The following is a 60,948-nucleotide window of genomic DNA, read 5'->3' as shown; positions in this document are numbered from 1 at the left end:
GACAGTTAAAAACAAATCCAGGATGGATGCAATATAGTGTGCTCAATGCTTTATGGAAGGAGAAATTGAACGTGTCAGACACAGCCCGCTGGCTCATGGGAAGACAACCCTCAAGTACATTTTCTTCCACTGGCTGGTTTTCAGTAGTCACTGGTGATATGGCCAGGGCCTCACAGATGCCTCCTGGGAAGGCTATGCCACCAGTGCCGTATCTCATACATGTGCTGCATGTGACCTCTGTTAGTCTGTTATTATTCAATACAAATCATGCCAGAACAGATATGATGCATGCACTGTGTGAAACCAATATTGAACAATAAAAAACAGTGTGCCCAAGATGTGCCCATCTTGCACACATGTCATACGTGACCTTGCATGACTTGTATTGGGTAACAAAGCAAGATCACCTACAACGCATATGTAAAATGAATCGCAAACATCATGGCTGGGCTGGCACAAAGTAGGTAGGAAGCCAGCCACCGATTTTTTTTTTTTTAAATGGTGGTGCAGGTTTGCCATCTGTGGCTTGGGAAAATCAACAGAGAATGCAGAAAACCTAAAGTTAGGGGATGAGTAGTATACAATAGAGATGAGACATGAAAAGTTTGGCACCAACATCCCAATATTAATATTGCAAAACATCAGAAGACAAAGAAAACAGACTTTAGAAGTACCAAGTATTACCTTAGGGAACCACAAACAAGTATTTATAAAAACTTGAATGTTTTATTTGGTACAAAGTAATAAAATCATTCCATTAAAATATCTCCCTCATTATACCTCTTACCCGCCACAAGAAAACTGCACCCCTATATATTTGTTAATGAATCTAATAGACATAAAGATGCAACCAGATGTTCTACATCAGAGAGGTAAAGCAGATATACTGTATGCCAGGGTTGCCAACCTCCCACAGCATTTTTTACTGACAAAACATAGAAAATTTACTTGGGGACCATTTTTTACTAGCAACCTGAGAAATTACAGAACTCCTATTGAAAACGAACACAGTGAATATTTGAACAGTAGAAACATGATATGGAAACACTGACAATACCTATAACAAAGTAATTTGCTTGATTTACACTTAACAATTCAACACATCATGAAATTATCAGCCCCTGATATTTACTGGCAGTTGTAAAAAAAATCACAGATTTTAATAAACTGTCAGTAAATTTACTGGCGGTTTGGAACCCTGCTGTATGCTGTGCAGAGAAATGTAAATAGGTAAGTCATTAAGTTCTTCCATTTTTTACATTAATATTTTTATGCTTACATCACTTTTATTTTGGGGAGAATGTTCGCTTTAAGAGATGCTTTTCTGTTACACTTGCAAATTACAGCTGTTCTTTGCTCTGTCTTTACCTGGCCATACACATTATATTCTGATGGTACAAGCCTTGTACCTTTGATGGTATAAATTATATTATCCCATAATTTTTTTGAAGCTTCTATTTAGCATAATTTGGGCTTGAAGTATTTTTGGTGTGAAAACACTGAAAATGAAGCCTTTACATTTTTAGAGAAACCATACTGACTTCTAATTTCATTCCATATTAAAGAGCGTTATTTAAGCTGTGCTTATCTCAAGGTCAGCAGATAACGGTCCCAGCCTAAAAAGCGGAATATTTTTTCCTGCTAATCTCTCTGTTATAAATAGCGATACTGATTGGTTTGAAAAGCGGAGACATTTTTGTGAAGACGGTTTCTAATTTTAGTACCAAACTAGCGATTCTTCCACTCTTTCTAGATGCTAAAGCTGACTTGGCAGCGCTGTGAGAGATTACTGAAGGAGGATTTTCGCAGTGAAATCTGTTTTCAGACAAAACCCATTTTATCAGTAGCGATTGCCGCCATTCGCAAATACTAAAGTTCACTCAGCGTATGTTACCCATAAACTCGTTTTAAAGGGTTTTATCACTTCATGCCATATATAATGCTAAAAGGTCCAGTTCACACATTTGTGGCTTAAAAAGTGTTTATAACGCTGGCACTGATGTATGTTGGTTAGTATCTTTAGTACATGTTTTTATTCATCTTCATATGTTGCAAAACCCATAAAAATCCATGAAAAAGCATTCGCTGGAGTGTCCCTAGTCCAAATTTAGTGCTTGCAGCTAGGCTGTAGCCAGCCTGAGCTCTGATTGATATTGTTATCTGGATTTGCTAGGTTTCATTGGGGTCACTAGTGTGGGGCCTGAGGGGGCCACGACCCTCACAATTTTACTGTGCGCCCCCCAAGTGTAACCCGAATGCCACGGCTGTCCCAGTGTCCGCCTTAATGACTTTTCTCCTGACAGTCTCTCCGGGCCAGTCAGAGCCTCGAGTACAGGGCTAGCCCAGGTGACGTCATGTGCACCGCTGTTGTTTGTGGATTTTGTAGTCCAAGACTGCAGCTGTGTGCTCAAGCTCCCTCACCCTGCTCCCGGTGGGTCGAGTCAGTCTGGAGAGCAGCGCAGCCAGCCTTCGAGTTCGTGCTACAACTCCCCTCGCCGCGATCGGATCTTTTCGCGTGCCGCTGCAGACAGTACAGTAACAGTACTGTGGACAAAGTTGAGCAGAGCTTAGGACCAGGAGCAACATCACCCACCCCCCAGGACGCCCTGCAAAGAGAAGGAGGAAGAGAGAACCTGTCCTGCTGAGCCACGGACCTGTGGTTCCTGCTGGCCACTGACCTGTGGGTCCTGCTAGGAACTGGCCATGGACCTGTGGGTCCTGCTGGCCACTGGACTGTGGGTCCTGCTGGCCACTGGACTGTGGATCCTGCTGGCCACTGACCTGTGGGTCCTGCTGGCAGCTGGCCACGGAACTGTGGGCCCTGCTGGGAGCTGACCACGGACCTGTGGGTCCTACTGGCCACTGACCTGTGGGTCCTGCTGGGAGCTGGCCATGGACCTGTTGGTCCTGCTGGCCACTGACCTGTGGGTCCTGCTGGCCACTAATCTGTGGGTCCTCCTGGTAGCTGGCCACTGACCTGTGGGTCCTACTGGCCACTGACCTGTGGGTCCTGCTGGCAGCTGGCCTGTGGGTCCTACTGGGAGCTGGCCATGGACCTGTGGGTCCTGCTGGCAGGACCCACAGGTCCGTGGCCAGCTCCCAGCAGGACCCACAGGTCCGTGGCCAGCTATCAGCAGGACCCACAGGTCAGTGGCCAGCTCCCAGAAGGACCCACAGGTCAGTGGTCAGCTCCCAGCAGGACCCACAGGTCAGTGGCCAGCTCCCAGCAGGACCCACAGGTCCGTGGCCAGCTATCAGGAGGACCCACAGGTCAGTGGCCAGCTCCCAGCAGGACCCACAGGTCAGTGGTCAGCTCCCAGCAGGACCCACAGGTCAGTGGCCAGCTCCCAGCAGGACCCACAGGTCAGTGGCTAGCAGGACCCACAGGTCCGTGGCCAGCTCCCAGCAGGACCCACAGGCCAGCTGCCAGCAGGACCCACAGGTCAGTGGTCAGCTGCTGGCCACTGACCTGTGGGTCCTGCTGGCCACTGAGCTGTGGGTCCTGGTGGCAGCTGGCCACTGACCTGGGGTTCCTGCTGGCTACTGACCTGTGGGTCCTGCTGGCCACTGACCTGTGGGTCCTGCTGGCCACTGACCTGTGGGTCCTGCTGGGAGCTGGCCACGGACCTGTGGTTCCTGCTGGCCACTGACCTGTGGTTCCTGCATATATATATATATATATATATATATATATATATATATATTTGCATTTTATGGTTGGCCCCCCTACTTTTGTCCCTGTCCCCCCATGTGCCCCCCCTAAATATGAAAGCTAGAGACACCACTGTTAGGTTTCCCTAAAATATATATTTTTTCTTTTTTCTGCCTGCTGCTACTGGGGTGTGTTTTCAAGTAGATACAATTTGTGAGTTATGAATATTTATTTTAACTCTGGCAAATCACTAAGAGGTTTGTGCTAATTATGTGAGCTTCTAGAAGAGTCCTTCTCTCCCAGAATTTGTAGAGGATGTTAGTGGGATCCTAGTCTTTGCCTCCTGAGCTTCTTTGTCTCAAAAGCCTGTTCCCTGGGAACAACTCCAGTTCTGGATCCAAGGCCCAATGCTTGGAAGTTGGCCTTTGCTAGGGCCTGGGAACACGAGAAGGTGGCTACTAAGGACCACTATTACAGATTGCTGGTGCTCATTGGGATTACATGAGTCCATTTTTCCTCCTTCACAAGATGAAGGAAAAATTTGACACAATAAGAATGGGCATGGATGTAACATATGCAGCATCCATTTCCATTGTGATCTGACTCCGTCTATAGATCCCCTGCCTTAGTAGCCACGGGAAGGTGGTTACTAAGGTACACTATTACAGATTACTGGTGCTTATAGGGATTACATGAGTCCATTTTTCCTCCTTCACAAGATGAAGGAAAAAATGTAACACAATAAGAATCAATAAGAATGGGCATTGATGTAACATATGCAGCATCCATTCCCATTGTGATCTGACTCCGTCTATAGATCCCCTGCTGAGAGAGAGAATGGAGGCGTCCATGTGAAAGGGGCCATGTTACTGGAATAATTGTCTCGATTGTTAGATTTACCCTCGTTTCTCTAAAATGTTTGAATTCCCAAAGTATCAAACCATACGTGCAATGCAGAATTTTTAAAAGAGATTTCAGCAATTGCACCTTCATATTTTCTTAATTTAGGTTTCTCTTTTAATATTAGCAATGCCCCTTCTGCATCCACTGATCCCTAGATTTGGGCACACACCTTGTGATCCTCCACTTAGCACCCAGCAATCTCTGGCACATATCCACCAATGTATGCAAAGTTATACAGAGCCACAATATAGTAGAGTAGGATAAAGGGGACATGACAAGAGAGACATCATTTGCAGGTGATGTGTTCTCAAATTCAGTGGCTACAGGACATAGGAGCAGCTTGGCGTGCCTGCTCTGATGGGCTTGGGTGACAGGCTTACTTTAAGTGTCAGCTTTAGCAATGCAAAGAAGATATATACTCTTGAATTCACTCCTCTTTCATCCATTTTGTAAGGATTAGCAGAACCCTACTTCGTAATTTTGTTAACAGGAAGATGGTTTATTCAATAAAGCAGTGCAAAGAACAATGGTAATAGGCAACCTGTAGAAACCCATAGCAAGGAATCCAAGTTAGAAATTTCACTGGTTGCTATGGATTTGCACACTACAAATCACCATGCACCTTGCATCTCCTTACTGAACAAACCCAATGTTTACTCATTCATAAAGTATATACTTTCTATACAGTGCTGTTATATTGATGTTGAACTACAGAATCAAAGCTTACCACATAAATACATTAAGTCTGACATCAATGTCAAATAAAATTGGGGGTGCAGGATGAACCCCTCCATGTCGGAATAGGAAGAAGGGGGTCCACTTGTGATTTCAGTGAAGGCCCCTATAAAGGTACTCAAGATGCCTTATTTCTATTTCCCTTTGCTGATTGTCCTTGTTCATATTCTGTAAATTTGCTACTAAAGTGAGTTATTATGAAGCAAAATGTGCAATATCAGGTTTTCCCATTCTTCTTTTTAGACCAGTGAAATATAATCTCCTTGGTTTGTATGCGACTTGCACGCTCCTTTTTCTAATAAGTATGCCTGTTTTTTTTTCCTCTCAGTGTTTGCTTTATACAATGCATTTCCAGCAATGTGTGAGTTAACAGCTGGCAGTCACTCGCCTGGTGGGTGAGGATGTGGGATGATATTATTCCTTGTGATCTCCCTTCTTATCACAGGTACAGAGATCCTGGGGGAATTCACTGACAGATATTTCATTGATATAATCATGGAATAGCTCACTGACTGAACGGTGGGGGGTGGATGGTGCAAACTATGCATCTTAAAATGCCACACCAAGCGCACCGCCATACCATGTCTTAATTAAGACAATTATGTCACCATATCCTTATACTGTCTCTGAGCTGCCTGCCTTTACTGCAATAAACAACCCTATAATATTCACACAATGGTTCCTCACCACACCTTCCTCCTGACCAACAGACCTTATCGTAATTTATGTGGCAATCTTACACATAGCTCTGAGATTGCACTTCCACACCACTACACACTGTAACTCATTACACAGTCCGCTATACCATTACACCTCCACACCACTCAACACTGCAACCCATTTCACTGTCTGCTCAACCATTACACCTCCACCCCATCCTGTCCTCTACCCCATTATACTATTCTCAGATATAGCTCTACCGCTACACCTCCACACCATTCTGTCCTCTACCTAATTATATTATCCTTATACAAAGCTCTACCATTACACCTCCACACCATTCTACACTGAAACCCATTTCACCGTCTGCTCTACCATTACACCTCCACCCAATCCTGTCCTCTACCCCATTATACTATTCTCAGATATAGCTCTACCGCTACACCTCCACACCATTCTGTCCTCTACCTAATTATATTATCATTATACATAGCTCTACCATTACACCTCCACACCATTCTACACTGAAACCCATTTCACCGTCTGCTCTACCATTACACCTCCACCCCATCCTGTCCTCTACCCCATTATACTATTCTCAGATATAGCTCTACCGCTACACCTCCACACCATTCTGTCCTCTACCTAATTATATTATCATTATACATAGCTCTACCATTACACCTCCATACCATTCTACACTGAAACCCATTTCACCGTCTGCTCTACCATTACACCTCCACCCCATCCTATCCTCTACCTCATTATACTATTCTCAGATATAGCTCTACCGCTACACCTCCACCCCATTCTATCCTCTACCTCATTATGCTATCCTTATACATAGCTCTACCATAGCTCTACCATTACACCTCCACACCATTCTACATCTACCCATTCACCGTCTGCTCTAACATTACTGCTCCACCTCATCCTGTTCTCTACCTCAATATACCATTCTCAGATATACAGTATCTCACAAAAGTGAGTACACCCCTCACATTTTTGTACATTTTTTTTTATATCTTTTCAAGTGACAACACTGAAGAAATGACACTTTGCTACAATGTAAAGTAGTGAGTGTACAGCTTGTATAACAGTGTAAATTTGCTGTCCTCTCAAAATAACTTAACACATAGCCATTAATGTCTAAACCGCTGGCAACAAAAGTGAGTACACCGCTAAGTGAAAATGTCCAAATTGGGCCTAAAGTGTCAATATTTTGTGTGGCCACCATTTTTTTCCAGCACTGCCTTAACCCTCTTGGGCATGAAGTTTACCAGAGCTTCACAGGTTGCCACTGGAGTCCGCTCCCACTCCTCCATGATGACATCATGGAGCTGGTGGATGTTAGAGACTTCGCGCTCCTTCACCTTCCATTTGAGGATGCCCCACAGATGCTCAATAGGGTTTAGGTCTGAAGACATGCTTGGCCAGTCCATCACCTTTACCCTCAGCTTCTTTAGCAAGGCATTGGTTGTCTTGGAGGTGTGTTTGGGGTCGTTATGTTGGAATACTGCCCTGCAGCCCAGTCTCTGAAGGGAGGGGATAATGTTCTGCTTCAGTATGTCACAGTACATGTTGGCATTCATGGTTCCCTCAATGAACTGTAGCTCCCCAGTGCTGACAGCACTCATGCAGCCCCAGACCATGACACTCCCACCACTATGCTTGACTGTAGGCAAGTCACACTTGTCTTTGTACTCCTCATCTGGTTGCCGCCACACACGCTTGACACCATCTGAACCAAATAAGTTTATCTTGGTCTCATCAGACCACAGGATATGGTTTCAGTATTCCATGTCCTTAGTCTGTTTGTCTTCAGCAAACTGTTTGCGGGCTTTCTTGTGCATCATCTTTAGAAGAGGCTTACTTCTGGGACGACAGCCATGCAGACCAATTTGATGCATTGTGCGGCGTATGGTCTGAGCACTGACAGGCTGACCCCCCCCCCCCCACCCCTTCAACCTCTGCAGCAATGCTAGCAGCACTCATACATCTATTTCCCAAAGGAAACCTCTGGATATGACGCTGAGCATGTGCACTCAACTTCTTTGGGCGACCATGGCGAGGCCTGTTCTGAGTGGAACCTGTCCTGTTAAACCACTGTATGGTCTTCGCCACCGTGCTGCAGCTCAGTTTCAGGGTTTTTGCAATCTTCCTATAGCCTAGGCCATCTTTATGTAGAGCAGAAATTCTTTTTTTCAGATCCTTGGAGAGTTCTTTGCCATGAGGTGTCATGTTGAACTTCCAGTGACCAGTATGAGAGAGTGAGAGCAATAATAACAAATCTAACACACCTGCTCCCCATTCACACCTGAGACCTTGTAACACTAACGAATCACATGACACCGGGAAGGGAAAATGGTTAATTGTGCCCAATTTGGACATTTTCACTTAGGGGTGCACTCACTTTTGTTGCCAGCAGTTTAGACATTAATGGCTGTGTGTTGAATTATTTTGAGGAGACAGTAAATTTACAATGTTATACAAGCTGTACACTCACTACTTTACATTGTAGCAAAGTGTCATTTCTTCAGTGTTGTCACATGAAAAGATATAAAAAAATATTTACAAAAATGTGAGGGTTGTACTCACTTTTGTGAGATACTGTATATCTGAGAATGGTATATTGAGGTAGAGAACAGGATGAGGTGGAGCAGTAATGGTAGAGCAGACGGTGAATGGGTAGATGTAGAATGGTGTGGAGGTGTATTGGTAGAGCTATGGTAGAGCTATGTATAAGGATAGCATAATGAGGTAGAGGACAGAATGGGGTGGAGGTGTATAAAATATTTACAAAAATGTGAGGGGTGTACTCACTTTTGTGAGATACTGTAGTTCTACTGCTACACCATCCTGTCCTCTACTTCAATATACTATCCTTATGCATAGCTCCTCCATTACACCTCTGCACCACTACATACTGTAACTCATTATAGAGTTCGCTTTACCATTACACCTCCACACCACTCTACACTGCAACCTATTGCACTGTCCACTCTACAATTACAGCTCCACCCCATCCTGTCCTCTACCTCATTATACTATTCTCAGATATAGCGCTACCGCTACACGTCCACACACTGTAACTCATTACACAGTCTGCTATACCACTACACCTTCACACCACTCTACACTGCAACCCATTGCACTGTCCACTCTACCAATACACCTCCACCCCATCCTGTCCTCTACCTCATTATACTATCCTTATACATAGCTCTACCATTACATCTTCACACCACTACACACTGTAACTCATTACACAGTCCACTATACCACTACACCCCCACACCACTCTACACTGCAACCCATTTCACTGTCTGCTCTACTATTACACCTCCACCCCATCCTGTCCCCTACCTCATTATATTATTCTCAGATATAGCTCTAACGCTACACCTCTACACCAGCCTATCCTCTACCTCATTATACTATCCTTATACATAGCTCTACCATTATACCTCCGCACCACTACATTCTGCAACTCATTACACAGTCTGCTATACCACTACACCTACACACCACTCTACACTGCAACCCATTGCACTGTCCACTCTACCATTACAGCTCCATCCCATCCTGTCCTCTACTTCATTATGCTATTCTCAAATATTGCTCTACCATTTTACCTCTACACCACTATACATACACCCATTGCACTGTCCACTTTGCTGATCCAACAAGAGAAATCCATCAACACGGTGATATCTCAAAACTTGATCCTATTATTAGCTACATAGTAAAATCCAGCACACAAGGAGGCCTCTCCTTTAGCTAATAAAGGATCTAGTTTTGAGATGTCAACGTGTTCTCTTGTTAGCTCTACCATTAATATCTCCATCTCATCCTGTCCTCTACCTCATTATACTATTCTTATACATAGCTCTACCACTAAACCTCTACACTATCTTGTCCTATTACTCATTACATTTTTCTTATACATAGCTTTACCTTTACACCTCCACACCACACTACATTAAAATCCATTACACTATCCACTCTGTTCACTAAACCTCCACCTCATCCTGGCCTCTACATCATTATTCCTTTCTCAGATATAGCTCTACCACTACACCCTCCACACCATCTTCTCCTGTGACTCATTATGCTTCTGCTATACATAGTTCTACCAGTACGCCGTCACACCACTATACATTGCAATCATTACACTGTCCACTCTACCAATAGACCTCTACACCATCCTGTCCTCTACCTCATAATACTATCCTTATACATAGCTCTACCTCTACAACTCAACATAACTATACATTGCAACCCATTGCACTGTGCACTCTACAACTACACCTCCATACCATCCAATCCTGTACCTCATTATACTATTCTCACATATACAGCATGCAGTGCTACCCTCGCAAGAGCTGCTGCCTTTAACTGGTTCTTACTCATAGTACAGATGCCACCAGCCACCCAAGCATCACTCTGGCTCCATTAAACAGTCTAGCAGTTGTCTTTTTGTGATTTATTGCTGATAATGCTGGCAATAGGAGAGGGGCTAGTGGCATTGGATACTCCAAAACGTTTATCACATAACAATTGGAGAACAGTCTTTTACCTGGGTCTGAACTCCCCAAAGCTAAAGACCATGAGGTAACTTTCTGAGCAGGCTAAAATATAATGGTTGGGGAACATAAGGCAAGTCTCTTTGGTATATGTGATCTTCTCCTTAGCACTTGCTGAGAAATGGGACAGTCTAAGGTCTCATAACTGAAGACCATAAGGCAAATCTCAGAGCAGTCTAAAGCCTCACAGCTGAAGACCATGAGGTGAATCTCTTTAAAAGGCAATCTTCTGTTTAGTAATTGTGGATTCTGAACAGTCTATTGCCTCCCAGCTGGGGACCATGAGTCAAGTCTCTTTGGCATCTTGTTACCCTGCACAGCAGCACAATCCAAGGCTTGCCTCAGAGGGGCAACAGCCCTCCTCTAAGGCTAGGAACTTCTCCTTGTTGAGGAAGACAATCTCTCCAGGGCCTCTGGCTATTTATCAGCTGCCTCAGTCCACAGCTGGTCACACCTCCCCAAGAATCGGCTAGGCCCTGATCAATATTCAGGCTGGTTATTTGAATTCTCCCTTCCTAAGCTCTACAAACTTCTTTTAGAAGCAGGGGGAAGCAATCAAACTCCCAGCCTGTGAAACCCTAAACAGACCAGAGCAAACAATCACTGCTCCCTTGACTACAGAAGGAGCCAAAAATGAAATTTACCTAGCAGCCTAACTAGAAGGGTGCTACAAGTAGATCTACCATTACATCTCCACAACACTATACACTGCAATCCATTGTACTGTCCGCTCTATCAATATACCTCCACCCCATTCTGTTCTATACCTCATTATACTACTTTCGGATATAGCTCTTCCACTGCGCCTCTATGCCAATATACGGTACAACCAGTTGTCTGCTCTACCAATACACATGCACACCATCCTGTCCTGTACCTCATTATAGTATCCTTATATATAGTTGTGCCATGTACAGGATGCCAAAGATGGGCCCTGGGTGTACGCTATATTTTGCCCATATCTGAGTTGTGGTCCCTTTGGGGGGGGTGATTTGTATGCAGTTGGTGTACCCAGGGGTTCTCACCCATGTAGGGTGAAGGGTTCTGAGTAAGTCCAATCAGGGAGGAGAAGACTGATTTACAGTCCTACATCTTCGCCAGCACACCATGGATCAGAAAACAAGGTTGTCCAAAGAAGGTTTTTTAATCGAAAATGGTCACATCACAAGGGGGGTGCAACGTTTCGGGGCCGCGCAGGACCCCTTCGTCAGGCAAGTGATGACTGCCACTTGCCTGACGAAGGGGTCCTGCGCGGCCCCGAAACGTTGCACCCCCCTTGTGATGTGACCATTTTCGATTAAAAAACCTTCTTTGGACAACCTTGTTTTCTGATCCATGGTGTGCTGGCGAAGATGTACTTCTGTTTGATGCTTCCAGAACCCAACTGGTAATCGTTACAGCACCCATTAATGCTCTATGCCGTTTGTCCGGGAACGTGTGCGACTGGAATATTGAATTGATTGAGTCCTGTGACTGAGTCCTCTCTGGATTAATAATTTCTCTTTTGGGACCTGGAGTTCGTAGATTCAGAGAGATATTTGGGGTGGGAAAGAACCTCCAACCCTGAATACAGGGAATCTGGCCCCAAAGGAGTTAAACCTACCTCCAGGAAGAAGCCCTTAAAGTCACGAAGCTCCTAGAGCAGGCGTGGTGTAGTTGAGAGCAGACAAGGGTCTGGAGCAGTGTTGCCAACTAGATATGTGCAGAACGGAAAAATTTGTTTAGTTTCAAATAGATTCGTTATGTTACTAATTTAGTTTTATTGATTCGATTAGGATTCGTTTAGTTTTGTTTCCTTTTCATTAAATTTAGTTTTGTTTATTAATTTTCTAACAAATTCCAAATTTTCAGAACGATTTGAATTCAGATTGGTCGAAAAATGATCGACTAATTCGAATTCTGTGTGAATAATAGCTGATTGTTAAGCAGTGGGCCAGGAAGCCGACCGCTGCATCCTTAACAACCAATGAGCTGACAGCGGGCTGCCCACTGAGATCTGAAATGTAAACAAAAGAATGCCGGCAATAGAAAATTCGGAGAAAAACAGCCTGGGCGCCCCCCCTCCACTGATCATTCCCCGGACAGTGATGTCACAAGGGGGCGACTCTGCCCCTAAGCTATTTAAGAAATGTCAGATGGGTGGAGCAAGCAGTCGATGGGGAGTGATTGACGATGGATCTACACTGGGGGACATTGTTTTTTTATTTTTTAATAAAGGACTTGTGTACTGTCTTTATTCACTTTTTACACTTTTTTGGTGAATAGGTATATGTACCCCATACTCAATCACATAGGAAGGGGGGCAGACTCCAGATTCCGATAAGCTCCCCGCCCGCAGACCCCCAAAACCACAGCCCAGGATTGTGGGGAAGAAGCCTTTGTCCCCATCAACATGGGGACAAGGTGCTTTGCGGTGGGAGGGGCAGAGCCTCCCCTGCCCCAAAGCACCCTCCCCATGTTGAGGACATGTGGCCTGGTATTGTTCAGAAGGGGGGGCGCTTGCTCGCCCCCCCTCCCCCTTTCCTGGCCTGCCGGGCTGCATGCTCAGATAAGGGTCTGGTATAGTATTTTTCAGGGATCCCACGCCGTTTTGATTTTGATTTTTGCACGGCGTTCCCCTTAAAATCCATACCAGACCTGAAGGGCCTGGTATGGATTGGAAGGGGACCCCACGATGTTTTTTTCAGAACTTTCTATTGTCAGCATTCTTTTTTTACAGTTTACAGTTCAGCTTTCAGCGGGGAAGCCCACTGACAGTTGATAAGTCATCACTCGGCTTCCCATAGAATTTGAATTGGTCAATCATTTTTCGACCGATCTGAATTTGAATCATCCTGAAAATTTGAAATTCCTTAAAATACGAATAAACAAAACTAATTTTAACTAATTTCAACTAAATTTGTAACTATTTCATTCGGAGATTCGGATACATCTGAATCTCCGAATAACCGAAAATTCATCCGAATTTGTATTCGGACCGAATTTCCCATGTCTATTGCCAACCTACCAGATTGAAATTTACTGAAACGACATCCAAAATTTACTGGCACAGCCACGTTTTTACTGGCCAAGAGTTACAAAATTAGTTTTAAATGCAAATTTCAGTATTTAGGCTACAAAAAAGTACAATATGCAATTAGCAATGTGATTTAAGGTAGATATTAAGGCAAAAAACATACCATATTTATCGGCGTATAACACGCACCCCAATCTAAGAGGGAAGTTTCAGGAAAATTTTTTTTTTTTTAAATAAACCACTTTGAAGCAAAATAATGGTCAGTGAGAACCAATGCAGTCTAATTAGTGCCCATCTTCAGCCTCAATGCAGCCTAATCTGTGCCCATCTGCAGCTTTAGTGCAGCCTGTTCTGTGCCCATCTTCCCCATCAATGCAGCTCATCAGCTCTCCTATGAAATCACTGAGCCGTCATCTGTTTCCTCGGCTCTCAGTCAGCAGTCACATACACATTCCCGCCTCCGTCATCAGAACACTGGTCGAATGCCGGTGGCGGAGGCGGGACTGTGTGTGCGATGTGCGAGCCGAGTGAAGAGGAATCGACGGCTCAGTGATTTCCGGCAGCACTCGTCCCCCTCCTACCCCTCCGAGGTACGCTGTCGGAGTATAATACACACCCGCGATTTTCCCCCTATTTTCAGGGGAAAAAAGTGCGTGTTATACGCCAATAAATACGATATCTCTTATTTTTTTTAATATAGTAAGTAGCTCAGGGACAGGACTCAGGAGGGCAAGAAATTAGAATGGGCGACACACACATGAAATTGACTCTCACAGTGACACTGACAGCATCAGCACAGATGATGATGAGACCATAGTTGCCAACAGTCCCGATTTTCCCGGGACAATCCCGATTTTGGGACCCTCGTTCCGATTGGAGAGTGTCCCGAATCGGGATTTTCCATAAGGAAAATCGGGAATGTTGTTTTTTTTTTTTTTTTTGGAGCAGCGGGCTCCAGCAAAATGGCGGCCGGCGCCGCCGCTCTATCTTCCTCTAGTGTTGAGTGGAGAGGAGAAGGGGGCTTGATCTGTGCAGCCAATGAAGCGCCTTCTTTAGCTGCACGGCCCCTCTCCACTGAAGCGAGCAGAAGACACGGCGTCGTCGCCATGTCTTGCTGAAAGCTCCCCAGCCCCGTACTGTGCAAGCGATGCGCCTGCGCAGTACAGGGGGTCCTCCATTGCCGAGTGGAACTTTCTCGGCAGAATACCGGCCGCTCCTGCACTGAGCGGGGGCCGGGCTGCATTGAGGGGGGCTGCACTAACTGAGGGGGGGGCTGCACTGAGGGGGGGCTGCACTAACTGAGGGGGGGCTGCACTGTGGGGGGCTGCACTAACTGAGGGGGGGCTGCACTGAGGGGGGGCTGCACTGAGGGGGGGCTGCACTAACTGAGGGGGGCTGCACTAACTGAGGGGGGCTGCACTGAGGGGGGCCTGCACTAACTGAGGGGGGCTGCACTGAGGGGGGGCTGCACTAACTGAGGGGGGCTGCACTGAGGGGGGGTCTGCACTAATAGAGGGGGCTGCACTAATTGAGGGGGGGGCTGCACTAATTGAGGGGGGGTCTGCACTAATAGAGGGAGGGCTGCACTAATAGGGGGGGCTGCACTGAGGGGGGTCTGCACTAATAGAGGGGGGCTGCAATAATAGAGGGGGGGCTGCACTGAGGGGGGTCTGCATTGATGGAGGGGGTCTGCACTGATGGAGGGGATCTGCACTGATGGAAGGGGTCTGCACTGATGGAGGGGGTCTGCACTGAGGGGGTCTGCACTGATGGAGGGGGTCTGCACTGAGGGGGTCTATACAGACTCTGGCGGGGGCACCTGATGCAAGGACAGACTCTGGCGGGGGCACCTGATGCAAGGACAGATTCTGGCGGGGGCACCTGATGCAAGGACAGACTCTGCTGGTGGCACCTGATGCAAGGACAGACTCTGCTGGTGGCACCTGATGCAAGGACAGACTCTGCTGGTGGCACCTGATGCAAGGACAGACTCTGCCGGGGCACCTGATGCAAGGACAGACTCTGCCGGGGGCACCTGATGCAAGGACAGACTCTGCTGGTGGCAGGCGACGTGGCTAGTGACACGCTCAGGGATCCCACTGATTCGGCATTATGGTGAGTTGAATGATTTAATTTTATATTGCAATGTAATAATAGAAATAATGCGCTTCAATCATCCTGACACCATAACAACCATGGTGCTGGGATGATTGAAGCGTTAACACCAGGCGTTTGGAGTATCTTTATCTGCTGATTGTTAAACTTTCTAGAATACACATATTTCTATTGTGTAGGATCTGGGGCTGCTGTCCCGTCATTTCCCTCTCCCCCTTTCCTTCTCCCCCTTTCCCTCTCCATCCCTCATTCATCTCAGACTCTAACCACACCCTCTTGAGCCACGCCCATATAAGCCACGCCCATGTTCACGTAAGACACAACCACTTTCACGTAAGCCACGCCCACTTTCACGTAAGCCACACCCACTTTCACCATGACATCACGACACACTCATTACATTTCTTTTTCTCCGTAAAATTTGCAACGATCGCCATTTTATTTATTATTGCTTGTAACAAAGACATAGGGGACACTCACAAATATCTTTACTCTATGCGGCTTAAACCCACATTGATTTGTCATTACTGCAGCTCTTTGTGGCCTCCATGCTATACAGGGCCGGAGCTGTGTTTACACCTTCCTCAGCTCCTGCCACTATTTCTGTACTGACCACATACACTGATCTGTCACCTTACCTCCATCTATCCTCCAGCTATCTATGCCCACACACACACGGCGCTCTCTACCTTCTCTACTGTCACTTCCATTTGGAACCATCAAACATTGTATATATATTCCCTGAGGTAAACTCTGCCTTGCTTAGAGATGAAAAAAATACACAGATAAAGATAAAACATATTCGCATGTGAATCATAATACAACAATGATAATAAAAACAACATTTCCGTGAGAACAAATTATTAGATTTGAGACAAGCATAAAATAATTTTTTTGATTTTTAACCACTTGATGGTAGGAAGCTATTAGCTATATAGCAAACAGACATATTGTATATACAAAAACTGACGGGATTTTACCTGGTAGGAGTTTTAATAAATATGTTCTTATTTCACAGATAAAAAGTAATCCGACATAAACAGACGAGCACTATGGTGTGCAGCAATTAACAAAATATTTTTCACTGCTAGCGTAAAGGTAATAAAAATTAAAGCTTGCTGTGAATGTCTTACTCAGTACTTAAAATTTTTATTTAGACGTTAAGAGCCTGTTCGCATGCGTAACATTGTGCACAGTAGTGTGGTGTATTCCTGTTGGGGTTAATTGCTTCTGCCCCCTTTTTTTTTTTTTTTACAAAAAAAATAGTGGCAATGCACATTGTGGACAATTCAATAAGACACTTGCGACACATTTCTGGCAGTGTATGTAGTCGGAAGCCTTGCACCAAATTCATAAAAATCCTGCACCTTTTTTTGTTGGTACTGACACATGTGACAAATTCAGATAGTTCTTATTTGTGATTCTTTTATTGTACAGGGCTATTGTTGAAACAAATTCATAAGAAACTACCACCATATTGGTGATAAGAAAAACGGAGGCAAATATGACCTCTTCGCTGTTGGAGTAAATTGATTATGTTGCACGTGTACATCTTTGAGATAATTCTGTGACAAAATTTGTCTGAACAGGACTTTTCTGGAATTTTTTCTTTAAAAGTTTAAATTAGTATTTTTTGCTAGAAAATTACTTAGAACCCCCAAACACTATACGTTCTCCAATGCAAAAATGTATTTATATCAGATGCTCTTCAAGCCATAAAATGGTTACATGCTACTGTACAGTTACAAGCATTCCATGCTCTTCATCAGGCTTTGTGCAATGATCTACTTTGATCTACAATGATCTTACTTTGAAAGATAATGTTACACTGAGTAAATAGATACCCAACATGTCATGCTTTAAAATTGCGCACGCTCGTGGACTATGACAAACTATGGTACCTAAAAATCTCGATAGGCAACTCTTTAAAATTTTTTACAGGTTCCTGGATCTAGTGCTAGAATTATTGCTCTTGCCCCAACGATCACGGCGATACCTCACATGTGTGGTTTAAACATTGTTTACATATGCAGGAACGACTTACGTATGCATTCGCTTCTGCTTGCGAGCACGGAGGGATGGGGCGCTTTACTTTTTTTTTCTTCTTTATTTTACTTTTTAATTTTTATTTTTACACTGTCCCTTTATTTTTTACATTTTTTTATCACTTTTATTCCTATTACAAGGAATGTAAACATCCCCTGACTTCAAAATAAATAAATAAATAAAAAGCATGTCATTAGGCCTGAGAACTGGAAGTGACGTCGGAGGTCTCTCCGGTCCTCTAAGGGCATAGAGCTGAATGGGGGGCTATGCTATCTTGCCCTCACTCGACTTCCTGCATAACCATCGGCCACATCGGATCAGTTCCGGGCTTACCGATTGCTTTGGCATAGTTGCCAACAGTCCAGATTTTCCCTGGACAATCCCGATTTTGGGACCCTCGTACCGATCGGAGGCTGTCCTGATTCGGATTTTGCCTTTTGTCCAGGGAAATCGGGAATGTTTGGCTCTGCAGCAGCTTGCTCCAACAAAATGGCCGCTGGCGCTAGATCATTCACCTTGTGTTCAGTGGAGAGGGCTCGATCTGTGCAGCCAATCAGCTTCTCTTGTCACAATTCTGAAGCTGTGTTAGCTGCACAGATCAGCCCCCCCCCCAACTGAACACACGGCGCCGCTCGTGGAGTTTGCCTTGCTCTTGTGCCAAAGCCCAGGGCAGGCCAGCACGATGTAACGGTAACGTACAGCCTGTAGGAGGGTACACTTTAGTATGGTAGATGCACACACAGTGTCAGAGAAAGATTAGTTGGCTGGCACACTGGGAATATGTTTTTAAATGCTTTACTTAAAGAAAAAACAAAAAAACAAAAAAAAAAACTTCTAGCCTTCAAAAAAGCAACAGCATTTGGCTGAAGAATGATCCAAACATCTTGGCATAGGTGCAGCTGCATACCCCGGTAGTAGAGTAGTAAATATTAGTAACTAGTAGGGGGGTTACCATGTACAGGGGGGCACCTGATGCAAGGAGAGACTCTGCCAGGGGCACCTGATGCAAGGAGGGACTCTGCCAGGGGCACCTGATGCAAGGAGGGACTCTGCCAGGGGCACCTGATGCAAGGAGGGACTCTGCCAGGGGCACCTGATGCAAGGAGGGACTCTGCCAGGGGCACCTGATGCAAGGAGGGACTCTGCCAGGGGCACCTGATGCAAGGAGGGACTCTGCTGGGGGCAGGCGACGTGGCAGGTGACACTCAGGGGTCCCACCGATTCCGCATTATAGTGAGTTGCATGATTTAATTTTAGATTACAATGTAATAGAAATAATGTGCTTCAATCATCCTGACACCATAACAACCATGCTAACACCAGGTGTTTGGAGCATTTTTATCTGCTGATTGATAAACTTTCTAGAATACACATATTTCTATTGTGGTGTAGGATCTGGGGCTGATTCAGTAAACTAAACCGCCTTTTTTAATAAATGGAACAAGGACAGTATATCAAGTAATTTCAAAGCCATTGTTTCAATTTTTTAGTGACTCGTTAATTAAAGGAATGGTACCACTGGATTGGCGCAGGGCGAGTGCCCAGTCCCTTTAAAAAAGGGTTCAAAGGTTTAATAAGACTTGTGGCCACTCATTACAATTAGAAGAAAAGAGGTTTAACCTTAAACTACGTAGAGGGTTCTTTACTGTAAGAGCGGCAAGGATGTGGAATTCCCTTCCACAGGTGGTGGTCTCAGCGGGGAGCATTGATAGCTTCAAGAAACTATTACATACAAACAAACAGGTGGGGTTCTTGCGAGCCACAAGTGGACCAATGCCTCTAAGGAGTAAAACAACTATATTTAAAGCAGCAAACACTTCACCACGTTTCATTCCGTGTATTTGAATATAAATAAAATCAATTGTGCTCGCGCTAAAAATGTGAATTGAAAAAAATATGAATATATATAAACTGAGCATAAAATATAAACTAATTGTGCAAAAATGTTAAACCATAATTAGTATGCTAATAAAAACATACATGTAAAAATATATATATATATAATGTGCAATCCTTATATATAAAATTCACAAAGTGCATCAACATAAAAGTGCAATCCTTATATAAAATGCTGAAAGTGCATTATGCATGAATATAGACCTAATTAATAAGTGCAAATCCTGTGACAATCAAGTGTCCAAACAAAATACGATCAGTAGATTCAAACTGAAACAAAGAAGTGCAAGAAAACAGTGTCCATGAATTAAGTGTTCATCAAGCTTCTCCTGAAAAGTGTCCAAATCACAACAAGCTGGATGTGCTCTCCCGTGATCCCCCACTTGTGCTTGCGCTCACCTCTATTCGTGTGACACGGTAGTTAAACAGTGTCAAAACACGCATTGGGGCCACTCCTGGGCTCACTCAGGATGCAATGATGTATGTCCAATCCTCACAGGTAAAACATCATTCCACCTCCCACTCGCATTCTTTGTTGTCAGTTTGATTCGGCTTCAGATTGAGTGATCAGCTCAGTCTCGTTAGTTCACCTTCACCGCAGGATATGCAACCATGTAGGGACCATGCCTTTCATGGATCTTTTATTGGGTCCTGGGTCTTTCTGCCCTTGATCGCTGTGCGATCGCTTTGACGGGGGACAGGGGAGACTTCTGAGCGGGTTCCGTTCCCGGTTCAGTCCCTCCCACTCTCACACCGCCTGGATGAGTTTTCCACAGATCATAGATTTCAGCAAACTATTAGATAATCACCTGAATGACCGCAATATACAGGGATATACAATGTAATACTGACACATAATCACACACATAGGTTGGACTTGATGGACTTGTGTCTTTTTTCAACCTCACCTACTATGTAACTATGTAAGTCTTTACCATGTAACTATAAACCTATTAAACTTCTATAGTTTAAAGATACTAGAGTTTAATAAAAGACCACATAGATGAGTTTGTGCCGTCCTGGAAGAGGACTAGAGAAAAATTTACATTCCTAATCTTGTGCTCCTCCAGTATTTAGATCAGTCCCCACAGCTCTTTCTCTCTCATGCTGTCTAGGATCCTGACATCATGACCAAAGCAGGGTTTATAGGCCTGCAATGGACGTGATGACGCATTTGGACAGTCCACCACTGGAACGTAGGAGAGTGCCATCTGCCGAGGGAGTGGAGGATCAGATAAAGTGAAAGTGTTTTTCTTCTCTAGACAAAAGAAAAGCAATGAACCCTTGCAGTGTGGACACAGGCCCATTGCAAAGAATTTTGAAGCTTTTGAAACATTTTACATAGTTTGTTTGGGCTAAGCTGGCCCAATCAAACTGTCCCTCTTTGGATGTACACAAAAAAGGGTGGTGGGTGAATGGCTTCTCATAGATACAATGCAACATCCAAAATATCATGAACAAAAAATGAGTATCCCCAAAAAGGTATACAAATCTTTGTATATGGACACCAATATTACAGCACACAGTAAAATGTAATCCTTCACCCCTGTAATATTGGTGTCCATATACACAGACTTGTATACATTCCAATTTTTTGCTGTCTTAACCATCATGTTTTCAACATGTTTTGTTAAATATCTTTGCTACACTTTAATTACGTTTCAATACTTTTTGTATAGATACCAATGCCTCTAAAGTCCTTTTTAGGAATACTCATTCTCTGGATATGCGGTATAAAGCTACATCCAGCATACCACACTGTTCCTGGTTGGAGCCGAGACTTCCTCTCATACCCGGAACATACTAGAGCAGGGATATGCAATTAGCGGACCTTCAGCTGTTGCAGAACTACAAGTTCCATGAGGCATAGCAAGACTCTGACAGCCACGAACAGGACACCCAGAGGGAGAGGCATGATGGGGCTTGTAGTTTTGCAACAGCTGGAGGTCCGCTAATTGCATATCCCTGTACTACAGTATCTAATCGGCGCTCAGCCAATCAGAGAAAGTGACATATTCTAGCAATGCATACAAAGCTTCCTCTGATTATCTGAGTCAGAGGTTGTGACATCAGAAGTCCAGAGTCACCAACTCCTTTCAGTGTCGCAGGAGCCCAGAAAGAAGCAGTGAGGAGGTTCTTTGCCCCCTGAATTGTCTATAGTATTCCGATTAAATGGTAATTCAATCTAAGTGCAAGCACACTGCCCACCACCATCTAGTTAAAAACACATCGTAAAGAAAGGATTGAAGACATTTCTCATGGTAAATCATGTCAACATTTATTTAGCCACGTATAATGGTTTTTATGCCGCATTACAATGGTAAGAGGCTGGCCCTTTAAGGAATCGGAAAGGCATCTGCCTAATGCAGTGATGGGGAACCTTTGCACCGCAGATGTTTTTGAACTACATTTCACATGATGCTCAACTACACTGCAAAGTGCATGAGCATCATGGGAAATGTAGTTCCAAAAACATCTGATGTGCCAAGGTTCACCATCACTGGCCTAAAGCAACCACAGAAAAAATAAAAAGCAAGTAAAATCAGGCTAAGTGATAAAAATGACGTCTCTGGGACGCCTCGGCCTTGCTTGCATACAAACACTCCAAGTATAGGTGAGCAGAATGGAGACAGCAGCTAAAAAGAGGAAAGGTATAGGGTTAGATACAAAACATTTCCAAGCCAAGTCTTTAAAGTATATTTCCAGCCATATTCGCATTACACCTACTTTCAGAATTATTAAATGTTGCCATTAACATAGCTTAGGAAGGTGAAGCCAGTAATATTTAAAAGCACCCAACTTTCTTAAAAATTCCTACATGCTCTCCCTGCTTTGTGATGTTTAGGAAGGGTCTGAATATACACTGTACCAAACAGAGTTCCTGGACATCTCCATTAACTAATAAAGGATAGTGAAAGTGTAAAAAGTTTAATTATACCCGATGCTGGATGGAAATTGAATAGTGCCAATGTTGGCTCAGTCCTTCAATAGTCTGTATGCAATCCATTTCCAGCCATAGGGTGTCCATAAATGAACTGCAGAAAGCTAGTATTGAGTATTTAGAAAAAGATTCTGAATGAAAGAGAGCATGTGGACCAGACACTTGACAAAAATAAAAACACAACCCTCTTTTTCTGTCTATTCTCCCCCCCCCCATTGCTTTTGTTAAGCTTATAATAAGCATTGTCTAAAGGACAGATCAAAGGAATAAACCCTTCACGTATTTACCATTGTACCCCTTACAAAAAGATTTCCTAGAAATATTATGTATGGATGCTTACCAATTTCCCACATCAGCAGTATCTTGCCAGAACCTAGCAGAGTTGCTCAGCCAGCCATCTGAATGAAATGGAGGTACCATTAAAAACACAAAGGATAAAAGGCCTTTAAAACAAGTTAACACATCAACTCCACTGTAAGGCCCAGTTCACATGGATGTGACAATCAGACATTGCAAAACCATAAAATGCATTCCTGGCTGGGCTCTTGAAGAACCAGCAGTGAATCAACCAATATTTTTAAAATCCCTTTAACTGCTCTAGGGTCTAACAGAAAAAAATGATGCTGCGCTAATGGGACCAAAGCCTACAACCAACAGAAAATAATTAGCATTCTTCACTGCACCGGGGCAGGCATAAAATGACCAGCAAAGGGGAATCACGGCCATTGTATATAAACACCACTAGAATGGGCTTCAGGGCTCTACAAGAAAATACTCTACATGGGGCTAAAGTGCCCTGAGAACAAAATAATGTGCAATCTGTTAAACTGCCTTAGTGGAGCTTAACAGTAAAACCAACCATTTAAACCTATTTGTGTTAAATGGGAATGGCATGTGTTAGACCCTTTTCCCTTAAGGGCATAAGTATTCTAAACACTATACCAAAAAGTCTGATCCAAGAATAAGAGTATTGATGTTGGCCTGGTCCAAAGTATTTGTTGACTCTAGTATGGTGCCCTCATACTCCAACCAAGAAACACCAAGGAGCATTCCAAATCAACACTCTGTATTCCCAGGAAGAAAGAACGTGCAGTCAAAGAATCCTCCCATTCCCATCATGAGCCATGATTGAGCCCCTAGACCAACTTCCAAGCCGCACTGCAGCAGAGGGCACAAAGACTGAATCAGCCCTAGAACCGACCTTCATGAAGGACTAGGCACTCGCCCCCCCAATCCAGCAAGGACTGAGACTGACCCAGTCTCCAAGTCCTCCACTACAGAGAAGCCCATCGACCAGCCCACTTTCCCAATCACAGCTCATAATAGGAAAGGCAAGACAGTCTCAGAACAGCAGACCCTTTTACTTGGAGAGCAGGGGCTCTCTGGAGACTTTCCCAAGAGGTTTTAGAGTAAAATAAATGCTCAGCCATCTATCCCTGTATATGGCAGAAAAAGCTCCTAGAAACAGAGTCTGAAGTAGCAGTGTCACAGTGCCCCGCCCCAACAAAGCTCAACCCACAACCCAGGAGCAATTTTCTACCCAGGGACATCTGACTGAGCAAGAACTTTGCTCTTAGACCCCAAAATCCAAAGGTTATGATAGAGTTATGATTAAAAGCTCATAACTCTGGTGAAACCTAGCAAACCAAGCTAGACTATCCTCCTAAATTCATTTGTGGGTCCACACAAGTGTGTGGCTAACCCAAGCCAACAGTTAGAACAAAAGATCAGAACTCTGGTGAAACCTAGCAAACCAAGCTAGACTATCATCCTAAATGAATTTGTGGGTCCACACAGTTTGTGAGGCTAACCCAAGCCAAGAGTTAGAACAAAAGCTTATAACTGGTGAAAACTAAATATAACGACAGATCCGCGCTTACAGACTGATTTACATCTGCAGCCCCCCTATGTAAGAAGGGGACACCTAAGTGATCCCCCAAACAAATTGAAAGTCAAAATATAGGGAGTGGCGCTGTGTTAGAGCAAAGGGTGTGGCTGTAAATTAAACAAGTGCTCAAATGTGTAATATAATTGCTTGTTAAAAGTGAAGAAATTTGTTATAATACAAAACTCCCAAAAATCAATGTATCTCTATATTAGTAAAAAATCCTTATTAAGTGATAAAGGGAATTTGCTACTATATGTGTAAACAACAACACAAATTTTAAATCATCATCATTGCATAACATATATAAATCTACTAATTAATAAATATAAAGTGACAAGTGCCAAAAACTGTGGTTATCAAACCATTGTGCATTGATGTGCAAAAAACCATTTAAAATAGTAAATCATTAATAATGTGTAAAAACCGCAACAATGTATCAAAGATAATCCCATATACTGTTTGTTGCAAAGTGTTCATAACAGTAGTATAATGTGCCGTGCAGCAAAACCCCGTAGAAATTGTGCAGAAACTTCTTCTTTGGTGGTCAAGAACCATGCTGTAATCACTGGTAATCACCCCCCAATGTGGTTACACTCACCGGAGCACTCCACCCCTGCAGGGGTACGAGCGTATGATGTTAATCCTGTCTCTCCGGTTATATGGGTGCCAGTATCCTTCCACGTGTCCCAATCCACAGGAGCTACTTGCATACAAGGAGATGGGGACTCCCTGTCCCTTGATGTAATAAAGGTCCCCACTGGATATCCACTATATGAAAAGTACTGCACAGAGCTCCTGGGACGACCCGCACCTCCACCTGGTTGGTTGGGGGTTATGTAATCTTCAGGCTTTAACACATTTTAACCTGTACAAAAATACAAACTGCTTTGGCTATGAAAGGGTTAAAAAGGATAAACTCACCTTCAGGAACACGTTACATGTTCCACCCATAAGCTTTGTAAGTTTAAAACACTGGCACCTAAATTTATCTGGCTCCTACAGAACTGCACACAGGGAGTGTGGTGCCATACTAAAGTAAAAAAAAAAAATTTAAGCTCACCAATATTTTTTTAGGAGGTGGTGGCTGCATTAGTTTTCTTTAGGTTTTTATTCCTATACAGATTAGTTTTACTAAGACTGAAGTTATAGCTGGCTATTGTAGCAATATCTGTTAATGCAATTGCAGCAACCTTTCATACCCAAGCAATAAATGTCTACAGCAGGGGTCTCCAAACTTTGTAAAATTACAGTAAATTGACCTAGAGAATCTAAGGGGGCTGGAATGTGCCCAATGAGCATAAACCATGCCAAATCATTAGGTATTAGGGGAGAAATAGTTGGTTTCATGGGAGAAATAATGCCCCATGTTTGAGTGGAAGAGATACTGTCTTTGTCAGTGGCAGGAATTATGCCCCAAGGCCCAGATAAGGCAAGCAAAGGAGCACATCTGGCTGCAGTGAGACCACTGGTCTATTGTAACCCAACTAGTTTGAGGAACTGCTTTCAGGATAGACTTTCTAGTAGTGTTAAAGGGGTCGTAAAGGTTTGCGTTTTTTCACCTTAATGCATCCAATTTATAAACCATTTTGTAAGTACTTTAGATATAAACGCGTTACCTACTTACCAAACTTGCAGTAGACAGTTCAGTCTTTTAAAACAGACACTAGAAACGCAAAGGCAGCAAATAAAGCAGACCTTATTGCCTCCAATAAAGCCACAAGAGGTGCATTTATTTCAGTATGGTGACCACAACAGTTTCAGAGGTGAAAGTTGCAGCAAAAGTAAGTTTTCATTAAGTGTAAACAAGCAGTAAAGCATCATAATAGAAGCATTTAATTGACGACAATTTAAATAATTTCCGTATGGTAACAGAGGTGAAAGGAGAAGCAAATTTAATTTTAATTAAAGTGGAGTTCCACCGCAAAGTGGAACTTCCACTCGTTGTACTCCTTTCTAATACAGGCATCCTATTCCCCCTTCCGGAAGCCTCAGCCACAGGTATCGTCACCGCTCGGCTCCCTCCTCCTTCCCCAGCCTCTGGGCCAGTAGGAGAGAGGAGTTGAGAATGTGCGAATGTGCAGTAGGGTTCCCACCGGGTTCCCTTACTTGCAATGGAGGCGGCATGCACCTGACAGCTGATTGAAACATCAGCTGTGGTGCTGACATCGCTGGATTCCGGGACAGGCAAGTGTCCGATTATTAAAAAAGTCAGCAGCTGCAGTATGTGCAGCTGCTGGCTTTTAATTTTTGCGGATGTCTGCCCACTGCTTTAAGTGTAAACAAGCAGTAAAGCTTCATAATAAGATATTTCAAAACGACAATTTAAACCTTTGATTGAAGTTAGCCAATGAAAATGTTGAAAGGTTACCATTTTGTGGGAATGGCATGTGCTGCCAGACCCTTCTCCCTTTAAGAGGATAAGGTATCTAACCCAATACCAAAAAGTCTGACCCAAGAATAGAGTGCCAGTGTTGGTCTGGCCAAAGTATCTGTTGACTCTAGCATCGTGCCCTCATACTCTAACCAAGAAAGACAGAGAACCATTCCAAGACTGACACTGTATTCACAGGAAGAAAAGATGTGCAGTCAAAGATAACCCTCCCATTCCCATGATGAGGCACGATTGACCTCCTAGACCAACTTCCAAGCCACACTGCAGCAGAGGGCAAAAAGACTAAATCTGTCCTAGCCCCGACCTTCGCGAAGGACTGGACACTCACCCCCCAATTCAGCAAGGACTGGGATTGACTCAATCTCCAAGTCCTCCGTTACAGAGAAGCCCATCAACAGTTCAGACAGTCTAAGAACATCAGACCCTTTTCTTCCAGAGAACGAGACCCAGGGCCCAAGCTCTCCGTAGACTTCCCAAGAGAGTTAAAGCCTAGCACAGTCATCCATCTCCTTGGCAGAAAGAACTCCCAGTAACCTTCTGGAGAGTGAAAGACAACTGAGTTTTCCGGTATAACGAGGGGCAAGCAACACTGTCTAACCCGAATTGCAAGGAAGGCTCAATCGGCAGCCTAGGAGCTCAATCTCCTCTAGATATTTCAAACTGAACTAGGACTTTTCACTCCTAGACCCCAGAACCCGGTGACCACCAACAAGTGGTTAAACTCAAGCACGTGAGTTATGATAACAGTTCATAACTTATGCAGCAGTTTAACACTGGGTCCACAAAAATGTGTGGCTAAACCTAAACAGGGGTTATGATAAAAGCTCACAACTCCCAAGTGTTTTTATGGGAACCTACCAGGCCCACAGAAGAGATACATTGCTTTGAGCTTTTCATTCTCAGTAGGAACTACAAAAAAACCCACACAAACAAAATGGATGGCATCATGCCCACTGAAATTGAATGCAGATATCAAAATGGCTATGAGAAATGTGGGCTCTAGCATTGCTGACCTACTGAAAAGGCTGGTTTCCTAGATCTTGCTGTCACTTACCCCATCAGGTATGCAGATCTTGGATAAAAGCCCCCAATCTGCATACTTCTGGATTTAAAGAACACCAACATGACAGCCAGGCAACTAGCATTGTCATTTCATATACGGATATTGCTTTATCAAGAATGAAAAGTTAACACATTCAAAGGCAAAATAAGCAGCAATTTTGCGCTTTGAGTCATTCGTACACAGACTTGCAACACAGCAATAACCACTGCCACACCTGCATGATATTGCAGATAAGGACACATGAAGCTTGGCCTCTTATATTGGGTTGGCCAGCTGCCATCACAGATCCTTCCCCTTACATCAGTGTTGCCAGTCCTACTTCAAACAGGACAGAAGGCACAGGCGAGTGGGAGTCCGGGTCACCTTTTCATATATCAATATATATGTTAAAGCACATTAGTGTGGTGTTTCCCTGTGCCATCAATTAGAAAAATTGCAGCAACCTTTCCTACCTAGCAATTAAAAGGTCTACCGCAGGGGACTTCAAACTTTCTACAAGGTCAATTTACTGTCCTTGAGAATCTAGGGTGGCTGAAATTTGCCCACCGAGCAAAAACCATGCCAAATCTTTAGGTATTATAGGAGAAATAGTTGGTGTCGGGGAGAAATGGTGCCCCATGTTTGTGAGTGGAAGGAATACTGCCCCATTGTTTGTCAGTGGCAGGAATTATGCCTCAAGGCCCAGATAAGGCAAGCAAAGGATCACATCTGGCCCCAGTGAGACCAATGGTTTATTGTAACCCAGCTAATTTGAGGAACTGCTTCAGGATAGACTTCTACTAATTAATCATGGAAAGGGGAAAAAAAAATTATAAGATACCTGGATTTGGTACCTAAACGCTGTATAAAAACACATTTCACTTAAACTGTCCAATAGATTACTGCATTTAGAAGCCAAATTTAATACATACCTTTAATTTGTCATCTGTTCGCAGTGTTGCCATAGTTCAGCCTTGATGGGCACCTCACCAGATACAAAATAAAAAGTAGGCATTAGAACCCCATAAACACAATTTATAATTTGTAATTATAAAATAACTTTATATTTTGTAAGCATTTAAATACATTAACAAAGCAGAAAAGTTTCATAATGAGATATCTTTGAGTGAATTTAGCCAATGAAAATGTTGAAGTGTTGCCATTTTGTGGGAATGGTACGTGCCAGACCCTTAACCCCCTAAGATGATAAGGTATCTAACCCAATACCAAAAAGTCTGACCCAAGAATAGAGTGCCAGTGTTGGTCTGGCCAAAGTATCTGTTGACTCTAGCATGGTGCCCTCATACTCTAACCAAGAAAGACCAAGAACCATTCCAAGACCGACACTGTATTCCGAGGAAGAAAGGATGTGCAATCAAAGGTAACCCTCCCATTCCTATGATGACCATGATTGACCTCCTAGACCAGCTTCCAAGCTGCACTGCAGCAGAGGGCAAAAAGACTGAATTCAGTCCTAGCCCCCACCTTCACAAAGGACTGGGCACTGCCCACCCCCCCCCCCCCGATCCAGCAAGGACCAGGATCGACCCAGTCTCCAAGTCCTCTGCTACAGAGAAGCCCATCGACCAGCCAGTTAGCCAAACACCATTCAAAATAGAAAGTTCAGACCATCTAAGAACAGCAGGCCCTTTACTTCCAGAGAGCGAGACCCAGGGCCCAAGCTCTCTGTAGACTTCCCAAGAGGGATCAGAGAGTTAAAAGCCTAGTGGCAGTCCATCTCCTTTGCAGAAAGACCCCAGAGGAGAGTGAAAGAAACCAACCAGGTGTCTCGGTATGACACGGTGGGGCAAGCGACACTGTCTAAACCGAACTACAAGGAAGGCTCAGTCAGCCAGCCCAGGAGTGCTAGAGATTTCAAACTGAACTAGGACTTTTCACTCCTAGACCCCAGAACCTGGAGACCACCAACAAGTGGTTAAACCCAAGCCCATGAGTTATGATAACAGTTCATAACTCAATTAGCAATTTAACACTGAGTCCACATAAATGTGTGGCTAAACCCAAACAACTTCCAAGTGTTTGTATGGGAACCTACCATTTGACACTGCAGGGCCACAGAGGAAATTCCACATTGCTTTGAGCTTTCCATTCCCAGTAGGAGCTAAAGAACAAAACAAAAAATGGCATCATACCCACTGAAATTGAATGCATATATCAAAATAGCTACCATAAACTTATGAGAAATGTGGGCTCTAGCATCGCTGACCTACTGACAATGCTGGCTTCCTAGAGCTTGTTGTCACTCACCCCCTGTCAAGTATACAGATCTTGGATAAAAGCCCCAATCTGCATACTTGACTGGATTTAAAGAACACCAGCATGACAGCCCAGCAACTAGCATTGTCATACATCAATTCATTTCACATACAAATATTGCTCTATCAAGAATGAAAAGTTAATGCATTCAAAAGGCAAAATAAGCAGCAATGTTGCACTTTGGGTCATGCGTACACAGCCTTGTAACACAAAGGAATAACCACTGCCACACCTGCACGATATTGCAGATAAAGACACCTGCAGCTTAGCCTATTATATTGGGCTGGCCAGTAAGGATGAGCTCAGGCGTGTTTGCAACCCACACATGCAGAGCCCGCCATGAAGTCAGCACTGCACCACGATAATTGCAGGCAGCGAGACATTTTCCCAATTTACAGCTGCAGAGATCGAGAAATGTCTCACTGCCTGTGATTAGCGATGTGCAGTGTCGACTTCCTGGCGGGCTCTGCATGTGCGGGTTGTGAATACGCCTGAGCTCATCCTTACTGGCCAGCAGCCATCACAGATCCTTCCCCTTACGTCAATGCTACCAGTCCTACTTCAGACAGCAGGAGGTACAGGAGGGTGGGAGTCTGGTCACATTTTCATGTTAAGTGGCTGATTAGTTGCTAAGATAAGGTTGCTTCCCACAAATTTACAATAGGGGAGAGGCATGCTTCCCACACATTCATAATAGCGGGAGGGGAGCGTGCTTCCCACATATTCACAATAGGGGGTGGGGGAGAAAAAGGGCTTCCCACACATTCACAATGGAGGGGGGGGGGGAGAAGCGTGCTTCCCACACATTCACAATAGTGGGTGGGGGGGGGGAGCGTGCTTCCCACAAATTCACAATGGGGGGGCTGCTTCCCACAAATTCACACTGGGGGGGCTGCTTCCCACAAATTCACACTGGGGGGGCTGCTTCCCACAAATTCACAATGGGGAGGGGATGCATGCTTCCCACACATTCACAATACGGGGGAAGCATATTTCCCACAAATTCACAATGGGGGGGGGGGGAGTATGCTTCCTACAAATTCACAATGGGGGGGGGGGGCATGCTTTTCACACATTCACAATAAGGGGGAGGGGAAGCATGCTTCCCACACATTCACCATAAGGGGGGGGGGGGGGGCGCGCTGCCAATCCCTGAAGTTAAAAGGCAGAGAAAGGATGATCTAGGCAGTGCAATGGCTTGCCTGTTTGAAGCCACCTGTGCACAGGTGAGGGTATTTATGGGTAATCAGACTTTTTTTTTCCTTACCTAACTTTATTTGTATCAGAACCAAACGGACATAACTCACAAACTTTCAGAAAGGTTTAAAAACACCTTTTCTTTTGAAATCAGTGCCCAGATGTGTCACTATTCCTGGACAGGTGCAGAGAATGGGAATTAAAATGTAAAATAAAAGTAACAAAAAAAAAAAAGTCATGTTGAACTAGAAACCTAAAAGGTCAGCTGACGCAACCTAAACTTTGGATAAAAATTGGGGTTTAGGGACTTTAGATGAACTTATGACCTGTTAAGGCCAATTGTTCCATCCCTTGGGACTTTAAATGAAAATGTGGCCTGGTAAGGCCGCATATTTTCATCCCTGTCATGCATCAAAAAGGGGGGAGAAAGCTAGGGGGTGGGACTTTATATGAGGCACATGGTAGCCAAAAAGTAAAATGGTGGACATTTTTTAAATTTTATTGATTGCAAAAGGATACAGTAGAGTATAACAGATACAACATGTAACAATGGTACAATGGTAATACAGTATATATAACATCATAAAATCAGTATCACATGATATAGCAAGCAAACTTCTTCCGGAGTGCACCAAAACAGGGTTAGATAGACCAATAACGCATAATAATACTTGCAGAGTCTATGACCTCATTGGTCCAAAGAAAGGGTATTAAGGGTAAACTTGGTATCCAGGTAATGTAAATTGAGAACATGGCGTATGGCAGCTCTTTCATGGCTAGAGGGCCACTCGTCAGGAGCAAGCACAAGATGTGTCTATAAGTAAGAAAGATGAACTAGTTGGTAAAATATATGCAAAGTTTACAGTGGTGGGGTGGGAACCCCTAAACCAAAGGCCTGATGACTTACTGTGGTTCGTATGTTAGCGGTGTGATGCCGGGCACCAAGGGCCGTCCGAACAAGTGCTCCCAACCGGGAGCCGTGGCAGACATCTCGTCCGAAGCCCCCTAACAGGCATCGACCAAGGCAGGCAGTGAAACACAGGGCAACCTAGGATGGAGAGTAGACCATTGTGAGACTATATACAAAGGCAAGTGTAGGAAAGTGAATGAGGAGAACCAGGTTGGGAACCTAAGTGAAGGATGACAGCCAAAGTGCTGAAATGGAATGAACGAGAGAACCATACCAAGAGATGCCTATATAGGGGCCGCGGCGATGACGCCGCCGACGTCACGCCAGCGCAGCAGAACGGGGGGGAGGAAGGGGGTGGGAAGGATCCGGTGGCCAGTGCCTGACCCAACGCCACCAAACATCCCCCAATCTGCTCGCGAACGTGGCAACCGCAAGCATGGACGCCACAGACGCCTCCAGAGCGCCGGATGTCCAGTGTGGGGTCCGTGACGTTGACGCGCAGTGGCGGTGCCCACGCCCCCTCAGGCATGGAAGGAGCCAGAGGTGGGAGGAGGCCCGCCAGACGCATCACAGCTCCCGGACAAGGAGAACAACACGGGCGGCAGGCAGCCCAGCCTAGTTCACACCGCCCCCATGAGCGGACCAGAGCATAGCCAAAATACCTTGAAAGAGTATGGGATAACAATAGAGAAAAGTAGTGAAAGGTAAAATAAAGTAAATTAAGAATTGTAAATTATAAAGACAGATAAATAGCAGGATAACTACAGATGGAATATTTTTAAACGGATCAAAGAGAATTATCATAGAATGAAAGGTTGCAAGGAAGGTAATGCAGTTGATAAGTTGAAGCCTAACCACGTGCTTCCATCCCTATATCTAATATTGGATAAAAATTGGGGTTTAGGGACTTTAGATGAACCTATGACCTGGTAAGGCCAATTGTTCCATCCCTTGGGACTTTAAATGAAAACGTGGCCTGGTAAGGCCGCATATTTCCATCCCTGTCATGCATCAAAAAGGGGGGAGAAAGCTAGGGGGTGGGACTTTATATGAGGCATGTGGTAGCCAAAAAGTAAAATGGTGGACATTTTTGGAATTTTATTGATTGCAAAAGGATACAGTAGAGTATAACAGATACAACATGTAACAATGGTACAATGGTAATACAGTGTATATATAACATCATAAAATCAGTATCACATGATATAGCAAGCAAAATTCTTCCGAAGTGCACCAAAACAGGGTTAGATAAACCAATAACTTTCTCCCCCCTTTTTTACAGCCTAAACTTTAACTCCTTATTTCCCAGTTTGTGTTTTGCATTACCCTAATGAAACAGGTCAAAAAGTTTTTGTTCGAGCCTGGGTTCACACTGGCGCATGCTAAACACCGCATGTGATTCCCACAGCATGCCTGTGTACATCACATGCTATGTCTGTGCAGTGCGATTTGAGCCAATGTATGGCTCAAATCGCATCTGCCCCAAAATGGTGCAGGACCCTTTTGTTTTCCGAATTTGAATCGCATTGCATAGGTGTTCGCGTGCACCCATGCGATGCAGTTATGGCAATCACACTATGTTTTGTGAACTGTTTCAGGTGTTGTTAATCTAACATTGACACCCACAGCAGATCGCATGGACACTGTGCAATTGCTATGCAGTGCAATGTGATGCTGGAAAACGTGGCAAATCTTGTGCATTTCCCGCATCACATCAGTGCGAACCGAAGCTCATGGTTTACAGAATTGGAAAAAGAAAAAAAAAAGAAAAAAAAAGAAGACGGTTTGTCACAGGTGCATTAAGTGCCGGTTAACATTAGTGCGCTCTGTGAGATTGCAATGCAAATCAAATGAAATGTCTGTATGATGCGATTTCAGCCATACAGATAGTATGGCTGAATTCACATCGCATTCGGATCAAACTCGCACAGGACCCTTTTTTTGGTACGCAACAGAATCGGATCGCATGGGTGTTCACACCCATGTGATGCGATTCATGTCTGAACTGTCAGTTCGCAGTGCGATATGCAAACTGAAATGGGGGTGGCATTAACATTGTATTGATACTCCCAGCAGTTCGCATATGGCAGTGTGAAGGTGTGATGCGGGAACTCACAGTGGATTCGCAGGGTTCCCGCATCACACAAGTTTGAAGTGGTACTAACTCATATGCCGCGTACACATGACCGGTTTAGCCATCGTAATAAACTCAGACGGTTTCTCCGACGGAACTTCGACGGAATTCCATTCAAGCGAACAAACTGAAAAGGTAGCAGAGAGGGTCAGGGACAGGTAATCTGGCTGTTAAGAATGTTAATAAACCGCAAGATTACAGAAAGGGTTTGAAACTAACAGTTTCATTGAGGCCAGGGTATATCATGGCCTTGAAGCCATGTATCCATCTGATCTCAAGCCATCTGGTCTTCTCTGCTCTTGACCATCTACCTCTGAATGCCAGAGGAGGTAGTGTGGACCGTGCCCTACTACAGCTTGGGACCAGGTGGATACATGGCCTCAAGGCCATGATATGCCCTGGTCTCAATGAAACTGTTAGTTTCAAACCCTTTCTGTAATCCTGCAGTTTATTAACATTCCTAACGGCCAGATTACCTGTCCCCTCCCCTTCAACCCCTAGAGGGATTTCCAAGCCTTATTCCTTCACCATCCCCTCACCCCCCCCCCCTTTCATTCCGTCCCTTTTCCACATCACTTTTATCCTCCCCTCCCCACTTTCTCTTCCCCCACACCCCCCCACCTCTTTTCCCTCTCCGCTTTTTTCCCCCTTTCCCCCCTCCCTTCCCTTCTTCCCCCCGTCTTCTTTCCTCCCCCCACCCATTCCTCCCCCCATCCCTTCCTTTCTTTCCCCTACCTTCCTTCCCTTATCCATCCCCTTCCTCTTCCTTCCCCTTCCTTCCATTTCTCCCCCCCCATTTTTCCCCTCCATCTTTTTCTCCCTTTACACAACCCCCCCTCCCTTCCTCTCACTTTCTTTCCTTCTCACTCCCCCCCCTCCTCCTCCTCCTCCCCCTCCTCTCATACCATATATACATGGTCTTTTATTCACACTTTTTCCTCACTAGACAGAGACCGGTCTCTTGGCCCTGTCCCTGGGGCTCGGTTGGCGTCTTTGTGTATGCTGCTCATCTTTCTCATTTGGCTCAACATCAAGCCGCAGGTAAAAACATCTTTGTTGGATGGCCGATGAGCATTGGGCAGGGAGGTCAGCAGCATATTTATTGTGTTTATTTGTGTTATAATTTTTGTACTGTTTTTAACTGTACTTTGTTCTATGCAGTATCGCATCTACTTCTCAATAAACATCCCCTGAGGAAGCCCTAAAAGGCAAAACATGTCGAGATATGTCATTCCATGTTACTGTTGACCATTTGTTCCATCAGTTTGTTAGATGTGTCTCTATCTCTGCATAGCATATGTATAGCCAAATACTTTTTAAACTGTATTCTGTGTAATAAACTTTGTTATATATTTTTTTACATTTTGGTCTATTGCTAGTAACTGCTCTGCACCTTAAAATCCTACCAAAACCTTTCCCCTGTTCACATATATTATTCAGGGATGTTGGTGCCATTTTCTTGACATTGTCACCTATCCATACAAACTACCATCCATAGGAACTGCAGTCTCTGACCGTCTCCTGCAGCATGTCCGCAGTCTCTGAGCCTCTCCTGCAGCATGTCCGCAGTCTCTGAGCCTCTCCTGTAGCATGTCCGCAGTCTCTGAGCCTCTCCTGTAGCATGTCCGCAGTCTCCGAGCCTCTCCTGTAGCATGTGTATTAATGTGCCACATTACTTGCTCAATTATTTGGGATTGCTCCACTGCTCAGTAAGTGGTAATGATGAGCAGTAACCTGTAGCAACCAATCAGTGAACAGTAGTGATCTGCTGTAATCTCTAGCAACCAATCAGTGACCGGTAATGGTGTGCTGTAACCCAAAGCAGCCAGTGAGTTGTAGTGATGTGCTGTAATCTCTAGCAACCAATCAGTGAGCAATAATAATGTGCTGTAACCTCTCGCAACCAATCGGCAAGCAGAAATGATGTGCTGTAACCTCTAGCAACTAGTCAGTGAGTGGTAATCATCGGTTGTAACCTCTGGCAACCAATTGCAATCGCTTTGTGATCTGCTGCAGTAAACTGATTTTGAGTCTACCTGCTATTGTTTGTAGGTCTCAGAACTGAGAGGGGGTGCAAGAAAAGTTTTGCCCAGGGTCCAATCAATATTAAAGATGGCCCTGGTGGTGGGGGAGGGGAGGCTAAATTCACCTTCCCCTAAGTAGAGAAAAATCCTTGCAGGGCCCAGTCTGTTGTTGCCATTTAGAGGAGTAGCCCACCTTCTCTCATTTCTTCTAGTGCACTGAAAAACCACTAGGAAACTGCTAATCCTTTAGACACATTTAGAGTACAGTTGTGTTGCTAAATATTGATTTACCTATTCTCGTATTGATTTTTCTGCTATTGATATAGAGCTGCTTATATAGATATATTTGTTTACCTTTATTACCTGAGGGCAGTTCTGCTCTGCTTAGTAAACTGCACTTTAATTGTCATTTATGCAAGTTCTTAATTATAGTCAAATAGTGTCTACCACTAAGGCCCCTAAAACACTTGTGCGACTTGTCCTGCGACTTGAGACTGCAAAGTCGCATGACAAGTCATACTCCATGATTTCCAATGAGTACCATTCATATCTGTGCGACTTCAAGTTGCACTGACTTCTAAGTAGTCCTCCCTGTACTACTTTGGTCTGACTTTGATGTGAGTTAGACCTCAAGTTTACACAGGCATTCCCTGAAATTGTGGCTAAATTGCGTGACAGTGTGAAAGGGGCCTAAGCAATTGTGTTCCTTTATTGCCTAGATCCTACACTAACGGGAAAGGTTATATGCTGGTGTTGCTATGTGCGTCTGTAGTGATTCAATAAACCAGGTGTGTCAGAGGGGCCAAGGGTGTTCTTGGAGTTTAGGCGCAGAACAGGGAACCCAAAATTACCAAGCAGTTTCTTCGGGGGTACACACATTACCCCAGTTTTGAGGGACAGGGGACCTAAACACTGCTGTGCTCAGGCAGCGCTAAGAGCTTAGCTCATTTAAGCAGGCCTTGTTGTGACTGAACAGCTTATTTGCAGCATGACTTTATTTTAGAGGTGACAGGACACCTTAAAGTGGAGTTCCACCCACTTTTGCAACTCCAGCATCCCTCACTAAACTGTGCACTGTAATCGAATTGAATATATATTTTTTTTCTCAGCACCTACTGTATATCTGCTGTATTCATTTTTCACTTCCTCCTCCCTGGCCGTGGCCCATCGCATCATTTTCTGTTTGCAATGTCTTCTGGGAAGGAGCGGCAACTTCCTCTGACACTGCCGTTGCTATGGAAACTTGACCTGAACCCTATTACACTGCTTGTGCTGCACTGAGCATCACTGAGCATGTGCGAGATCTGCAAGGATGAGATCCAGGAAGAAATACAGTCTGGCTTCAGATGCCCACACTTAAGATGGCCACGGCCTGCTGTAAGTTTATAAAATAACAAACTACTGCTATAAACTAACAAAACAGACCTTATTTTACAGACTAACTTTACTATAATACATTAAGCTTGTGTATTATTTGACTATAATTAAGAACTTGCATAAATGACAATTAAAGTGCAGTTTACTAAGCAGAGCAGAACTGCCCTCAGGTAATAAAGGTAAACAAATATATCTATATAAGCAGCTCTATATCAATAGCAGAAAAATCAATACGAGAATAGGTAAATCAATATTTAGCAACACAACTGTACTCTAAATGTGTCTAAAGGATTAGCAGTTTCCTAGTGGTTTTTCAGTGCACTAGAAGAAATGAGAGAAGGTGGGCTACTCCTCTAAATGGCAACAGCAGACTGGGCCCTGCAAGGATTTTTCTCTACTTAGGGGAAGGTGAATTTAGCCTCCCCTCCCCCACCACCAGGGCCATCTTTAATATTGATTGGACCCTGGGCAAAACTTTTCTTGCGCCCCCTCTCAGTTCTGAGACCTACAAACAATAGCAGGTAGACTCAAAATCAGTTTACTGCAGCAGATCACAAAGCGATTGCAATTGGTTGCCAGAGGTTACAACCGATGATTACCACTCACTGACTAGTTGCTAGATGTTACAGCACATCATTTCTGCTTGCCGATTGGTTGCTAGAGGTTACAGCACATTATTACTGCTCACTGATTGGTTGCTAGAGATTACAGCACATCACTACAACTCACTGGCTGCTTTGGGTTACAGCACATCATTACCGCTCACTGATTGGTTGCTAGAGATTACAGCAGATCACTACTGTTCACTGATTGGTTGCTACAGGTTACTGCTCATCATTACCACTTACTGAGCAGTGGAGCAATCCCAAATAATTGAGCAAGTAATGTGGCACATTAATACACATGCTACAGGAGAGGCTCGGAGACTGCAGACATGCTACAGGAGAGGCTCAGAGACTGCGGACATGCTGCAGGAGAGGCTCAGAGACTGCAGACATGCTACAGGAGAGGCTCGGAGACTGCGGACATGCTACAGGAGAGGCTCAGAGACTGCAGACATGATACAGGAGAGGCTCAGAGACTGCGGACATGCTGCAGGAGAGGCTCAGAGACTGCGGACATGCTGCAGGAGACGGTCAGAGACTGCAGTTCCTATGGATGGTAGTTTGTATGGATAGGTGACAATGTCAAGAAAATGGCACCAACATCCCTGAATAATATATGTGAACAGGGGAAAGGTTTTGGTAGGATTTTAAGGTGCAGAGCAGTTACTAGCAATACACCAAAATGTAAAAAAATATATAACAAAGTTTATTACACAGATCACACAGGTGTTGTTATTAAGGCAGCCTCTAATGCAGGGATCTTCAAACTACGGCCCTCCAGCTGTTGTGGAACTACACATCCCATGAGGCATTGTAAAACTCTGACATTCACAGGCATGACAAGGCATGATGGGAATTGTAGTTCCTGAACAACTGGAGGGCCATAGTTTGAAGACCCCTGCTCTAATGCAAATGAATGAGCCTAGATCATTAATGAGTGCTTCGGATGCATTGCACAGACACTCCTCAAACACACTGTAAGATTATTTTAAAAAAAGTTTTATGATGCTAAAATGGGCAATGATGACTTTTTGGGCAATGATGACTTTTGACATGTTGCAACTGCACCTTAAAGGGGTTGTAAAGGTTCGTTTTTGCATTAAGGTAAAAAACACCTGGCAGTCACCGGCCCCTTAGTCCCCCGTTTTACTTACCTGAACCCCTTCATTCAGTCAGCGGGGACGTGCTGTCTCTCCCTCCATGGGCTCCCGACTCTTGATAGCAGTGCAGCCATTGGCTCCCGCTGCTGTCAATCAAATCCAATGACACAGGCGCTGGGGGGCAGGGCCAAGTCCTACATTCGGCCTCTATGGACTCTATGGAGCGCGTCCGCAAGGTAATCCCCCGGGAGAGCGCTTCTCTGAGGGGGTTATCTGATGCGGGAAAGAGCCGCAAGAGCCGCTGGGGGACCCCAGAAGACAAGGTTCGGGGGCCACTCTGTGAAAAACAAACTGCACGGTGGAGGTAAGTATGATATGTTTGTTATTTTTTAAAAATTACCCTTACAATCACTTTAAATATACAGAGGACAAGGGGACACTCTTTATGTCTAAAGGAAAAAAGATTTCATCTCCAGATACGGAAAGGTTTCTTCACAGTAAAAGCTGTGAAAATGTGGAATAGACTCCCTCCAGAGGTGGTTCTGGCAAGCTCAGTAGATTGCTTTAGATCTGGATTCTTTCCTAAATGTACATAATATAAATGGATACTAACATTTATAGGTAAAATTGATCCAGGGAAAATCCGATTGCCTCTTGTGGGATCAGGAAGGATTTTTTTCCCCTGCTGTAGCAAATTGGAGAATGCTTTGCTGTTTTTTTTTGCCTTCCTCTGGATCAACTGTGGGTGAAGGATTGTGTATATAGGATTGTATAAATATATATTTTTTTGGTTGAACTAGATGGACTTGTGTCTTTTTTCAACCTGACTAACTATGTAGCTACAGTATGTAACTATGCTGTGAATGCCATAGGTGTTTACAGTGCACTTACGGCACACATGTGGTGCATTTCAATAGAAGTAAACAGAGGTGGTTAAAAAGAATCAAACTACCAACCTCTGCAATGATCATTATTTCCTCCTCACCGAGACGTGAACCAACTCTAACGCTGCCTTGTGTATACCTTCATCGTCTCCCTGTCTTAACAATTGTAAGTGGTGTTGTTAGGCAGTCCGGAAGCGGTACAAATGCGACCCAATGGCCTATTTTCAATGCCTGTGAGGACAAACCTATTTCTGACTATACTTTATGTTTACTAATAACTTCACTATCAGCTGACTCACAGAACTACGCCATATTTGTTAAATACTGTTGTTATGGCAGCAGCTAGCTACTATAACCCCGGTATCTTTTTTTTCTGTGGGCAGTTTGGCATATGATAAAAGCGATCAGCGGATTCACCATGGAATCACTTTTAGAGGCAGCGGGAAAGGTGCCCCCCTCCCGCCACTTCCCAGTCTTTTCCGAGCTTACCAAAGCATAGTTGCCAACATTGTAAAAAAAATTTTAGGGACACTTTTTTGCATGTAGGTGGAGCCTTGCTATAATTAGGGGCATTTGTAGGCGAGAATTCTATTGTACACTGAAGCCTATTGGCTGCAGAGATTAGCGACCCCTCCCTGCTCTCCACTAAACACAGCCTCCACCCGCCACCGCCAGCCCTCCGCCCCCGTGTGTCCGACGAGCGGGGACACTGATGGAAGGACTGGGGCTCCACTGGCTGGCTGCTCCACTGATGCTCCTGGCTCCCCCCTTTCACAAGGCTCTTTTTGTAAGACTCCTCAGCCCCACATCCTCATGCACTGCAGGTATCATCTTCTGAACACGGCTCGGTATTGTAGTGTAGTGTAATGGGCTATGTAGTGGATAGTGTAGTAATCAGTGCAGTGTAGTTGTAATCAGTGTAGTGTAGTTGTAATCAGTGTAGTGTAGTGGACAGTGTGTAGTGGACAGGTAGGTCAATGTACTGGTCAGTATAGGAATCAGGTAGGTCAGTGCAGTGGATAGGTAGGTCAGTGTAGTGGTGAGTGTAGGAATCAGGCTGGTAAGTACTATTGCAGGAAGGGAAGGGACTCGGGGAGTGCTAAAAGTCCATAGGTTAGGGGGCGCAAATTTCTTGCCTTGCACCGGTGGGCTGACAACCCACGCTACGCCACTGCTGCTGGGGACACCTGGTGCATGGACGGACTTTGCTGTGGATACCTGATGTAAGGACGAACTCTGCTGGGGGCACCTGATGCAAGGACAGACTCTGCTGGGGGCACCTGATGCAAGGACGGACTCTGCTGGGGGCAACTGAAGCAAGGATGGACTCTGCTGGGGGCACCTGATGCAAGGACGGACTCTGCAGGGGGCACCTGATGCAAGGACGGACTCTGCTGGGGGCCCCTGATGCAAGGACGGACTCTGCTGGGGAGGCACTTGATGCAAGGACGGACTCTGCTGGGGGGGCACTTGATGCCAGTACGGACTCTGCTGGGGGGGCACTTGATCCAAGGACGGACTCTGCTGGGGGGGCACCTGATGCAAAGACAGACTCTGCTGGGGAGGCACCTGATGCAAGGACGGACTCTGCTGGGGGCACCTGATGGCATCTGGTGGCAGGCGACGTGGCAGGTGAAACGCTCGGGGCTTCCACTGTTTCTGCATTATGGTGAGTTGAATTATTTCATTTTATATTACAATGTAATAATAGAAATAATGCGATTCAATCACCCTGACACCATAACGACCATGGTGCTGGGATGATTAAAGTGCTAATCCCAGGTGTTTGGAGTATCTTTATCTGTTGATTTGTTAAACTTTCTGGAATACACATATTTCTATTATGGTGTAGGATCTGGGCCTGCTGTCCTTTCTTTCTCCCTCCATCCCTCATTCATCTTAGACTCTAAGCACACCCCCTTTCGAGCCACGCCCATTTAAGACACGCCCGCTATTTTACCTAAAACCACGCCCATTTTTGCCGTGACGCGCAAAGCACGCCGCATTTTACTATTTTGCTATTTATCGCCTACAAACGCCCCTAATTATAGCAAGGCTCCACCTACATGCAAAAAAGTGTCCCTAAATTTTTTTTTACAATGTTGGCAACTATGCTTTGGTAAGCTCGGAAACGACTGGGAAGTGGCGGGAGGGGGGCACCTTTCCCGCTGCCTCTAAAAGTGATTCCGTGGTGAATCCACTGATCACTTTTATCATATGCCAAACTGCCCACAGAAAAAAAAGATACCGGGGTTATAGTAGCTAGCTGCTGCCATAACAACAGTATTTAACAAATATGGCGTAGTTCTGTGAGTCAGCTGATAGTGAAGTTATTAGTAAACATAAAGTATAGTCAGAAATAGGTTTGTCCTCACAGGCATTGAAAATAGGCCATTGGGTCGCATTTGTACCGCTTCCGGACTGCCTAACAACACCACTTACAATTGTTAAGACAGGGAGACGATGAAGGTATACACAAGGCAGCGTTAGAGTTGGTTCACGTCTCGGTGAGGAGGAAATAATGATCATTGCAGAGGTTGGTAGTTTGATGCTTTTTAACCACCTCTGTTTACTTCTATTGAAATGCACCACATGTGTGCCGTAAGTGCACTGTAAACACCTATGGCATTCACAGCATAGTTACATACTGTAGCTACATAGTTAGTCAGGTTGAAAAAAGACACAAGTCCATCTAGTTCAACCAAAAAAATATATATTTATACAATCCTATATACACAATCCTTCACCCACAGTTGATCCAGAGGAAGGCAAAAAAAACCAGCAAAGCATTCTCCAATTTGCTACAGCAGGGGAAAAAAATCCTTCCTGATCCCACAAGAGGCAATCGGATTTTCCCTGGATCAATTTTACCTATAAATGTTAGTATCCATTTATATTATGTACATTTAGGAAAGAATCCAGATCTAAAGCAATCTACTGAGCTTGCCAGAACCACCTCCGGAGGGAGTCTATTCCACATTTTCACAGCTTTTACTGTGAAGAAACCTTTCCGTATCTGGAGATGAAATCTTTTTTCCTTTAGACATAAAGAGTGTCCCCTTGTCCTCTGTATATTTAAAGTGATTGTAAGGGTAATTTTTAAAAAATAACAAACATATCATACTTACCTCCACTGTGCAGTTTGTTTTTCACAGAGTGGCCCCCGAACCTTGTCTTCTGGGGTCCCCCAGCGGCTCTTGCGGCTCTTTCCCGCATCAGATAACCCCCTCAGAGAAGCGCTCTCCCGGGGGATTACCTTGCGGACGCGCTCCATAGAGTCCATAGAGGCCGAATGTAGGACTTGGCCCTGCCCCCCAGCGCCTGTGTCATTGGATTTGATTGACAGCAGCGGGAGCCAATGGCTGCACTGCTATCAAGAGTCGGGAGCCCATGGAGGGAGAGACAGCACGTCCCCGCTGACTGAATGAAGGGGTTCAGGTAAGTAAAACGGGGGACTAAGGGGCCGGTGACTGCCAGGTGTTTTTTACCTTAATGCATAGGATGCATTAAGGTGAAAAAAAAACGAACCTTTACAACCCCTTTAAGGCTCAGTTGCAACGTGTCAAAAGTCATCATTGCCCAAAAAGTCATCATTGCCCATTTTAGCATCATAAAACATTTTTTAAAATAATCTTACAGTGTGTTTGAGGAGTGTTTGTGCAATGCATCCGAAGCACTCATTAATGATCTAGGCTCATTCATTTGCATTAGAGCAGGGGTCTTCAAACTACGGCCCTCCAGTTGTTCAGGAACTACAATTCCCATCATGCCTTGTCATGCCTGTGAATGTCAGAGTTTTACAATGCCTCATGGGATGTGTAGTTCCACAACAGCTGGAGGGCCGTAGTTTGAAGATCCCTGCATTAGAGGCTGCCTTACTAACAACACCTGTGTGATCCTTAAGGCCCCTTTCACATGGCGCCTCCGCTAAGCAGAATCAGCTTACTCAGAGGGTGATCTCTCTGCTGATCCCAGCTGAGCAGGCAGATGACAGGTCCGTGTCCGCTCTGCTATACAGAGTGGACAAGGACACAACCCTGCACTCCACTGGGGCAATCGGATGGAAACAGACCACCTGTCCATTTTCATCCGATGCCATCTGATCAGACAGATGGCGAATAGGACCACCATCCGTCAGTTTTTGGCGGACAGCATCAGAAGGAGGCAGGTGTCAGCGGACGTGTGGGCGCTGACATCCGCCGCTCCATAGAAGAGACTGGAGGGTCTAATCAGGTCCACCTGAAAAACTGACAGGCAGACCTGATCGAGCAGCCTGTGTGAAAGGGCCAGTTTCAGTAGTGGCTGGTAAAGTTTTAGGATGGGGGGGCAGATCCCGCCCTTCCATTTTGACCCCTCCCACTTCTCATAAGCCACACCCCTTATCAAATCCACCCACTCTGTCTCCTGTATTCCACTTGCTTCCACCCATGGTGTCGAGTATACAGCTCAGCATCACAGGACAGAGTATACAGCCCCAGAATCACAGAGCAGTAGTATACAGCCCCAGTATCACAGGACAGAGTGTACAGCTCAGCATCACATGACAGAGAATATAGCTCAGTCTCACAGATCAGGGTATACAGCTCAGCCTCACAGATCAGGGTATATAGCGCACCTTCACAGATCAGGGTATATAGCTCAGCCTCACACAGTGGCGTCACTAGGGTTGGTGTCACCTGGTGCGGTATAACATGGTGTCACCCCTCCCTCACACACACACACACCTCACCCCGGGCTGGCGGTGGACACCAGGACACTCCCCACACCTGTTCTGAATCAGGGGCGGATCCAGGGGGGGCAACGGGGCAATTGCCACCCCCGAGAAATTTGTTGTGAGCCGGGCAGGCGGATGAGGGATCGGGCGGCTCCCCGAGCAGATGAGGGAGCGGGCGGCTCCCCGAGCGGATGGCTCCCCGAGCGGATGCGGGAGCGGGCAGCTCCCCGGGCGGATGCGGGAGCAGGCGGCTCCTCGGGAGGACCGGGCGGCTTGGGCGGGTGAGAGCAGGCTAGGTGTGAGTGGGGGCGGCTGGCCAATCAGCGAGCCGGCGTGCAGGGGAGCAGAGAGATGACATCATCTCTCACTGCCCCGCATCCCTGCAGTAACTGTTCAGGCAGTGTGGGCAGCAGAGAGATTACATTATCTCTCTGCTGCCTGATCTGGGACAAGGAAGAAAGAAGCAAGCAAAACACCACCTTAGCAGCTATGTAACAATCCGCAAGGTGTGTCAGGTGATGTGGCAAGTGACAATCCTCAATGTGTGGCAAGTGACAATCCGCATCTGGTGGCAGGTGATGTGACAATCTGCAATGTGTGGCATGTGACGTGGCAAGTGACAATGTGCAAGGTGTGGCAGGTGACGTGGCAAGTGACAATCCGCAACATGTGGCAGGTGACAATCTGCATCTGGTGGCAGGCAAGTGACAATCCGCAATGTGTGGCCGGTGACGTGGCAAGTGACAATCTGCATCTGGTGGCAGGTGACGTGGCAAGTGACAATCCGCAATGTGTGGTCAGTAATGTGGCAAGTGACAATCTGCAACGTGTGGCAGGTGACGTGGCAAGTGACAATCTGCATCTGGTGGCAGGTGACGTGGCAAGTAACAATCCGCAATGAGTGACCAGTAACATGGCAAGTGACAATTTGCAGCGTGTGGCAGGTGACGTGGCAAGTGACAATCTGCAACGTGTGGCAGGTGACGTGGCAAGTGACAATCTGCAACGTTTGGCAGGTGACGTGGCAAGTGACAATCCGCAACATGTGGCAGGTGACAATCCGCATCTGGTGGCAGGCAAGTGACAATCCGCAACATGTGGCAGGTGACAATCCGCATCTGGTGGCAGGCAAGTGACAATCTGCAACATGTGGCAGGTGACGTGGCAAGTGATAATCCGCAATGTGTGCCAGGCGACGGTGGCAAGTGACGCGCTCAGGGCTCCCACTGATTCTGCATTATGGTGAGTTGAACCATTAAATTTTATATTACAATATATTAATAGAAATAACAACCATGGTGCTGGGATAATTGAAGGGCCAACACCAGCCATTTACTCGATAAATTGCCCACAAAAAAATGTATTTTCTGGCAGTGCCCCTCCCGAGACTAGACTCTGGAACCGCCCCTGTTCTGAATCTGGGCGCTGGGCGGCAGCTGGAGTCTGGAGTGGAGAGGAGGGCAGCTTCACAGCGTTCAGCCACCGCGCCGCCCGGGCGTAGATACTAGTAGTGTGTGAAGTGACGTCATCATCATGTCTGCAGTGCAGTGTATGAGATGTGGCAGGCTGAGGCTCACTGGTTCAGTAGGGTAGGGAGGAGGAAGAAGAAGAAGGAGGACACACTCACACAGTGACACACCAGGCGCGGCCACGGTGCTGGAGGTGTGTTGTTCCAGCCCAGCGGGCTGTGGTGTGAACAGGTCAGCTGAAAAAAAAATACCAGGGCTTTCCTCACCGTCGGGAGGGTGTCACCCCTCTAGTGGGTGTCACCTGGGTGCGGACCGCACCCCCCTAGCAACGCCTCTGGCCTCACAGATCTGGGTATATAGCTCAGCCTCACAGATCAGGGTATATAGCTCAACATCACAGATCAGGGTATACAGCTCAGCCTCACAGATCAGGGTATATAGCTCAGCCTCACAGATCAGGGTATATAGCTCAACATCACAGATCAGGATATATAGCTCAATATCACAGATCAGGGTATATAGCTCAGCATCATAGATCAGGGTATATAGTTCAACATCGCAGATCAGAGCAAATAGCTCAGCCTCACAGATCAGGGTATATAGCTCAAAATCACAGATCAGGGTATATAGCTCAGCCTCACAGATCAGGGTATATAGCTCAGCCTCACAGATCAGGGTATATAGCTCAGCCTCAAAGATCAGGGTATATAGCTGAACATCACAGATGAGGCTATAGAGCTCAGCTCAGCTGTCAGGAAGCCCATGCCAGCAATCAAAATGGTGGTGACAGAACTTCTGTTCCTGTTGAGAGGTTGCGCTTGCATGCGCCTTTGCACGCACCTGTGCTCGTGCGTGTGCGCTCATGGCGCCAAAGTGGCTATTTAAACAGGGTCAGTACATGGACTCAGTGCTGTCTGCTGTACAGCGTTTCCTGTGTGATTTGCATTATTTACCTGACTTCTGTTCCTGTTGTGACCCGGCTTGTTCCTGACGTTCCTGTTTTCTGCCTGCATCCGACATCGGCTTGTCCTCCACTCCGCACCTGCCTGTTCCTCCTGCCACTCTGCTGCTAGCTCGTTGACGACCCGGCCTGTATCCTGACTCCACTTCTGCCTCCGCCTCTGTTCCTGACGTGCCTGCTTGTGTATGACCCAGGCTGCCTGTACCTGCCTTCTCTTCAGTCTTGGAGGTGTCACCATCCCTCCTGCTGCTGCATCTGCACTTCTGCCTGTGGGATTCCGGTGCCAGCTTGTTCCTTACTGTTGTTCTTGGACTTCTACTACACCTCTACAGTCCGGCCAGGAGTTTCAGTCCAGCTCCAGATTCAGCGATCCTGCCAGGCACTCGTGCGACTCTGCATCTAGGCGCTCCCTGTCTGCTCTATCAAGGGCTCCAAGTCAGAGCTGTAAGAGAGGCTGTCCTCTGCATATCAAGCTCTACCATCAGGTACGTGACATCAGCCTCACAGGGTATATAGCTCCGCATTACAAATCAGGGTATATAGCTCAGCATTACAGATAAGGGTATACATCAGCCTCACAGGGTATATAGCTCCGCATTACAAATCAGGGTATATAGCTCAACATCACAGATCAGGGTATATAGCTCAGCCTCACAGGTCAGGGTATATAGCTCAGCATTACAGGTCAGGGTATACAGCTCAGCATTACAGATCAGAGTATATAGCTCAACATCACAGATTAGGGTATATAGCTCAGCCTCACAGATTAGGGTATATAGCTCAGTATTACTGATCTGGGCATATAGCTGAGCCTAACCCTGGTAAACCCTTTTAAACAAATATAACAATATAAATAGTAAAATGCAATATATTTTTATCTTTCATTTGTTTTACTTTTTGTTTGACTCTCTGAACCTACCAATCCGGCCGAGAGTCTGAAAGAATGCGCCGTGCATTCCATCCATGGAGCCGCGGCATCACTTCCTGTTTCCCACTGGCACAGAGAAACCTGAAGTGATGCCGCAGCTCTGAGGAAAGCACTGCCCATGTCCTACGGCGGTGCCAATAGAAAATAACACAACAGGAGAATGACTGCAATATGGGAGTGCTGTGGCGTATTGCTTTGCGCCAAAAGGACTCCCAAAAGCAGCCAAATGAAGCGTCTCAACTGCAATCACGTGATTGCATAGGGCGGCGCCTGTGCGCCCCCTATAGACGGGCTGCCACTGGCCAGTTTACTGTCCTTCAGACTTCAAGGGAGCCGGACTGTGGCCAGTGGGAGTAGCAAATGCCCTGGCATCAGTGAGAGTAGACATTGCTTCAGGCTTGGTGGTCAGTGGGAGAAAAAAAATACATAGCAGTGGTCAATAGGAGGAGGAATATTATCCCATTTTTGGTGTCCAGGAGGGAATAATGCCCCCTTGTTGGTGTCAGGTGTGAATATTAGTTCCCACTCTTGGTGACAGTGGAAGGATTGGTGCCTCATCATTGGTGTCAGTGGGTGGAATAGTGCCTTGTATCAGTGGGAGTAGGAGTGCCCCAAGGGCCAAAAATAGCAAACAAAGGGCCACATCCGGCCAGCGGGCAGCAATATGGGGACCACTGCTATAGACAGTAACACATTATATTCTTCATCTTCTGGGGGAAGAGGGATTCTAGAGTTCCAATTTAAAAAAGTGAACTTGAAAAAATGTAACTAAAACTGATCCTGTGGGCCAATTGAAGCCTCCTGCAATGTAGCCACAGGCTGCAACGTCCACCCCTGCTGTCAGCAGCCTGTCAAGTTTCATGACAGGCTTAAATGTGTGACAGCTGGACACTACCAAGTGTGGCTACATCGCACCGGAGATTAAGGCCACTGCGACCTGTGACGATAGATATCTGCAGATCCCTGCTGCGGCTGTAAACATCTAGGTGCAGCCGCCGACCCCATTGACTATAATGACAGGTAGCTGGCAGCGCCAGCTATTTGTGGCTCTCCACACAACCGGCAATTACCTGCGATGATCGCTGCTGGACACACAATCCAAAGATTTAAAAGCATTACTTTTTTTTTCCTGCATTTTAGTACATTGGGAGGCTCATAGAGGTCAATGACAACACATCAAAATGTGTTTTTATGCATTGGCAACAGGTATTAACAAGCCTTCATTGATGACAGTTATTGGTAACTTCAAATGATATCACAAACACATTGAAGATGCACACCTAAACGCATGTCAACCCATAAAGAAAACGCACACTGATACATGACAACACAGCTGCCTAACGCTACGAAAAAATGCACCTCTATGTACATTCATAGATTATAATGGTCCCCAAACCATTAGAGTTTCTGTTTATGGCGTCACGAGCGAACGTAAGCAGTTTCCTGGATCGCATTTGCATTCGCTGATTTCATGTGTCGCCTGCAATTGCTCTTTAATGGTATAGTGGAGCATATAATTCCCTGTGGGTAGTCGTGTTGGATAATGATCTGCAGCTGCCAGATGCCATTGATTTAAAGGGCAACTGCATCTGCAATCAAAAAGCTCAGTGCTGAAATGACACTGTCATAATGCCGCCTGTAACCTACTTCTACCTCTATAAAACCCTATTCATAATGCCTTACATGGGACCGCTGCAGAGCTGCATTGCGTCTGCTTTATTTATACCTCCAGAGGGATGGATGCCTGAACAGGGATGGATATGAAGCAAAGTCTTGCAAAAATGGCCATCATTTTGGCAGAAAATATTTCAGCAGAGGCTCCTATCCAGTCTCCATATCAGAGATGCTTTAAGAAAACACACATGTAACCACTGAAATGGACCCATACAGGGAGTACACACTTAAAATATTGCTTTTGTGTGGAAATACCCTTATCCTTTTAATAAAACGTTCCAAAAACATCTGATTTTCCACTGCTGACTAATCTTCAGGCAGGTGAAAAATGGCAGCAAGAATGTATTTTGTTCTGGTCTGGGATCATGACCTTGCCACAAAGGTGACTCATGCACTTTAACCACTTCAGCTCCGGACGGTTTTACCACCTTCCTGACCAGGCCATTTTTTGCAATACGGCATTGCGTCCCTTTAACTGACAATTGCGCAGTCGTGCGACACTATACTCAAAAAAAATTGATGTCCTTTTTTTCCCCACAAACAGAGCTCTCTTTTGGTGGTATTTGATCACCTCTGCGGTTTTTATTTTTTGCGCTATAAATAAAGAAAGACTGAAAAAAAAATAATAATATTTTTTACTTTCTGCTATAAAACATAACCAATAAAAAAATATAACAAATCAAACTTCTTCATCAATTTAGGTCAACACGTATTCTGCTACATATCTTAGGTAAAAAAATCCCAATAAGCGTACATTGATTGGTCTGCGCAAAAGTTTTAGCGTCTACAAACTACGGGATATTTATTATTTAACTAGTAATGGCGGAGATCAGCAATTTTTAGCGGGACTGCGACATTGCGGACAAATCGGACACTGAACTGACAGTTTTCGGGGACCAGTGACATTGTTACAGTGATCAGTGCTAAAAAGAAATGCACTGTTACTGTACTAATGACACTGGAAAGGAAGGGGTTAACATCAGGGGCGATCAAAGGGTTAAGTGTGTCCCTAGGGGGTGCTTTCTAACTGTGGGGAATGTGCTTTCACTAAAGGAAAACAGAGATACGTGTTTCTGCTTAGCAGAAACACAAGATCTCCATTTTCCTCTCTGGCAGACCGTCGATCTGCCTTGTTTACATAGGCAGACCGCTGTTCTGTCTCTCCTCAGAACGATCACAACTGGAGTGGGGCTCAGATGGCCTGTGCACACGCCCCAGAGCCTAAGAAAGAAAACAGGTACGCAATTTTGCGCTTAAGGGCCACCCTGCCGCAGTATTTATACGTGGGGCGGTCCTTAAGTGGTTAAAGCAGTATTAGCCCCAAAAGCAAACATTTATTTTATTGCAACTTACCAATTCTTTTGGGGTTGACTGCTTTGTTTCTTATATTTTCACCCGGAGATCAGGCCAGTGAGTCTAGAGCAAGTCTCTAATGCAACTGTACCAGTTAGAGGGTTAAGACAAACCATTTTAACACTGACAGGGGTGTTTTTGTAACTGCTCATAAAGTGTTAGCTGGAGTTTGGCTTCAATTTGTTAGTGTATTTAAATCTGCTAGTACATTTACCACTCCCCTCCCCCCAGACTGACAATGCCAGACTGATGCAGCCACAACATCTATTCATCTTAAGGTCTCGTTCACACATCCTCAGCAGGTAAAAACATAGGGAAAAAAAGCCTTAAAAAAGAAAACAAATTCAGACACCACATCTTGTGATTGGTAAGCTGCAATATATTATATTTTTGGTTTTGGGTTTAATACCATTCTAAGTACACCCGAGTGACCCGGAGACCTTAATCTGGGAGTAATTAGGGAAAGTAAGAAAATTCACAAGATTTTTCTACAAACTGGTATTGTCTAGTATCATTAAAGTGTTTTAACACCCGCAACAGTAAAAATCAGTCTGTATATGCAGTAAAGCATGCTTGTTATACTCACTCTGGAACCTAAGGAATTAATCCTCTGCATTGTGTACAAAGGCTGTTTGATCCTGTATGCACAAATTCTTCCCTTCTTGCATTGCCCTCAAAACAGGGCCGGATAAGACAGAGTAAATGGGGTCAGGCTGCACATGCTCAGTTTGGTGTGTATTTCTAGATAGTTTATTTCTTCTTGGGAGAGTGCATGTGATCAGCATAGGGCCAATCAGCACTGTCGAGACAGAGGGTCAGGGGTCCTACATCCCGATAAGACAGCCAGTGCAGTATGGAAACTCCTCCTACAAGCTTTAACCAGACAATGATAGAAGTCACAAGACTGCTATATACTGCTGATGGGAAAAGGTATTTAGCCATTTATATTTACTAAAATTATTACATTTTCATGTTCTGTGTACTGTGGGAGACCAGATATAGTGAATGCAGGCTCCTGGGTTTAGTAACATTTTAAGGGATTTTTCTCTCCCGGAGAAAAGAGAATGATCGCTACATGCTTATGGATGTAGCACCCTCCTAGCTAGATGCTAAGAATTAGATAAGTTAGATTTAGTATGCGTTTTTGATAGGTAAATTTAGTTGCCACTCTGTAGTCAGTGGGGCTGTATTGGTTTGGTAGGTAAAAGCATATTTTGCTCATTATATTCCGTGAAGCTGCAATCTGCTAGTCAGGTCTGCTCAGTGTGTTAAGCTGCTGCCAGTCTGGTCTATAGTTTCCTCTGTATCCAGGGAACTTGAGAAGCTTCTGGATGATAAATGTGAAGCTATGTAGATAGCAGCATGAATATTAGATACAGCCCTGGCCTATCCCAGAGAGGTAAGCTCTGATGGCATGCTGGGAGACTGTATATATTCTGTGAGCACACTGAGCCCATTATCTTTTCCCAGAGTGGATAAGTCCAGCCTGAGGAGCACACTGCCCTCCCAGGCGGAAGCTGCTGTTGGTGATACCTCAGATGGGCAACCTGAGGGGCTTGGATGCTGAGACCCAGGAGCTAAAGAGAGCTGACTGAGGGGGGCTGCCTGCTGAGGATCTGTCTGGTATCACAGGAGTAAGATGACGCTTGGAAGTTAGGAGGCATCCAGCTGTCCTTGGGCCTTGTGGGTACAGACGTTGAGAGATGTTGGGGACCTTTGTGCTTTTGCTATCCCTTAGGCACGATATAGACAGCTGTGGGGCTATTTAAAGGGGACACCGCCTGGTGTTCAGAAGAGTTTTGTCCACCTAATCCTCTACTTAAAGGGACTCTGCTCTTGTGGCCCTAACCACTACTACTAAGATAAAGTCTACTGTTTGTTCCAAGCCTGAGCTTCAATATAGCTTGTCCTGAAGTATGCCTAAGTCCTCAGTTGTACATAGTTCTTGTTTTTGGAGTATCCCACCTCTACCCCCAACCCTATCCAAGTTCTCCAAAAATAAAAAACACAAACCAACACACCTAGACTGGTTATTGAAGAAACGTGTGAATAAGTCTGTGTGTCTGGCTGCGGGGCAAAGTCTGTGTGGAAGACCTGTACAGCAATTCTGCGGCTCCTATGGGAGTAGCGTTACATGGATATGCACCAACATACTGAAACATATCTCCTACTGATGACAAATATTTCTAATGTGCAGTGTTTAAAGATGAACCCAATAAATCATCTTTATTGCATGCTTATGTAGCCATGGTGATAGCACTACTGACAAACAATCTGCCAAATCACCCCACTGCCAGACTTCATGCATCCTTTCCAGAGACAATGAACAGTCATTTGCGAGTTTTGTTTTTATTGTTTTATTGGGGGGGTACAACTTGGATAGGGATTGGGATATGGGATCCCCATAGAATTAGAATTAATATACCTTGATCTGTTTAGAGCCTGAAGATAGAATGTGCACACTTGACTAAGTAGAAATCTTCTCATGCAGACTATTGCTCCCTGCATCTCCATGCAGACTGCTGTTACTAAGAGTTCTCCATCCATCACTGTGTGAGGGACAGAAACATCACTTTTGACCGTGTAAAAGTAATGGTCTTAGTTCTCTTCACCACCTGCCCAAACTTGCTTCTCCTTGCACACTTGGTTTCCTCCTGCACAACTTGTAATTACATTAGGGTATAACACATCCTTTTCTAATGGGTATGAAGAACTCACTCTACTGGCTCTGGGGACTCGCTGCTACTAGGCCTGAGGCCTGCAGAACCTCTCCCCGGAGGCCTAGTAGGTTAAAGTCTATGTTCTAGGAAATGGACTACTGCTCCCAGCCAGTCCAACTTGCAAACCATGTGTTCCCCGGCCACACTAGTTTGACACATACATCCCCACAGTCTCTTTTCTGGTCCAGGACTCCTTACCATCCACCGTGTGCATGATGAAGACTCTGCTAGTGACCATGTAGAAGCAGCGTTCCCTTACAGACTCCCTGGCACATCCTCCAGCCATCCACTGTGGTAACACTCACCGACCTTCCAACCTTCCAGCCCTGAGTCCTTGATGAGGAACTTTCCCGGACCATGTGTTCCGACAGCTTCTCCTGCCCCTTCTGCTCCAGGAGTTCCCTACCACCGATGTTGTCAGTGACATTGCCAGTGACATGTAAAGGCAATGTTCCCTCACAGCTCTCCCCGGGCCTCCTCCTGCAATTCCACCCCCCAGATGGAAGTGTGATCCTGCGGCTGTCTAGCACTCCATTCCTCACGTCACCCAGTCGACTTCTCTTCCCCAGCAGCATGTGACCTCAGCATATTAAGGAGGCCCGTCCCCTGCCAATGCCAGTTAGGGATTGGTCAGAGCTCCCACATGTGCTGCCTGCCACTCCAGCTCTAGGCCCATCCTCCTCTTCCAGAACATTCTCCCTGGAAGCAGGGGAGGCGCCTCAGAGTGGAGCCCAGGTGGTCACACCCACTGCTACTCTAACCACTCCCAGCCCCAGAATCAAAACAGACAGGCCTAGCTTGCAGCATAGGCCTGCCTAAATTTGCCTGTGCTGAACAAACCTAGTAAAACAACCCTTACTAGCACCTACCTTCTGGTAGAGGGTGCTACACTTACATTGGTCCAGCCTGGCGCAATATATGTAACTGTATACATATTCCATACACAATAGGCCGGTGGGAAAGTGGACCATCTCTTCAGCAGTTCATGCTACTAGAGTGAGAGCCTTGGTCTTCTGAGTCCTGTGCCAAATGGCTTCCTCTCCGCACACTCCCTACGGGGAGTTGCTCACTTGGCACTGCCACCATTCACAGAACGCCTTGTATTTTCTACAATGAATTCAATGCAATCTCTGATTGGTTGAGGTGGAGATCATGGTCACAACACTTCTCTCCACCTTATCCAGTCAGAGAACACCTTGTATTCATAGATCACAGCTATCAATGATTGTCAGTTTCACCATTGGCCCATCAGGTATGAGATTTGCATACTTACATTGTGCCAAGCTGGATCAATGTGCTGCAACACACATCATACCTGGAGTAAGATTATGATGCGCCAGCATGAACAGAGATTTTATGTATTGCATTTTTATATCAAGTGTGTGATTCCATCATCTTGATAAGGACCTGAAAGTTTTATCTATCTATCTATCTATCTATCTATCTATCAATCTATCAATCTATCTATCTATCTATCTATCTATCTATCTATCTATCTATCTATCTATCTATCTATCTATCTATCTATCTATCTATCTATCTATCTATCTATCTACACACACACACACAGTGGGGCTGAAAGTATTCAGACCCCCTTAAATGTTTCACTCTTTGTTATATTGCTGCAATTTGCTAAAATCATTTAAGTTCATTTTTTTCCTCATTAATGTACACACAGCACCCCATATTGACAGAAAAACACAAAATTGTTGACATTTTTGCAGATTTATTAAAAAAGAAAAACTGAAATATCACATGGTCCTAAGTATTCAGACCCTTTGCTCAGGTGCTGTCCATTTCTTCTGATCATCCTTGAGATGGTTCTACACCTTCATTTGAGTCCAGCTGTGTTTGATTATACTGATTGGACTTGATTAGTAAAGACACACACCTGTCTATATAAGACCTTACAGCTCACAGTGCATGTCAGAACAAATGAGAATCATGAGGTCAAAGGAACTGACTGAAGAGCTCAGAGACAAAATTGTGGCAAGGCACAGATCTGGCCAAGGTTATAAAAAAATTTCTACAGCACTTAAGGTTCCTAAGAGCACAGTGACCTCCATAATCCTTAAATGGAAGATGTTTGGGACAACCAGAACCCTTCCTAGAGCTGGCTGTCCGGCTAAACTGAGCTATCAGGGAAGAAGAGCCTTGGTGAGAGAGGTAAAGAAGAACCCAAAGATCACTGTGGCTGAGCTCCAGAGATGCAGTCGGGAGATGGGAGAAAGTTGTAGAAAGTTAACCATCACTGCAGCCCTCCACCAGTCGGGGCCTTATGGCAGAGTGGCCTGACGGAAGCCTCTCCTCAGTGCAAGACACATGAAAGCCCGCATGGAGTTTGCTAAAAAACACCCGAAGGACTCCAAGATGGTGAGAAATAAGATTCTTTGGTCTGATGAGACCAAGATAGACCTTTTCGGCCTTAATTCTTATCGGTATGTGTGGAGAAAACCAGGCACTGCTCATCACCTGTCCAATACAGTCCCAACAGTGAAGCATGGTGGTGGCAGCATCATGCTGTGGGGGTGTTTTTCAGCTGCAGGGACAAGACAACTGGTTGCAATCGAGGGAAAGATGAATGCGGCCAAGTACAGGGATATTCTGGATGAAAACCTTCTCCAGAGTGCTCAGGACCTCAGACTGGGCCGAAGGTTTACCTTCCAACAAGACAATGACCCTAAGCACACAGCTAAAATAACGAAGGAGTGGCTTCACAACAACTCCATGACAGTTCTGGAATGGCCCAGCCAGAGCCCTGACTTAAACCCAATTGAGCATCTCTGGAGAGACCTAAAATGGCTGTCCACCAACGTTTACCATCCAACCTGACAGAACTGGAGAGGATCTGCAAGGAGGAATGGCAGAGGATCCCCAAATCCAGGTGTGAAAAACTTGTTTCATCTTTCCCAAAAAGACTCATGGCTGTATTAGATCAAAAGGGTGCTTCTACTAAATACTGAGCAAAGGGTCTGAATACTTAGGACCATGTGATATTTCAGTTTTTCTTTTTTAATAAATCTGCAAAAATGTCAACAATTCTGTGTTTTTCTGTCAATATGGGGTTCTGTGTGTACATTAATGAGGAAAAAAATGAACTTAAATGATTTTAGCAAATGGCTGCAATATAACAAAGAGTGAAAAATTTAAGGGGGTCTGAATACTTTCTGTCCCCATTGTGTGTATATATATATATATATATATATATATATATATATATATATATTAGATGGATAGACCACCCACCAAATATTGAGTAGGTCCCCCTTTTATCGCCCTGATCCATCAAGGCATGGATGCCACTAGACCTCTGAAGGTATGCTGTGGTATCTGGCAGCAAACCATTAATAGCAGATCCTTTAACTCCTGTATGTTGCGAGGTAGGGTCTCCATTGATCAAACGTGTGTTTCAAGCACATCCAACAGATGCTCAACTGGATTGAGATCTGGAGAATTTGGAGGCCAAGTCAACCCCTTAAACTCATTGTTGTGTTCCTCAAACCATTCATGGACCATTTTTTTCACAGTGGCAGGGAACATTATCCTGCTGAAAGACATCACTGCCATCAGGTAATACCAATTCCATGAAGGGGTGTACTTAGTCAGCAATGTTTAGGAGGTGATATGTGTCAAGTAACATCCACATGAATGACATAACCCAAGGTTTACAAGCAGAGCATTGGGGTAGAGAAGGAAGCACCACCTGAGTGTAGTATTAACAAATGATGTTTAATGACACCAGGTAAAAACGATAAAAACATATAAAAAGCTCATCTGTATAGGTATGTGGTCCTCGGTGTTCCCTCTGATCCTGTAGTGGTGACGCTGCACGGATGCTGGGCTGCAGAAGGTGGATTACCAGCCGGGAGCTCATTCTGTGGCCATCAGGAAGAGACTAGGGGCTGGCGTGGAGCGTGCGTGACGTCACAGGTGGTCCGTCCGCTTCCGGGTTCGGTATCCAGGGGAGGGATCGTCCAGGGAGGAGGGCTTTGAGGTTGAGAGAAGGCCGCACGCTCCACGCCAGCCCCTAGTCTCTTCCTGATGACCACAGAAGGAGCTCCCGGTTGGTAATCCACCTTCTGCAGCCCAGCATCACCACCACAGGATCAGAGGGAACACCAAGGACCACATACCTATACAGATGAGCCTTTTATATGTTTTTATCCTGTAAGTGTGTTTTTACCTGGTGTCATTAAACATCATTTGTTAATACTACACTCAGCTGGATCTTCCTTCTCTACCACTCTCTCATGCATTACAGAGCCAGCTCTCTGAGGACAGCAGCCGCCTACCCTACCAGCCTACTTTAACCATTACATTACCGGTTACCACTTAACCCTTGAACTTTCAGCCTGTCCACTATGGACTAAGTTGCTCAGATCTTTATATCTCCTGTTATATATGGACTTGTGTGTTTGCGCTTACAGTTACCAATACTCTCCAAGCAGAGCATTGTCCAAAGTATCATAATGTCTCCATCAGCTTGCCTTCTTCCCATATTGCATCCTGGTGCCATCTCTTCCTTAGGTAAGCGATGCATACACACCCCACCTTACATCCACATGATGTTAAAATAAACGAGATTCATCAGACCAGGCCACCTTCTTCTATTGCTCGGTGGTTCAATTCTGATGCTCACGTGCCCATTGTAGGCCCTTTTAGCTGTGGACACGGGTCAGCTTGGGACCCTGACTGGTCTGTGGCTGCGCAGCCCCATAAACAACAAACTGTGATGCTCATTTTTTTCTGTTTTCAACACATTAACTTCAGGGATAACATGTGCACTTGCTGCCTAATATATCCCACCCACTTTCAGATGCCATTGTAACAAGAATAATTGTTATTCACTTAACCTGTCAAAGGTCATACAATTATGGCTAATCAGTATATATACAATAAATATATATATATATAAATACATATATATATATATCATCTTACAAAGGTGAGTACATCCCTCACATTTTTGTACATTAATGTCTAAACCGCTGGCAACAAAAGTGAGTACACCCCTAAATGAAAATGTCCTAATTGGGTTCAATTAGCCATTTTTCCTCCCCAGTGTCATGTGACTCATTAGTGTTACAAGGTCTCAGGTGTGAATGGGGAGCAGGTGTGTTAAATTTGGTGTTATCGCTCTCATTCTCTCATACTGGTCACTAGAAGTTCAACATGGCACCTCATGGTGGAACTCTCTGAGGATCTGAAAAAAAAAGAATTGTTGCTCTATATAAAGATGGCCTAGGCTATATAAAGATTGCCAAGACCCTGAAACTGAGCTGCAGCACGGTGGCCAAGACCCCACAGTGGTTTACCAGGACAGGTGCCACTCAGAACAGGCCTTGCCATGGTCGACCAAAAAAGTTGAGTGCACGTGTTCAGCATCATATCCAGAGGTTTCCAGACGTATGAGTGCTCCCAACATTGCTGCAGAGGTTGAAGGGGTGGGGGGCTCAGCCTGTCAGCGCTCAGACCATACGCCGCAAATTTGTCTACTGGATTACTGGAACCATGTCCTGTGGTCTGATGAGACCAAGATCAAATTTCCTTATCTGGGTTGTTATACACTTACTATTTTGTGTATCTGGGAGATATTTTTGTGTATTTGAGAGTTATGTCCTTTCAAACAAATCTATTTAAACGTTGAAATTATGTTGCCATTTCTGGGTGGCTGTGGTTCTTACATACTTTTGGGAATATTGTTAGAATTGTCAGTGCGCAGTTTCTAATGTTTACCTTGTATTATTAATAAGTAATTATGTAGAAAACTTTTGTCATTTGTTGTTTTTCACAAATCGCATATGTGAGCTCGTTTGTGTGCCTCTCGATCGGCGCCTCCCCGCTTGCAGCTTGCGCCATCGGGGCCCCTGTGATGCCTGCACTGTCGCATGCTCCCTGGGTCGGGGATCATGTTCCCTGATGTGTCTTCCCGGCAGGGTGGGGAGCTCAGTCACCTGCGCTCCCCTTGTCTCTCCCCTTGGATGGCCAGATTCCCGGGTCGGCCGCCCACGGGTGTGATTACCCGGCATCCCTCATCACCTTCGGACATTGCGTGCGGTGTGCGCGCATGTGCGGGTCGCATGTGCGTGCGGCCTCATGATGTCACGTATTTTACGGCGAAGGTGACGACAGATGTCGGGGCTTCGCCTTGATGGATGCCGAGGGAGCCACACGAGGCCTGCCAATGGCGGCTATAGTCTCCCTCTACACTCCGGGGTTAAGGGGCGGAAGAAACGATACCTGTTGTTAATTTCAGTACTAATTAAGGACACTATTTAATGAGGGTGGATTTGGGTGTGATCCCTCCACTTCCTCCTTGGACGGCCAGACTCTTTTCCTCAACAGTAGGAGTGAGTAAGAACTTATGATACATCTGATTATCAATGCTTTGTCAGACCCCATAGAATAATATTTTACTTATATTTAATTTTGATTTATGTGCACACTAGCTCTGGATGCCGTAGACTTAGATACTTGGCAATATCATGCACTTTTTCCTCAAATTCACACATCACATTCACTGTGCACATCCTTCACTTCTCTTCCTATCACTGCCATTGTCAGCATTTAAGGACAAGGTCATCCCTGACATATTCTATATTAGTTATACCAATATAGTCACTTTACTCATTTTATTATCCTTCACATGATCAATTCAAGTTGCAATAGATTATTACAACACTTTCTGACCGCCCAACAGTTAAATCTAACTACTAACCTATATGGGTATATTCAGGAGCTAACGCTCT

The 60,948-nt window shown here is 45.1% G+C and overlaps 1 long non-coding RNA gene across 1 annotated transcript; it reads right to left on the bottom strand.

The window, feature by feature from the left end:
• Nucleotides 1–22,186: 22,186 nt before the first annotated feature.
• On the bottom strand, nt 22,187–40,603 carry LOC141107171 (uncharacterized). The gene is made up of 6 exons (XR_012235804.1): nt 40,453–40,603; nt 29,929–29,994; nt 28,805–28,857; nt 25,037–25,303; nt 22,891–22,948; nt 22,187–22,245 (listed from the first exon to the last, which is right to left on the bottom strand). It is a non-coding gene; the product is annotated as an uncharacterized lncRNA (long non-coding RNA).
• Between the last annotated feature and the right edge of the window lie 20,345 nt (nt 40,604–60,948).

This window comes from Aquarana catesbeiana, linkage group LG09 (genome assembly GCF_042186555.1).
Source record: "Aquarana catesbeiana isolate 2022-GZ linkage group LG09, ASM4218655v1, whole genome shotgun sequence".
NCBI lineage: Eukaryota > Metazoa > Chordata > Amphibia > Anura > Ranidae > Aquarana > Aquarana catesbeiana.
This window is presented reverse-complemented; position numbering and strand designations above follow the sequence as displayed.